The sequence below is a fragment of the Stomoxys calcitrans genome, chromosome 5 (genome assembly GCF_963082655.1).
Source record: "Stomoxys calcitrans chromosome 5, idStoCalc2.1, whole genome shotgun sequence".
NCBI lineage: Eukaryota > Metazoa > Arthropoda > Insecta > Diptera > Muscidae > Stomoxys > Stomoxys calcitrans.
In genome coordinates this window covers 162136778-162191901 of record NC_081556.1, presented here as the reverse complement: position 1 = coordinate 162191901, position 55124 = coordinate 162136778, and the positions used below count along the sequence as shown (strand labels likewise).

Sequence of the window (55124 nt, the reverse complement as noted above, 5' to 3'; positions counted from 1 at the left end):
GTTACAGCTGCTCGCGAGTGACCACCTTATTAAATCCGCCTTGACACGACATGTACAACTCTACATGTGCTAAATTTGACATGTCAAAAGACAACTACATACCCTGTAATAGCGCCTTTAGCAATATATTGTTAACAATATTCATTAATTTAGTGCTTTGCGTGTTTCGTTTCGAATGTAAAATGCGTTTTGTAAAAAGTATGATAACATCCTTGCATTTTCGCTAAATTTATTCTACATGTACGGTACGTTTACGAGAGCATAACCATGTCATAAACAACTTGACGCTGGCTCTTTACACTTTGATTGGGTTTAGACTCGAATGAATAGTCGAAAATCGACATTCAGATCCCTGTTTGTTTTGTAAAATCAACATCGTAACCCCACTTTGTCGAAGAACAAAAAAGACAATTTCAAAACAAGAGAAAAATTACAAACGAGAACTCGACTTAAAGTAAAGTATTTTTAGTATTTAAATGGAATTATATAAATTTAGATGCTAAGTAAGTGCAGAAGTGGAGTCTGTTGCTTATCAATTGAAAGTTATTTTCCATTCTCTTGTTTTTATAGGAAATGCAGAAAGCTGATATTAGTTGGATTTGTTTACAACTGAAAAGGTATATCTCGGTAATTTGTAAATGACACTTTTTTGTGACTAATATAATATTTTATTAAGCTTTAACCTGCGAAATAGAATTGCTATCATTATTCGGTACAAAATAATCCGAACGACAAACAACTTGTCTTAACGAGATTAATTAAATGCGGTGGAACGGAAGTCGTCGTAAGCGTAAAGGATAATGAAGATAAAATTACTGCTGGAACGATAGAGGTTTCCTTTAAGATCAAGAAGCTTACATTTTTGCCGATACACACCAAGAGACGAGTACACATTGTAAAGAAAAGGCTGCTACTTTGACTGCTTCCAAAGCGGCATTAGCCAAAATGCGAACAAAGCACTTCGTTCTTGTACTTTGTTGTATTGCAGCTTCAACTTTATTATTTATCATATTTGGAACAAGTGAATCTAACGACTCATTCAAAAACATAGTTTCGCATACCCACCAACAAATAAACAAATTCCAGGTAATAAACTCTTAAATATTTTTCTCTTCACATTATTTATTTAAATAAGCTTATAGTGAATTTATTTAGTATCTCGGATATGATAGCATTGGCTACTAAGGCCATCAGCTTATAAAAATAATCATGGATGTAGCTGTTAATAATAGATTATGGTATTTGTGTTAGATATAAATTTAATGATATCGTTGATATTCTCTGCACTAGGGTGGACATGCTGCAGTCCATTCCTCTGTTTTTAAGCAAAAGGTTCCCTTATGGGATAAATGGCTGCACTTTTTTTTATAATATTTTGAATAGAAATGATATTTCCACATTTTTGACATTTGTTGACAGTGTCCCTGTTGAGTAAATCTTGGTGAGCTACCATCGTGTGACACACACGAAGTCGGGAGAAAGAGCGTATTTTATTTTTATTAATTTGTGCTTGATACAATAGTAAGTTATATTTCCCTCCAGAGTATTGACGATGTTTTGAATTGTTTTAGGTTTGTAATAAAATGTTTTCGATAGACGGAACAGATGAATGCCTTCTTTTTCCACTATGAGTCTATGACCAGAAGTTCCGGTGGATGCGTATTTTGCGGCATTATCAGCAATTTTTTCGATATTCGGAACTAATGAAAGTTTTAATGTCTTCTCTTTCCACTATGAGTCTTTGACTATAAGCTCCGGTACATGCGTATTTCGCGGCATTATCAGCATGCATTTTGCCAACTATTCCTACGTGCCATGAAATCCATATTAGTTTAATTTCTTGCTCATGGTTAGTTAGAATATATCGAATTTTATTTAAACAATTCCAGTATGTGCTGGAGATGTTAAGGATAGCTTTAACCACTGATAGATTGTCAGAGTAAATTATTACCTTTTTTTAATTGGATTTAAAAATTCGAAGACGCAGAGGATACCACTAGCCTCTGTAGTGAAAATTGAAGAATAATCGGATATGGTTTTTGGTCTTAGTAAAAAAACTGTGGGCCACTGTTAAGTCTCTCTCGAACCCCGGTAGACGGGACGACAGGACCTCAGTCACTTTTGGCGAAATAACCGTGACTGATCCGAAGAGATGCGCCAGGTTGTTCAACCGTCAATTGATTGTGCATTCCGAGAGAGACAGGGCAAGGAGGAGAGCCATTCGCCGTATTCGTGGTCTCCGAGCCGATGAACAGTCATCACAATTTACCGTGGGCGAAGTTACGAATGTCATCCGTGGCGCCAAATCTTCCAAGGCGTTGGGCCCCGACGGAATCTCTACATTGATGCTGAAGAATCTGGATTTACCTGGAGTTGAGTACCTTACCACTGTCCTTAACCTGTCATTGAACACTCTTATAGTTCCCGATGTCTGGAAAATGGGCAGAGTGATCCCGCTACTGAAGCCTGGTAAAGACCCGCGTTTGGGGGAGTCGTACAGACCGATCTCCCTTCTCTCACCAGTGGCTAAGACGCTTGAGGCATTACTCCTCCCGAGCCTCATAGGAGAATTTCCATTCGCCGAGCATCAACACGGATTTCGGAGACTGCACAGCACAACAACAGCTTTGCATGCCATCACCACACACATTTGCCGTGGCTTTCATCAACCCAGGCCATGTGATAGGACGGTCCTCGTGGCACTGGACCTATCGAAGGCATTCGACACGGTCAGCCATGCCAAATTATTTGAGGACATCGCCAACACGTCCCTCCAGCCAGGCTTGAAACGTTGGGTCGCGAATTATCTGTGTGGCCGCCAGTCATTTGTGGAATTTAGGGATAAGAAGTCAAAACACCGTAGAGTGAAACAGGGAGTTCCCCAAGGTGGGGTGATATCTCCGGCTCTGTTTAACCTCTACCTATCCTCCATCCCACCTCCTCCAGACGGCATAGAGATCGTATCTTATGCGGACGATTGTACGATCATGGCATCAGGCCCCCCACCCATTGATGACATCTGCGATAGGTTGAACGTCTACCTCAACGAGCTTGCCTCATATTTCGCTGCAAGAAATCTGAAGATATACGCCACCAAATCTTCAGCCACACTGTTCACTACAAATACGCGTGAGGTGAATACTGAGCTGACTGTGATGGTCGATGGAGAAATGATTCCGACCATCAAGTGTTCTTTGTCTCCATCAGGAGACCAGTGCGAAGACATAACTACATGCTGTCTAAGCAATACCTTTTGGGCTGTTATCGCAGAAATCATCCAAATCATCATTTTGTGGACAGATACCCACCGCCCAGAAGCCTTAAGGTAGATCTACACGATCTAGAGCGTGAGGTCCAGCGCTACAAGAGAGAACCTCTAGATCAAGCGGCATATCAAGCGGGTCTGAACAACATTCATGCAGACACGGTAGCAGACGCGTTAATTGGCTACCGGGTGAATGTAGTCCTTGGAGAACGACCACCACCCATTGCACCCGAAGAAATCGACCTCCCCCGGCAAACCAGAGTGGTTCTGGCTCAATTACGTTCCGGCAGATGCAGCCGCTTCAATTCCCACAGAGCTAGGATTGATGCCGACGTGCAAGATGTATGTCCCGATTGTAACCAGGGACCGCACGATACACGTCACCTGTTTAACTGCCCGGCCAGACCCACTCGACTCAAACCTAGATCGCTGTGGACGCACCCCATCCTAGTCGCGGAGTTCCTGGGTCTTGACACTCAACAGAATCAAGCAGACGAAAGATAGTACACAATAAACTGCTACAACAACAACACTTCTAATTAAGTTTCCTATCCAAGAACTGTATTTGAGCAGTTCGCTGGATGTCCTACTCTTTATTATGGTATCCACAATACGTTCCATGGTTTTGAGCAGAAAGGACGTAAGGCTAGGTCTTTAGGACTTTGTCTCATAACTTTCTCTGACGTTCTTGGGTATAAATACTACCCTTGCATCCTGTCAGGCTTTCGGAGTATATGCATGTCCTAGCCACGCTGTGAGAATAGTGGCTACATGAGGCACCAGGTAGTCGGCCTCCTTTTATAGTAACGCCGGAAATATTCCATCAGGTCCGGGCAACTTAAAGGGTTTGAAGCTCCTCAAGACTTCCTTGACCATAAATTACGTTATGATAAGCCTTCGATCAATTTCAATATTCCAAAATTCCGGTGTCTCCGTGAGTCCCGTCGTATCCTGTGGAAAATGCGTTTTCATCAAAAGCCTCAACATGTCCTCCGTTGTCTCTGCTCTCACTCCCATTTCGTCTACAGTTTGGACTTTTTGAGAGAAACTTTTTCATCTTGGCGGCGTCATTAACGCTATCGACCTATTCGCAGAAAAACTTCCAGGAGGCACGTTTTGCCGCTCTGGTAATCTTATTGTTTTCCTTGAGCCGTGTGTAATACACATCCGGAAGCTTATCAGATTTCAGCACTGGCCGTGCAATTCCAAACCTAATGTAGCGGTGGTCTGCGAAGGAATGCTCCATGGAAACCCTCCAATTCTGAACCTCATCGATTAGATTTTCCGAACATATTGTCATATCTAAAACCTCCTCCCTAATCCTATTAACAAAGGTAGCGGTGTTACCAATATTAAGTGTAATTAGGTAATTAGTATTCATGAATTCTGCCACGGCTTGACCCCGCTTATTACTGTTGGTACTACCTCACGAAATGTGGTGAGAGTTCGTATCACACCCTATTAGTACCTCATTTCTTATCTGTTTTGCTTTCATCACCGACCATTGCAGCTGCGACGTAGGTGGCGGTATAGGAGAGTCGAAAGGCAGATAAAGTGATGCCAGGTATGCTCCACCGTCTCCCTGTCTCATTACTGTTGCATCGGACGTTGACAACTCTGGGGAAAATACATGATTTAAATTTTTATGACAAATAACGCAGGTCTTCGGTTGATTCAGTCCATAAACTTGGTTCCGGGTCGTCCATGGCTCCTGAATTAAGGCAATATGAATCTTGCCCTTGCTGATTTTCTCCATCAGGGCGTGAATAGCTGTCTCGCTCCGGTGGAGGTTTATCTGGATGACCTCAATCATTGGTCCTCCATTAGATGGGCTTCTTAGGAGTGGGTGGTGGTCTCATTGTCAACTCCCTGTTCTTCAGGCTGTTTGAGTTGCTTAGCAAAGCAATCGCTTACTTCTGCCGTCGTCCCGCTATCCTCATCTCTCGATTTGGCTGCAATGACTGTTCCGTCTATCTGAATCTGAACGAACTGTGTATCCCTCTGGTTTATCCGTCTCTTCCTTATCTGTTAGTCTGACGACTTGTTGTGAGCTTGAAGCATTACTCCCGACTACAGGTGCCAAGGCACCCACACCTATAGACCGTCTATCTGAATCTGAACGAACTGTGTATCCCTCTGGTTTATCCGTCTCTTCCTCATCTGTTAGTCTGGCGACTTGTTGTGAGCTTGAAGCATTACTCCCGACTACAGGTGCCAAGGCACCCACACCTATAGGAGGGGAGGACAACATACTACAATCTGATGACACCACTGCAGCTGTTGGGTCTTTGGAATCCATTTTGAGCCTACTCCTGAAATGCTTTAACATTTTCGGAATATCGTACCTATTCCGAGATACGGATTTTTTTCTTCGAGCAGCGAAATGAAAGCACGTCCACTCCACTCAACGGTTAATCAAAAGTGGGCGAAAGTAACTTATTCGAACATAGTCCAATAATGCTACCATTGCTGACAAAGAAACTGCCAGTTTAGTTTGCTAAAGGACGTATCGATTGGTGATTAAAAAATGGAGGTGTGTTCCAGAACAAGCTGAATTTCATAAAACGAAAAAAATATCGTTTTATAAATCCACACAAAAAACCAAATGTCTGATGTCAGACAAATCTGAACGAATTCTGAAGTCTTCTTCATTGCTGTCACGAGAAGCTTAGCTGCAATCTTCCAGGCGCGTCCATAGGTTGCGGATAGTAGACAGTCGCAGACAATCAGCGGTATCGAGCGGAGAGTCTCAGTGAGAGGCCGGGCGGCACCGGCTCCTGCACAAATACTGAGTGCCTTGATGCTCAGAAAATTTTTAAGCAGTGGTTATCCGCTCCTAATCCTGGCGACATTTATGAGGTACTTCGCCATGTAAAAACTTCTCCCCAAAGAGGAGTTACTCTGCGGAGGAGGTCCCTTATCATTGAGCTTAAAGTTTAATCGGACAGCACTCATTGATTTGTGAGAAGTTTGCCCCAGTTCCTTAATGGAATGGAATTCGTATTGAAAGTTTCAATCATGTTGTATTTGAAAGATCATTTGTAATTCGCTTGTCAGGGCTATGGAATACTCTTCCTTCTAGTCTTAAGAACATCTCAGTATGTCAACAAACTTTAAGTCTAAGCTAATCCAACATTTCTGATAGGCAACTCAATTGAATTCATTTTCATCAACGATAATATCTCACATTTGCTGCTTTTTTTGGTATTTGAACGGATAATTATGCGTTAGATTATGTTACTAATTTAAAAAAAAAAAAAACATTTTTTTAAATTCAATAAATTTGTTAGCTATTTATTTTAGTGATACTATTATATTCGATTTTAATATTGATTTTTGTATTATAAAAACCTGAAAATGTTCCAATCTATCAATGTGCAGCCCGGGTGGGCGATGTTTGATTAATAAAAAATGAATGAATGAATGTTCATGGGCAAATTTGCATTTTGCACATATAAAGTGAGGTCATGCGAACAGTTGAGTAGAAATTTTTTATTTTTGTTTTGATTTTGGGAGCGTGGTTATCGTTTAGGAGCGTGGTTATCGCCTGTGAATTGGCCACCATGTCCGCGCCACAATTGCGATGGTCGTGTTAACTATGTTAAATCCAATAGATAATTTCATCAATAGGGCTTTTTCCAAAAAATTTATGGGTGATTTTAATCGCCGACACAGTATCCAAATTTTAAATAGTTGCACTTTTAGTTGAGGTGTACCAAATTTATAAATATGTATGAATGAAAATAACAATTCTTCATACTGATATGAACTCATATTTTACTTATCTTCGTTGCAGGAGAATTTACGTGTTTCCGAAGAAAAGAAACTTGAAATTGATGAGAAGTACTTATCAATATTGGGATTTACATCGTATCTTCCAAATAATACGAAGAAAAATGTCGATGAAACAGTTTATTTCAAATACGATGCTCATAACACAAATGAGAAGACCCAAACATACATGGGACATTCTATGAAAATGAATAACATGCAATACTTACACTATCATATACAAAATGTCGATAATGCTCAATCAACTCAGTCCCAAGTTCATGCCACTTCTGCACATGTATTTAACGGAACAAAAGTAAATTTTACAATAGTTACTTACGTACAGGAGGGTCAAGCTCCTTCGGCCATTCTTTTGTCGCAAAATATAGCATTGAAATTTCCAAACGAGTACCTAATAATATATGATCTAGGCTTGTCTGAGGAGGACTTAAAAGCACTTAGCGCGTATTGCAACAACTCTCGTTGTCTTGTTATATCATATGATTTGTCAATATTTCCATCTCATGTGACTGATCAACGTATGCACGCATATCGTTCCATTGTGATAAAAGATGCATTAATGCGGTCTAAATCAATACTATTTGCTGAGAATTACATAAGGATTCGTGGAACTAATCGTGATTTAAATGAACTGAGAAAGAAATTACATGCAGTCGGTGTCCTCGGCTGGAATACACCAACTGCTGTTTCCACACGAACACATCCGAAAATGTTTGATTATTTCCAAACTGACGCCGACGACTACTTCTTTTTGAAAATGGTAGATTTGGACACTGTTCTTTTTGAAGATACAGACTTCGTTGCCGAGAAAATACTATTACCATGGATTAAATGCGCACTCACTTTGGAATGTTTGGACCCGATTGGTGAGTTACTCATATGCATATGCTTTATTATTTCTAGTTCTTCATTAATTGATAATCCGTAGATCGGATATAAGCGATAATACATTACATTTTTTCTTTATCTTTTCAAACATACATGCACATATAAAGTGTTATGTAAAACAAAAGTAACGTCTCGTACTTCACTATTAATAAGTGTGCCTTGCCACACAGACAACATGAAAAACATAGTTCAATTAAGAAATTTGTTCATTCAATTAAAAAGTTCGCTGAAAACCGACCTATAAACGAATTTGTATTATTGATTAACAATTTTGAATTTGGATTTTTGGCAAGCTGAAAAATCTAAATATTAACAAAATAAAGCAATGTATTTGAAAGTTGTCCATTTTCTAAAATAAAATTCTTTAACCTAGATCCAGAGCAAGGAATACTGCATTTGTTATCTTCTTCCGTCATCAGCGTCGTTTTCACGGCCAATATAGTCTCTATAGGGATAATAAATAAAAAACCACACTTTCTATTTTTCTTGATATTTTTTGTCTATCACGCCACTATTTGTCTGTCTATGATAGAAACTAGACATATATTTGGCTCATTCGCACTTCTTCACATTACATATGTATGAAAGAGGACACAACAAAACGCAGAAATAGATACTCACAATTTGTAATAGATACTCACAATTTGTATTATTAAATCACAAAAAATCGGATTTCAATTTCAAAAATAACTAAAGCAATTAACACATTGTTTGAAAAGTTTTTTATAAGTCAACACCATGTTTAATCGGTCAAATTAGGTCTATATTTTTTCTGTGCACTGTTTGTAGAAAATGATATTCATGCAGCAGATGGTCAAAAACTTCAAAATTCGAATTACTTAAAGTTGAAAATACACGCACTTATACACTTAACTTGACATATGGAGCTATTTAAATTAAAATTTCACGTGCTTTGAAGGTTGGTCAATGACTTCATATTTCTTGACGCTTTTTTTCTCTCAAGAGGGAGAGGGTCAAGATGAACATATGAATGAATATTTATTCTCATTGGCTACGTAAACACACCTTCTCTTTCTTGCGTGTTGTGTTACTATCTCAAGCATCGTAACGCAGAGCTTAATATGTCCGCCTATGACACCGAACACAGGGGTCAAATTCCAGTGTAAACATCATAAAAAAATGTTCAGCGGTGTTTATCTCCTCCTTATGCTGGCGACATTTGTGAGGTACTATGCCATGCATAGAAGCCACGTAAAAACTTCTCCCCAAAAAAGTGTTGCCCTGCGGCACGCCGTTTGGACTCGGCTATAAAAAGGAGGGCTCTTATAATTGAGCTACAACTTGAATCGGACCGCACTCATTGATGTGAGAAGTTTTCCCCTGTTCCTTAGTGGAATGGTGGAGTGGTTCATGGGGAAAATTTGCAATGTTACATTAACTTAAAAAGATTCATCTCACCCAAAAAATGGATTTAAATCGTGAAAATTGTCGTTTTAAAACTTTTGATGTGGATTAACTCAACAACATTGCATCCATTAACTTAATTAAATTTTTGGCGTTGAAGCTTCATCAAGGACCAGTTTTTATCGATGGAATGGTGAATTCAACCGAGGTCGTAGTTCACTCCAATACGAATTTCGTGAAGGTCGTCCAAAATTAGTTGTCGTTCTAAAAACCATTGCTCTTGTGCACTGATATTGCAAGATCGTCATGTGACCTATTGTGAGATGGAAACAACCTTAGGCATTTGTGGGTAGTAGCATACATTCAACATTGCTTGAATATTTGACCGTCAAAAAAATGTGTTCACGTTGGACCCCACGCAATTTGTCGATCGATCATAAGAAAAACTCGTGTCGATTGATTGAAAGAAATGCTCAAAGCATCGATTTGATGAGTCATCCGCAGTAAAGTCCTGACTTGGCACTGAAAAACTTCTTTTATTCCCATACGTAAAAAATTAAATAAGAGTTCAAATTTTTCGATTTTTCGACACCCGAAGAAGCGGTTGATGTGTTCGGAATGCATGTTTTGGAGATATCTCAATCAGAGTAGCAAAAGTGCTTCGACAATTGGTTCCATCGCATGCAAAAGTGATCTTAATGGGGAATATTTTGAAAAACAATAAAGCTATTTTCGATGACTAATATTTGTTTTTGTGTACTCTGATCCCGAAATATAAAAGGCAACCCTCGTATCTCATTTGTGAAAATTTCTTAAATCTCCACTTCTGGAATACCTATTTTCGTACGAATTCCTGATAGTTCTTTGAAATTCGACAACAACAGAATCACTTGAATGTTAGTTTGTGTCACAGACCACGCGCGATCTACGGAATGTTACAACCAGAGATATTTTGTTAGTAAAATCAGCAAAAAAGTTTGCTTTCGCAACAGAAGATTTGCTGAAAATGTAACAGAAATATTTTTTTTGTAAAACAGCTAACCTACGACCCAACCAAACAAAATTTAGAAAAAAAATTGCGCATTCGTACACAATTCCAAAATTTCGAATAAAAAGCAATATGCTTTTCTCCTTCCATTAAAATTCGTTACTGATCGAAAATTCCCGTTTCTTTTATGGCTTCTTCTTTATGGGTTCTTGATGTTGATTTTACGAAAGGTCAATTTCAAGTGGTTCTCAGATGTCAATAAACTGTGAGCTCGTGAAATTATGCACAGAAAATATATAGGCCTAAATTTGACCGATTAAATATGGTATTGACTTATTAAAAAAAAAATAATAAAAGGTATTAACTGCTTTAACAATTTTTGACGTAGAAATTCAATTTTCTTCTGTGGTAAACAAGGCATATGTCGAACATATATTTAATTTTACGAATTAAATTGTTATTTAATAGTATAAATTGTGCTCTGATCGAAATTATAATGTGGTCCGTTTCACGCATATCCATTGCGAAAAGAAGTAAGAATGAGTCAAAGATATGCCTCCATTCTGTCATATACTCGTACAGACATTAAGTGGCGTGGGGAGACAAGAAAAATATAAAGTGTAATTTTTTGTATCTATCCATGAAATATAATTAATTTTACTACATTTACAAGGAATCGTAAAAAATTGTTGTGAAAAATAGAACGACAAATTCCAATGGCAACAAATTGAAGGAAATTGTAGAATGTATTGATTTGCCCAAAAATTAATTGCGGATCTTTTAAAAGAAAGTAAATGCATTTTTAATAAAACTTAGAATGACCTTTAACAAAAATAACCTTTTTGCACTTTTTTTCTTAACGCAAGCTAAAAGTAACAGCTGATAACTGACAGAAGAAAGAATGCAATTACAGAGTCACAAGCTGTGAAAAAATTTGTCAACGCCAACTATATGAAAAATCCGCAATTACTTTTTGGGCAACCCAATAGTATTATCTTATTTTATCGTAAAAAATTGTTGTGAAAAATAGAACGACAAATTCCAATGGCAACAAATTGAAGGAAATTGTAGAATGTATTGGGTTGCCCAAAAAGTAATTGCGGATTTTTTAAAAGAAAGTAAATGCATTTTTAATAAAACTTAGAATGACCTTTAACAAAAATAACCTTTTTGCACTTTTTTTCTTAACGCAAGCTAAAGGTAACAGCTGATAACTGACAGAAGAAAGAATGCAATTACAGAGTCACAAGCTGTGAAAAAATTTGTCAACGCCAACTATATGAAAAATCCGCAATTACTTTTTGGGCAACCCAATAGTATTATCTTATTTTACTAGTTAATTATCCATTTAGAGGTATATTGAATTGGAAAACGGCGCTGAGGAAGGAAGATAATATATGTGGATCTAGATTTCGTGGTACTGCACTCAAAAAGCTACCATTGGTATTTACTACAATCCATTTTAAATATGTACATATATTTATTGTTTATAATACAGTTTACAGACTATGTCACCAACAATGAACAGGTTCATGATGGAAACGACTATTTTTCTTTTTTTATATAATTTATATTTTTTAGCAATATTTTTCATGTTTTATACACAGAAAAAAATTAAAAAATAGGTTTAATTGAGAAAATTCACATTCAATTAAAAATTTTGCAAAAATACTATTAAAATGGTTACTAACTCCATAAACCAATTATTTGAAATTGTCATTTCTTTTAAGCAACTTTTTTACTGTTTTAATTCAATTATATAATTCAAATTTTTCGCATGAATAAAAAACTTCAAAATTTATTAAAGTAATTAACTCCTTGTTCGAAAAGTTTTTTATAAGTCAATACCATATTTACGTTTTTTATAAGTCAATACCATATATCACGTTTATTTTTTTTTTGGGCACGCAATTTAATCCAATGTGAAAGTTTTCAAATATTTGTTTTAAATAAAACAGTAAAAGAGTTGTTTAAAAGAAGATTATCATAAATACAAATTGCTAAATTATTAATCAATAATACAAATTCCTTTATAGGACCGATTTCAGCAAATTTTTTAATTGAATGTTCAAATTTCTTTCAAATTTCACCCTAAAAATATTCAAGGGGTCCCCCACCCCCACAAAACCCCCCAACAGAAAACTTTCAGTTCTTTCGGCAATATGGGTATCAAATGAAACGTATTGAAAAGTAGTGTACAAATCTGATATAAAAATGTATTCCTTGGTATCTGAGGTGCCTCCCCACCCCCCAAAACCCCCCCAGCAGGGCATATTTACCAATTGGGGCAATATGGATATCAAATGAGTGAGTGGAGTAAGAATCTGACATAAAAATGTATTCCTTGGTGTCTGAGGGGCATCCCCACCCCCCAAAACCCCTCAATAGGACATATTTACCGATTGGGACAATATGGGTATTAAATTGAAGGCATTTCGAAGTTGAGTACACATCTGTTTTAAGAATTTGGTCCAAGGTGTCTATGGGGCCTCCCCAACCATAAAAATCTGCCTCCCCACCCCCCAAAACCCCCCCAGCAGGGCATATTTACCAATTGAAGCAATATGGATATCAAATGAGTGAGTGGAGTAAGAATCTGACATAAAAATGTATTCCTTGGTGTCTGAGGGGCATCCCCACCCCCCAAAACCCCTCAATAGGACATATTTACCGATTGGGACAATATGGGTATTAAATTGAAGGCATTTCGAAGTTGAGTACACATCTGTTATAAGAATTTGGTCCAAGGTGTCTATGGGGCCTCCCCAACCATAAAAATCTACAAAATGGGCAGCCCCACTCTTAAAACACCCTAAAAGCCGGACAAATTTATCGATCTTGGCAATATCGGGCTCAAAAGAAAGGCATTTTGAAGGAGAACACCTACTTGGTATCTATTTTCTGGTCTCAAGAGTCTGGGAGCAATTCCATATTGCCATGTACGGTAAGTATGTCCTGTTTGGGGGTGTTCTAGGGATGTGGCGGACACTCAGCAGCGGATACCAAATACATGTTCTTCTTCCAATACTTTGCCTCTGAATCAAGGCTGCACAATCGATCAAATCTCCTCACACATCGAAGTCGAGAAAACTACCTCGACTCCGGAGAGAAGAAAAAACATGTTTCCAAAAAAATATATTCAAAGAAATGCATTAACATTTTGTTTTCAAAAATAAACTTTATTATCATTTTGTCCTTAAGAAACATTCATCCAGGGCCAAATGTCTGCTTGGCCGCCCCATTGCAAAAAAGCCGGAAAAATTTATCGATCTTGGCAATATGGTGCTCAAAAGAAAGGCATTTTGAAGGAGAACACTTATTTGGTATCTATTTTCTGGTCTCAAAAGTCTGGGAGCCACTCCTTATTGCCATGTTCGGTAAGTATGTCCTGCTTGGGGTTTTTTTTGGGGATGTGGCGGACACTCAGGCATTTCCTCCCAGCAGCGGATACCAAATACATGTTCTACTTCCAAATACTTTCCCTCTGAATCAAGGCTACGCAATCGATCAAATTGGGACAATATGGGTATTAAATTGAAGGCATTTCGAAGTTGAGTACACATCTGTTATAAGAATTTGGTCCAAGGTGTCTATGGGGCCTCCCCAACCATAAAAATCTGCCTCATCACCCCCCAAAACCCCCCCCAGCAGGGCATATTTACCAATTGAAGCAATATGGATATCAAATGAGTGAGTGGAGTAAGAATCTGACATAAAAATGTATTCCTTGGTGTCTGAGGGGCATCCCCAAAACCCCTCAATAGGACATATTTACCGATTGGGACAATATGGGTATTAAATTGAAGGCATTTCGAAGTTGAGTACACATCTGTTATAAGAATTTGGTCCAAGGTGTCTATGGGGCCTCTCCAACCATAAAAATCTACAAAATGGGCATAAATGTCCAACGTCACAAAATGGGTACCAAATGAAAGGTTTTTGGGAATTGACTACGAATCTGGTATACACATTTGGAACAGAGTCTGGGACCGGCCGACACACTAAATATTCTTCAAATGGAGTTCGTATCTAATGTTGATATAAGGATCCGAATATCTGAGTCACGTCCGCCCTTCAGCAGGACATATAGATCGCGACAATAAAGGACTCAAATAAGTAGTATTTTAGGCCGCCGCACCTACCCCAAAACCCCCTTAAATAAGCATATTGAACGATCATGACAATATCGGAATCAAGTGAAAGGTATTCGGCTGTAGATTACGAATATGCCACAAAAATTTGTGTTAAAATGTCGGGGGGCGCCATTCCCCAAAAACGCCATAAAACAGACAATAAGACTCAAATTATAGGTATTTGAAAGTAAAGCACGAAACTGATATCTATTTCCAGGACCAAGTGTCTGGTTGGCAGCCCCACTCTTAAAACACCCTAAAAGCCGGACAAATTTATCGATCTTAGCAATATGGTGCTCAAAAGAAAGGCATTTTGAAGGAGAACACCTACTTGGTATCTATTTTCTGGTCTCAAGAGTCTGGGAGCAATTCCATATTGCCATGTACGGTAAGTATGTCCTGCTTGGGGTTTTTTTGGGGATGTGGCGGACACTCAGGCATTTCCTCCTAGCAGCGGATACCAAATACATGTTCTACTTCCAAATACTTTCCCTCTGAATCAGGGCTACGCAATCGATCAAATATCCTCACAGTCGAAGTCGAGAAAACTACCTCGACTCCGGACAGAATAGAAAACATGTTTCCAAAAAAAATATATTTAAAGAAAAGAAACTCTTTAACATTTTGTTTTCAGAAAAAATTATTATCATTTTGTCCTTAAAGAAACAAAATTTCAATAAAACTTTTTTAAAGAAAAAATTTAATTGAAATATGGCAAAGGATTTCATTGAAATTTTTTTAAAAAAATTCTTTTAAATTTTGTTTTCATAAAGAATTTCATCGAAATTTTGTCGTTAGAGAAAATTTCATCAAAATTTTGTCTTTAGAGAAAATTTCATCGAAATTTTGTCTTTAGAGAAAATTTCATCGAAATTTTGTCTTTAGAGAAAATTTCATCGAAATTTTGTCTTTAGAGAAAATTTCATCGAAATTTTGTCTTTAGAGAAAATTTCATCAAAATTTTGTCTTTAGAGAAAATTTCATCGAAATTTTGTCTTTAGAGAAAATTTCATCGAAATTTTGTCTTTAGAGAAAATTTCATCGAAATTTTGTCTTCAGAGAAAATTTCATCGAAATTTTGTCTTTAGGGAACATTTCATCGAAATTTTGTCTTGAGAGAACATTTCATCGAAATTTTGTCTTGAGAGAACATTTCATCGAAATTTTGTTTTTAGAGAAAATTTCATCGAAATTTTGTCTTAAGAGAAAATTTTATCGAAATTTTTAGAAAAAATTTCATCGAAATTTAGAGAGAATTTTTATCGAAATTTTGTCTTTAGAGAAATTTTATTGAAATTTTGTGTTTTGATTTTGATTCTTTTAAAAAATTTCATCAAATTTTGTCTTCAGAGAAAATTTCACCAATTTTTTTTTAGAAAAAATTTCATTGAAATGTCTAAATTTCATTGAAATTTTATCTGTAGAAAAAATATCATCGAAGTTTTGTTTTTAGAGAAAACTTAATCGAAATTTTGTCTTTAGAGAAAACTTCATCCAATCATCTGGGGATGTGGCGGACACTCAGGCACTACGTCCCTGCATCGGATACCAAATACATGTTCTACTTCCAAATACTTTTCCTCTGAACCAGGGCTGTGCAATCGATCAAATTTGTTTCCAAAAAAATTATATATTCAAAGAAAAGGAATTCATTAATATTTTGTTTTCAGAAAAAATTTTATTAACATTTTGTCTTAACAAACATTCATCGAGATTTTGTCTTTCTGTGAGTTCTTTGCAATCTCAAGGCAGCCAGTTATACATAAATTTTAGAGAAAATTTCATCAAAATTTTGTCTTTAGAGAAATTTTCATCGAAATTTTGTCTTAAAAAAATTTCATTAAAATTTTGTCCTTAGAGAAAATTTCATATAAATGTTGTCTTTGGAGAAAATTTCATCAGCATTATGTTATCAGTGAGATCTTTGCAACCCCAAGGCAGCCAGTTGTTCGTACCGGATTGACCCGATTAAGTTCTTCATCGGCAAGGACTGCCGTCTCAGTGTACAACAACAACAACACCAACAGTGAGATTTTTGTAGTGTTTCAAAAAAGTAATCGTGAGAAACATGGGTATTTCACTTTGAAACAGGAACTTAATATCCACCTTAGGGAAAAAATGCTCCTCCCAATCAAATGAAATTTTGCCCAAGTAGGGCCCAAAATGATCTAAAAATGCAGAAAAATAACACAATTCATATGTTTTAAGCTTATTTAACATCAAAACGGGTAATTGATTAACCGATCTAAATTATTCGATTATTTGTTCTTTTGGAAAATATTTCATTTTCAATTTTTTGATTATTTGAAAGGACACGAATAATCGAATAACGATTAATCGAGTGATCCTCCACGCCAAAATATTTGAGGACATCGCCAATACGTCTCCCCAGCCAGGCCTGAAACGCTGAGTCGCGAATTTTCTGTATGGTTGCCAGTCATTTGTGGAATTTAGGGATAAGATGTTACTCAAAATCAATAAAAAAAAACTTATTTCCTTGTAGAAATGTAAAAACAAGAGTTTAGGTCAAATATTTTATTTTAATTGAAGTTTTTCTACTTGTAACTTAGGTAGGTCGATGAGCTGGGACCCTGTTACAAATATGCAAAAAATATGCAAAACTACTAAGCATGGAAAATTATTATCGGAAAGTGGCTGAATTGCTTACAGTTTCGAAAATTCTGATGGAAATTCTGTAAACGATCAGAAAAAAAATTGTAAATAATAAAGTTGCAATTTCAGTTCTTCGAAAAACTTTAATTCTTGAAAGTTTATGCATAAAAACGATGTCTATGTTGACAAAATTTATTTTTTCACAAAGATGATATTTTATCTGGCCAAAAGAAAAGTGGCACAATATACTTTAGTCTGAAAACTAAAAAGCATTTTTAATATCCCAAATAGGGTATGAGATCATATAATGAAACCTTATAGAGCCATAGCGAATCCCAAGTACACCGTATAATTCGACAAACATGTCGGTGGAAATATCATAGTTTGGGGAATGTTTCTTCGGATGGAGTGAGCCCCGTCTGTAGTATAGAGGGCATCAGTAGAGATGAGCGATGGGTAAATACCTAAAAGGTATTTACGCGGTAAATTGGGTAAATACCCGGTTATTTACCCATTTATACCCAAAAGCTGGGTATTTATAATTATGCAGATATCTTGGGTATACAAAAATTTTTGATGACTTCGTATTCTTTGTATATAAACCTGATCTTCTGATCTCATAAAATCGGATTTTAGTTATTTATAGCCTACCAATTTCTTTGAATTGTGGTTCAGATCGGACTTTATTTGGGTATAGCTGCCCTATAGACCGACCCCCGATCTCCCGATATACGGTATTGAGGCCATAAAATATCCATTTATTACACGAGTTCGATAACATTTAGCACAGTGTATTCTGGTAGACCCCTAACCATTCCTTCCAAATGCGGTCCAGATGGGAACATATTTAGATATAGCTGCTATATAGACCGATCTCCCGATATAGTGTAATGAGCCATTTTTCATCCTATTTCTATGAAGTTTGGCACAGCGAATTCTGGTACCACTCTTAACATTTTTGTTGAATATCGTCCAGATCGGACCATATTTGGATATAGCTGCCATATATACCGATCTCCCCGTATAGAGTTTTGAGCCCATAAAAGGAGCATTTTTCATCCGATTTGGATGAAACACAATTCGGAAATACAATGTCGATTTTACAATTGCAATTCTTAAGCTTGAAAAATATTTCCTGAACTCACTGTGCCAAATCTCATCGAAATCGGATGAAAAAGACCAAATTATTGCATCAAGACTTTAAGTTTGGAAATCGATCTATATAACGGCTATATATAACTAAAATCCCATTTTATGACATCAGAAGATCAGGTTTATATACAAAGAATGCGAAACCATCAGAAATTGTTTGGAAAACGTTTTTATACCGAAGATATCTGCAAAAATTATAAATACCCAGAAAAGGTATTTATTGGTTATTTACCCAATAAATTCCCAAGCGTTGGTATTGGTATTACGGAATATCATTAAAACTCAAATAAAGGGAATACGTCAATCCAGTTCAGATGAATTTTGGGGTGACCGGTTATGTCCGATATAGAGGAGGTCATAACGTCCAATTTTTCTTAGGGCATTGTGAGCTGTATACAGGCGTACATAACGCCTAAGAAAGGCTACGAAATAAACAAAGAAATTTATGAAAAATACCCAAAAAAAATGAAGCAGCATCAAATTTTGAACTCAATTCGTTCTAATTGACAAACTAGGTGAAGGCATCCTTCATCTATATTTTGCAATCAAGGGCTTCTATGGTACTGCAATTAGCTGTTAAAAAGCAATTACCGATTTTTGCGGTATTTATGGTACTATATTATGGTCCATATTGATATAGATTGTGTGCGAGTTTTTCATCTATTGCAACTAGCCATGTATTAAAAAATTATAGTAGGTGTTAGTTTTGCCATTGTATTTTTAAACATGTTCAAAGTTAGCGTCTGCTCAAATAAATGCATTCAAAATATAAAAATTTAACCCATTAAAATCAACCCTTCAATTCCATTGTCCAATTTTGATGATAGTTCGTATATTTGCTATTTACGGTATGGATAGTGACGTAGTATTTTTTGTAATTTTCTTAACTAATTATTTTTTTTAATTTATTGAAAAAATCTAAAAAAATTCAGTTTTTATTGCAAATAAATATTGTTTAGCACTTTATAACTATTTATCGAGAAAATTGGATTTTAGGCTTTTGACATGCTTATCGCTATTCCAAAATTTTATTAAAAAGACAGAAGGAAATGCTATTGTACACAGAAAGGATTCACAGAAATTTCACTTACGAATAATTTCAAAGCCACTTCTGTAAAATTAGTTATTTTTGACTAGTCAATTTTTCCCCAAAACGTAACATTATATTGAAATATGTACTCCATATTTCTCACCATTTTTCCATGCAACCGTTTCTTTGCAGAGCTCACTCGCGAATGAAATAGCCCATGGCAACAAATCACGCTTGGCGGCATGCTGTTTTGTTTTTGAACTACCTGACCTCCCCCTTCCCCAAAAGTATCACCCAAAAATTAAAGCGGACCGACCGGGACAATATGGGAGTCAAATTAAAGGTATTCCCGGTCCAAGTACCTATGGGGCTGCCCCGACTGCAAAATCCCTTCAAATAGGCATATTGGACGATAATGACAATATGGGACTCGAATATTAAAGTTATTCGTGATTACGATTACGAATATGGTCAGTAAGGAGAAATAGGCTATATAAATTGTTGATATTGGAAGAGGGCGGATCTTTCCCAGTTACCCCAAAAACACCACCCAAAATTAAGGTTCACCGATCGGGACAATATGTGTATCAAATGAAAGGTATTGGAGAGTGGAATAAGAATATGGTATTAAAAAATGGATCCAAGGGGCCACTCCAAACCCAAAAGTTCCCTAAATAAACATATTGGACGAACTTATCAATATAGGACTCAAATGAAAAGTTTCGGGAGAAGATTACGAATATGGCATAAAAACTATGCCTAAGTATTTGCGGGTCTGCTGCTCATATAAAACAGTCGATCAATCATAATGACCTAACAGGACACTATGTGATTAAATTAATGTGTGGGCACAGAAATAAATGTAGGCCGCCATACCCCAAAAATTATGACGTTCAGCGTGAAAGGAGGAATTACAAACCTTAACGTTAAAATTGCAATCATTTTTAGCTCATCGATAGACAAGACCAAACGACGTGCTGCTGGGTAACACTTTTTTGTTCAAAAGTTTTGCATGGTTTAATAGTAAAAACTATCACCACCGCACCAAATATATAGACAGGCAAATTAGTTCTTTACCACAGAAAATCGTTTAATAACGCAATTTGATTTAATTTGAAAATGGACGAAATGATGAATATTTGATAGGTAGTCATATAGTCATTTATAGCCAACTACCACATGATAATCAATGTTATAGGCGTTAAGCCACTCCAAGGTCAAATTAAAGGTATTTGAGAGTAGAAAGCGAATCTGATGTCCAATTGTGGGACTAAGTGTTTCGTGGGTGACCCCGACCATGGCAGTATGGATCTTAAATGAAAGGTCTTTGAGAGTAGCGCACAAAATTTACTTCCATTTTTGAGACCAAGTCTCTGGGGATCCACCACACTCTAAAACAGGACTTTTACTTATTGGGGTTTAAATAAGATGTATTTGAGAATTGAAAAATCCACAGGAAAATTGGAATACATTTTCAACAGCAAAAATTTCTAAATTAGGCGCAACAGAGCGGGCCGGGCTCAGTAAGTCTTATACATAAAAATCAATTTTTGTTTGTCGGCCATGGCAATATGGGAGTTAAATAAAAGGTATTTGAGTGTAGAATACGAATCTGATATCCAAATGTGGGGCGAAGTATCCAAAAACACCACCAAAAGATGACAAATTTACGACCATAGAAATAAGGGGCTTAAATGAAAGGTTTTTGGGAGTAAAGCACGAATTTGATATCAATATTCGGGAAAAGTGTCTATTGGGCCACCCCACCCCAATAACACCACCCGTATAGAACGTATTTGCAGGTCATTACAATATAGGTCTCGAAACACCCCTAAATCGGACATCATGACAACATCGGGCTGAAATAAAGACTTCTATAGTTTTAAATTCTGACCGCTAATATTGTAATAATTTTTACTACGGCTGAGAAAATACATATTTCAGCATCTTTAGAGATCTCATCTAATCACATCTCACATAAAAATAAATGATACGGTGGAGGCCACCGTAGCGCAGAGGTTAGCATGTCCGCCTATGACGCTGAACGCCTGGGTTCAAATCCTAGCGAGACCATCGGAAAAAATATGGTTTTCCCCTCCTAATGCTGGCAACATTTGTGAGGTACTATGCCATGTAAAACTTCTCTCCAAAGAGGTGTCGCACTGTGGCACGCCGTTCGGACTCGGCTATAAAAAGGAGGTCCCTTATCATTGAGCTTCAACTTGAATCGGACTGCACTCATTGATATGTGAGAAGTTTTTCCCTGTTCCTTAGTGGAATGTTCATGGGCAAAATTTGCAATTTTTACAATATAGGGCTCAAATAAGAGGCATTTTAGAGTAGAACACAACTCTGATATATATTTTCATCCCGCAAAACATACCCCCAAACCGGTCACGTTGGCGATGATGGAAATATGGGGCTCAAATGATAGGTATTTGGGAGTAGACCACGAATCTAATACCATCATTGGGGACCAACTGCCTTGGGGACATATTTGCTGACTTTTGCAATAAGGAGTTTAAATGAAAGTTTTTTGAGATTGGAAGACGGGCATATTTACCGACCACGTCAATGTGGGACTCAAATGAAAGGAACGGTATTGGGGAGAATAGTACGAAATTGATACCCACTTTCGGGACCAATTTTCTGGTGGTCCATCCCTTCCCCAAAACACCCCACACTCTGCAATTATTTACTGACCATCTCAATATGGGGCTCAAATAAAGGTATTTGGGAGTAGAATACGTATCTGATATCCAAATGTGGGACCATGTATTTGGGGCACCGCCCCTTTCCCAAGGAGGAAAAATGTTGGAGTCAAATGTTTGACGACGCCTCATGCCATAAACTCCCCTTAACCCAATGGCAATATGGAATTTAATTAAATGGTATTTGAGAGAAGATAACGATGCTGATATTTTTTCAGGGCCAAGTTTCTAGGGGACCTCCTCACCCCGAAAACATCCCTAAATCGGACATCACGACAATATTAAATGCGGATTGAAAAAACCATAAACCAAACTCATCTTGAGGAGAACACACTATCATTATTTTTCTTTCGCGTAATCTACTGGTGGTACAACAAATAGTGGAGGCTGCACAAAAAGTAAACACGAAAAAGCACAAGAGAAAAAAAATGCATCAGACATCGTTCAAAATTCTTACCGAAATTTCGGAAGACAAATTTTTAGTGGTTCAAAAAGACCCATGCGAAACTGGGCTCAGACATTAGTCAGTATTCTCTCAAATCTGTCGGAACAAATATTCCTTCAGAAAAGCAGAGCAGAGATCGTTCAGAATTCGTACCGAACTTCCCTCAGAAAGTCGAACAGAATTCGAAACGAACCGAAAAAATTTTGTCAGAAGAGTTCAGAATTGTGTGACATCACACATTTGGGTCGCTGGGTACTTATGGTGGGCCTGAAACAATGGGCATATTGAAGGGCGGATTTAATGGGCAGTTCATCTCTCGAAGTGGTCCGTGAGTTGGCCGCCAAGATCATGCGATTTGACGCCCCTAGATGTTTTCTTTTTTGGATTATGTGAAGTCTTTGATCAATGTGGACAAGTCAAACACGATTGAAGCCATCCTCAAGGGATGGCTTCAATAACAACACACGTTATTAGAGAAAAGATACCATTGAAACCGCTTACAAATTATTGAGTAGATAGAAACACTTAAACTTTTAGTAGCAAAACACTAGCAAGACGACCTTGGTAAAGCTGATATTGGGCACTGTAGCTTACCCAATACATTTCGCGACGCTTTAAAATTCATCCTTTTTAAAAACTTTTTCGGCTCTAATATGGTTGTAATTAATTGTTAATAACGATGTCAAATTCCATAACCATAATATCAAAACTACTTTGTAACCTTTCAACTTTTAGTCTTCCTTTTTTCGTAAAAACTCTTAAGTCACGCCGATTCTTGAATTTGTTCTGTACGGAAAGTTATCTCAAGAATTATTACTGTCTCAAAACGTTATCCAGATAAGTCACCTTATAGTCACCAATCCCATGGCAGTCGGTTGTACGTACCGGAATGATCCGATGGATTCCTTCATCGGCAAGGGCTGCCACCTCAGTGTACAACACATTGATACAATAACATTAACCTTATAACAAATAAACAAAATTATTTGTTTGTTTTTGTTTATTAATATTTAAAAATATATTACAGTTCATAAATTGCCAAGAATCGGTCATAAATTGCCAAGAATTTTATAACTTCGCTTTAGTTCTATTTCAAAGTTTTTTGCAAGCTTTGTTTGATGTTGCTTATCGATTACGTGGCAAATGACAAATAGTTCCTAAAAATAACATAAGCTTGAGTCTTTAGAATTGCGAAAGCGGTCTACTTTTTGTTTCCAATCAATTGCAAAACATATATAAATATTCGGACTACATCCATGTACAGATTAAGAGCGGCAAATATGTATTCCTCCGGGCTAATGCTGTATTTATGATCGCCCCCCATCATTATTTGAGTATCGTATATAAGAAATATACATGCTAACATAGCGCCACAGCCAGCGTAAATGGTTTGCATGATGTGTGTTCTCCAAAACAAACCCACAATGCCAAACAACAGTAAGCAAACCATAGCAGCCAAAAGCATCCCTCCGCAAACAGTAAAATCATATTTTGTTTGCATTGCAAATATTGTTAATGCAAGACATAGTATCGCAGTTATACCGATCGCCAAAAAGACCTGAAATCAAAAACAATTAACTGACTGATTCGATAGCAAAGTGGTAATCCAACTAACCGACTCGGAATTGTATCGTCCAGCTATAGAGCCTACTAAAAATGACTCTGCCAATGTGAAAACTCCAAGACATATGAAATTTACTGGGAACGTTCGCCGTGCTGACTCGCAACACGCCATTGATATTACAACAACTAAGGTTGTGATACAAGCCACTAGAACTATTTCTGGATGGTGTTGGGTAAACTCTAAAGTTGGTTTATGAAACAAAAATAGAGACACCACTCCAAATGTAAAAAACAGCTGTCCCTATATATGAAATAAAATAATAAAAGTATTTTATTAGTGTGCATTGGAAACAAATGGTAATGGTAATACAAAGGTATGCACTTTCAAAAAAAAACTATTTGACAATACGCCTTTGCCTTGTTCTCTTTGTTCACATATGTCCATGTAATAAACAGACTTACCATTAATATAAGATAGACTTTACGAATGAATCCTTTACGAACACTCTCCTCGTTAAAAGAAAAGTTCTTTGGCTGTAAATTTTCTGGATCCAAAAATTCTCCGCTGCCGCCGGAAGGAGTGTTGACAGTAGAGGGATTCTTCCATCCTGTAGATTGGTCTAAAAAAATTGCGTTGTTATTCAAGACGTATGTACGTTTTATTATTTTTTACTCTATATAAACGTTTCTGTTTGACGTCAAGTAACAATTGCCACTTGTATAAGCAATATATGTATGTACATATATTGTCTAACATAGTGCCGGGATTTACAATCTTTTCCTTACGAAAATATGTACATATACATGCTTGTACTCTTATTCTAACAGGCAATTCCATATATTAATATTGCTAATGGGACTATTTTGCACAGCCTCCTGCCATTTATTTAATACCTTGTTGGGTCGAAAACTCAGATTGCAGCCCATACTCATTTTGTTGACTCATCTCAATAGTCTTCTCCGTCTTAAATTAAACAGATTATTGTCTCTATAGCTTGGAAGTGAAGCCTACAACACTGAATTATTGATTTAGTCGGCACGAAGGGTCAATGTAGAAGTTGAATCACTTAGCGACTTCTCTGTTTCTAAAATTTAAAACATTTTCTTTTATAGTAGCCGTCAATAATTATGAAAATGTATTTAGATCTCAATTATCCCAGTTATCCCAAGCTCGGAATTAGAGAAATAACCAAGAAAACACTGAATTATTTATTTAATCGTGTCGTAGCGTAAAACTAGATGTTGAGTTTAAAAATGTTATCGATTTGTGATAGTCCTTGTATAAAGTCGAGACATGGTTATCAAACTCTTGAACCCTAGTCGTGTTTTTTGAACTGCTATTACACGATAAGACTTGTCATACGAGCTGTGACTTTCTATATTCATAAGACATGACATATGTACGTCAAATACGAATAGAGCGCGCTCTACTCGGAATTATTTCGCGAGCGAAATTTGACAGCTAACAAATGTTTTTGTTTCTATACCAAAACACATTTTTATCTGCACTTATTGTTTTCTTTATTTCTTCGCAAACAAACAAAGAAAAACGAAGCAATGAAACAAACAAAAGTGATGCCGGCAATGGTTTCAAGGCTTGCCACTAGATGTGTTGCATTGGACTTAATTTTTTTTATTTAACTGTTTTCCTGTGCATACCGACAGCGGTTTTGATTAGGTGTTGTGCGCTTGAAACAATTAACAGGTAGTGTGCCGTAAACAATTTACAAGTACAACAAGTTTTGGTTGTTTGTGTTTATTATTGTTACACAACGAAAAATAGCGCGAACTAGTAACATACACAAAATCAGAGTTGCACTTATCACTGATTTTGGCAGATAGTGCACTCAATATTTTGTTATGGGTATAATTAGTCTTGCCAAGTTGATCTCTATCAAATTAATGTGGACACGTAACGTAACTTTCCCCGAGGGAATACAACACGGCAGGGAATCAGATGTTTTGGCTGTTAGAACCAGAGGGAGAGCGAATGAATGTTGGAAAATGCGCACTGGTAGCGGCCCAATTTAAGGCATAACGGCGAAAATTAGATCTTTAAATAACCTTTGGGTTTTCGGCAAGAAATCATTTTCTTTTATATCCAGCAAAGAAACGAAAAAGTGCAAAGTTTAAAATTTATAGAAGTTCTATAGAGAAAGTTTATTTTATTGATTGTGTTTGGTAGTGTGTTACATATACATACATATGTTTTTGGTGCATGCAAAACAATGTAAGTTATCAGAAACAGCGCTTAAATATTAGACATGTTCTATACAGAAAGTTTATTTTATTGATTGTGTTTGGTAGTGTGTTACATATACATATGTTTTTGGTGTATGCAAAACAATGTAAGTTATTAGAAACAGCGCTTAAATATTAGGCATGAGTGTGAATGTTTTTTTTCTTTGTATTCCTTAAAGATATCGTTAAATTCAAAGCCAACCGCAACCCATGGCGGAATAATTAAAGGTGGTCTCATTTGTACAACAAACACAAATCATATGGTGCAATCCGCCATCTTTCCATCAAGCTCAGTGTAAGGTTATCAACATATACGAAGGGAAGAATAATAGCGCTTTAGATTTCATTTATGGACTATGTGATAATGTCCATTAAGACCCACTAACCGAGCTCGTTTGGGAAGGAGTAAACATCAGTAAAATGGCAAGTTTTGGCATTAACAGTTAACTCATTTTCGTATGTGATTGGTAGTCTAAAATAGTGTCTCACGTTTAAATAACAGCATGTGTTTAGAATTCCAAATTTGTTGTCTTTTACGTCTAGGGTTAAGACAATTAACTATTATAATAAATATTTTATGCTTGATTGTTTAGTATAATATGAATTGCAAATCGCTTGTCTGTGAGAGAGGAAGATGGGGTTGTAGTGTGTTGTCATTTTATTTTGTGTTTGTGTATTCCTTAATTTCTGTAAAATTTATTTTTTAACTCCCAGAGCTCATGGTGGCAGGTTTGGGAATCTCCTGGATAAATACGCCACGACTGAGCGAGACGGAACTCACCATAGCGCCGCATTAGGCGGTTACATAACAAATATTTTTTTAGGCTAATAACTTAAAAGAAGCAATTAAGCACACTTAATCCTAGTGTAATATGATGCGACATCCTGTTGTTGCAAAAAATTGGCCGAAGATATGTTAAAGTAAGTTAAGATCTTTTGTTGATTTATTGATAAAATTTATTTTTTAACTCCCAGAGCTCATGGTGGCAGGTTTGGGAATCTCCTGGATAAATACGCCACGACTGAGCGAGACGGAACTCACCATAGCGCCGCATTAGGCGGTTACATAACAAATATTTTTTTAGGCTAATAACTTAAAAGAAGCAATTAAGCACACTTAATCCTAGTGTAATATGATGCGACATCCTGTTGTTGCAAAAAATTGGCCGAAGATATGTTAAAGTAAGTTAAGATCTTTTGTTGAAGTTTTTCACAACTAAAAACAGAATACCATGCTTTGCATTATTTCCGCCCGAACAACTGTCAAAGCGCATTATAAAAAAAATGGTGACGAAGAAAATGTAAAAATATTTTGTACAAGTGGTACTGAATTCTGTGAAAATCGTTTAGTTAAAAAGCGATAGCAGAAACGTTAACGACAATAGCCACTTTTAACGATAAACTTCAGTTTCCACTTCTAACGATAATCGGCATCATTAAAATAACACATTCATGTATACGCATATACGCTTGCATATATCACCAAAATCCCCAAAAACCCAGTATAAACGGACAGGATTTGTTTTGGTTTCAGCTTAATACAGATCATAAAATTTCAATGTTATCGTGGTACAAGGTGGATTAATAATTACCGACTTCAAGATTGGGAATACTGGGATAGGTAAAAATCCTAATATTGAAACATTAGACAGCGCAGCAACAGGAGTCTCAATGAAGCCTAACGAACAGGGAGCCGATTATGGTACCATCACATACTCTCAAGAAGCCCTTTTGCTTAAGATTTGGAAGACTAAGATAGGCAAAGATCCTAGTATTGAAAGATCAGGAAGTACAGGGAATGACAACTCAATACAGCCTAACGGAAGACTAGGATAGGCAAAGAATCTAACACGATGACATCAGGTAGTGCAGTGACAGGAAAGTCAATGCAGTGTAAAGATCAGGGAGCAGGCGATTATATCATCACTTACTCCCAAGATACCCATTTACTGGAGGATCGATGATTTAGGTAAACCAGATAAACCTTATTTCAGGAGCCATATCAAATACCAATTATTCTATGCTAGCACTGGTTCTCGGCCGAGAAAAAGGTGCGATGCGAACTCTCAACACATTTCGTGAGATAGTACCAACACTAATAAGCGGGGCCAAGTCCTGACAGAGTTCTTGAATACTAACGACCTAATAACGCTTAATATTGGATTTGGAAGGATGTTAGGTGTTGTTAAAAGTATTAAAAGTTCAACTTTGAGATATCTTTGAATCCGACATTAACAATTCTTTTAACTCGGGTTTATTAAAAATTCAAAGATATCTGTAACTTTAAGATAATCCTTTTAATTTTAAAATAACGATACAAATCAAAAAAGGTGTACCCATAAGCTTTTGAAATAAAATTTAAAATTTTGAAATCCCTAACCTATACTATACCCTTTCTTTACAGGTGCCAATTGGGCGGGTTGCAAATATAATAAAAAACCTCAATATCGTTATTCAGGTTGTCACAGCTATGACACGTCGGCCTTTAATATTGTTCTGGGTCTCACCTGGCATCTCGACGATACAAAATATTCACTGCCAAGTGAAAAATACAATATATTTTATAAAGAAACGCTGGAACAAGCCACAAAGATCCTCGAAAATCGAAGACGTAATAATAGTGAAGCATCTGAACATCCGTTCACGGAAGATTAAATTTTTGCGGATAATACCTCTGTTTTGGCAAATATTTTGGGATATTTGTACTTGAATCGTATTAAAGTAGTATCTGCAGTAACACAATGAAGAAAATACGAAAAAATATTAACTGTGGTTTTATACATCATATACAAATTACTCCACGATATACATCATATGCTGCTTTAACGCAAATACAACAGAAGCCTCCTTTCATTTAGTAATACTTTTCTTGGAGAAAATTAAAAAAAAAGATTGCTATGTATGTATAGTTTATATCATTTGATTACTTCTATTTTTAAACGCAGTGTTATTTTATTGCGTTTTATTAGTACTTTTATATTTATTTATTGTGTTGGTACTATTGATATATGTAGATACAAAGATAGTCATATTTACACATGGATTAGTCTTTTAAAAAATTCCAAAGAACCATGTTATTTGTTGTTCTTACAAAACAAAAATTGATAAAAAATAAAACAAAACAAGAAATGCAAAAAATGTGCCATGGGTAAAAGCCTTTGACTATCTTTGTATAAATATTTTGTTAATACTTTTTGTTGAGTTATCCTGTTCTTTTATACAAATATATGTTTATATATATGTATGTATGATTTCAAAAGATATAACGAAGTGATTTAGACTTTAGAGTATTATGTGATTTTATGTTAAAATATCAATTATTGATAAAAATGGGAGCTTTAAAGCGAACAAAATTATTGCAGCATCTCATTTTCTTACCGAATAAAATAGAAAGTAGAATTATATTCTTTAATAGAATAAGTTCGTAATATATTGCTTAATAAAGGAAACAATGCTTAAATTTAATATTTGTAATTTTAAAAGCTCATCCAAGCTTCGTAAATCATATTAGAAAATAAACTTGTCATGATCCCCATATTCTTTAATGTGTTTTCCTTTGAGGAATTTTTGGAAAACTTTGTAATTTTAAAAGCTCATCCAAGCTTCGTAAATCATATTAGAAAATAAACTTGTCATGATCCCCATATTCTTTAATGTGTTTTCCTCTGAGGGATTTTTGGAAAACTTTAGCTTATACAAAAATTACTAACTATAAATAGCTAACAATCACCTGCACTAAGGTGAGGGCAACAATACCGAACATGAACCGGCTTTGGGGCGTGGTATGGAAAACAATGAAAGATTTTTTAATCAGCACGGAATTCTTGACTTAGATTTTTTTCAATGTTGGTCTTTAGTATATAGAGAATACACAAAAGCCGATAACTGGCGGTTTATAATATCCGCACCCTCTTTTCAACCTAACCTACTAATATTAAAGTTAATAAAATTTTGAGCCTTTTTCTTTCTTATTTTTGAAAAACGTTTTATCGCGACTACTTTTTTGAAACACTACAATTATCTCATCATTATACCTTTATTTATATGTTTCTTAAGCTAGTTTTTTTGCTTTAAAATCTATTATCTGAAAGATGGGGTGCGTTCAAAGGGATCTGGATCTGGCTGGGCAGTTAAACAGGTGACGTGTGGTCCGTGGTCACAATCGGGACATACATCTTGCACGTCAGCATCAATCCTTGGTCTGGTAATTGACCCAGTACTGCTCTGGTTTGCCGGGGGAGGACAATTTCTTCAGCTGCAATGAGAGGCGGTCGTTATCCAAGGACTAGAGCTGGCAAAATATCGATGACACTATCGATATGTTATTTTTTGACTGAATATCGATTGATATTTTTCCGACGGATACTATCGCAAAAGTAAAATTTTTGTAAAACTTAACAAAAATAAGCAATCCGACACTGAATGTATCCCTTTAAGATAATTTTTTTTATCCTATTAGGCTAACATTTTGTACATAATTTCGCTCATGACTTCCAAGGAGGAGTAATGCCTCAAGCGTATTTGCTATTGGTGAAAGAAGGGAGATCGGTCTGTACGACTCGGATCCCTTGCATGTTTTAGTAGCGAGATCACTCTGACCATTTTCCAGACATCGGGAACTATAAGATTATTCAAAGACCGGTTGAGGACAGTAGTAAGGTACTTAACTCCAGGTAAATCCAGATTCTTCAGCATCAGTGTAGAGATTCCGTCGGGGCCCAACGCCTTGGATGATTTGGTGCCACGGATGACATTCGTAACTTCGCCCACTGTAAATTGTGATGGCTGTCCATAGGCTCGAAGACACGGAAACGGCGAATGGCTCTCCTCCTAGCCCTGTCACTCACGAGATGCCGGCACTGGCCGGAAGTGTATCATATATATACGCAAGCTGCTGTTGCGTATATTGCCGCACGGGAGAGGTCGGGGGGTCACATAGTTCGACGATGATGACGCTTTTGACCCATGTTTTTGGCTATGTTCGCACAGCACCTTGCAACATAATCAGTATGACTATATTCCCGTAGTGATGTAAGACCAGAGCAAGATCGGAAATGTACCCAGTCCATGCACCGATTACACCTCACTGACACCGACCGATGATGGAGGCGGGTCCGGGGTTGTTTTAGATCCCGGCACGGACTAAAAGCGTGCGGAGAAGGCACTCCGGGATATGTCTCTCCCATGACGAAAAAAGGACGAACACGTATACTGAGGCGGCAGCCCATTAGTGAGGGTTTTACAACATTGGATAATATTTCTGATGTTCTCACCATGCGACATTGTCATTTAAATGTAAACACATAATTAAAGAAACCCAGATTGTGCGTTGTTGAGCTTCTAGTTAGATTAGAGTTGATGATCGATCCTGTTACTCACTATGACAGGAAATCAAGGAGATAAGCCTATCAACCTCATCAGACGCAAAATCGCACTACGCAAGCTGGTTATCTAGGAACATTCATACCTCTGAAGTTCTTAACCCTATTTCATAATTCGGTAGGTGTGAAGTCAGGGCAAATATCCGCATGCAACAATCCCCATCCTAGCTTTTTCTTATTTTTGATAGTTTAAAAAAAAAAAGTCATTTGCACAACATAAAACTTCATACACTTTCACATGACGGCCTCTTTCTCAGCCAGTGCCTTTATCTGTTTGGCCTTGATCCGTTGTTCCACCTAGGATTTTCCGGGATACGATCTAATACCATTAGATCGTATCTCCCTCTTTAGCTTTTCCCAGAAGGGGTCAAGAAAACGTCGAACTTTTCGTCTTCATGGCATTCAATAAACCTTAAACCCGGTTTATACTGTTCTTTAAATCCGGATTTAATGGCTCGATTATCTGTTTTCCCTTTATAAAATCAACCGACGAGAGCCTTAAATCCGGATTTAATGAGCAGTGTAAACGGATTTAATGATCCTTTCATGCAATTTGATATAAAGTTTTTTGCAAATAAAAACGATTATTTTTAGTACATATGTGCTTAAAAAAATGATTTAAGATCGGGAAAATTTACAAATCGATTTTTCTCTCCATCTTGTAGTGTACACTTTTTTCCATTGGAGACATAAGCTGTGCTTTATTTTAGGACTATACAGTGCAGTGCAATAAAATGTGTATGAAAATGACATCTATCCAGGACAACGAAGTTACCAGAGCAGACTGAGGTGCATACTAAGCTTTTGGATATGTCAATGCATTTCTTATAGAAAAGAAAGTTTCGTTGCAAGTCGGTTTAAAAAGATGGCCTTATGCAAACAGCTGTTAACAGCAGGCCGGTTTTGACGGTATTAATATGTAAAATTTTTGTTTACATTCTCTTTGTTGTTATCTTCTTTCTCGCATATTCTCCGCTCATGTACGCACACGTATACACACAGGTACGCAAATTTGTTTGCGGGTGTTGGCAAAACGACGACCACGGCGGATTGCGGATTGCACCATATGATTTGTGGTTGTTGTAGAAATGAGACCACCTTTACTTGTTTCGCCATGGTTTCGTTGAAACGCGTACCGCCCTATATGTGATGTTCATGTATTCATGTAAAGCATCGACATTTATTTTCCCAAATAATTTAATTTTATTTTATCATTCACAACAGAGATATTTCTGCAAGTAGCCACACATATTTGTGAAAAACATATCATGGCAATATTGGCAACAGATGTTCTAGACAAGCCTACACTGGTAATTTATTCAGAACTTCATTGTCTTGGATAGACGTAATTTTCATAAAAATTTCTTTGCACTTCACTACATAGTTCTCAAATAAAATTCAGCTTATAGCAATCACGCATCAAGATGTACCGTGTAAATCTTCCCTCAGTATTTGTTTTGATTATCGTCGACTTAATTTCTGATGAAGATACGTGACCAATAAGTACCTCAATAAAAATAATGATATGAATAACTGAATACACAACAGAGGTATTTCCGCAAGTAGCCACACTTATTTGTGAAAAACATATCATGGCAATACTGGCAACAGATGTTCTACACAAGCCTGCACTGGTAATTTATTCAGAACTTCATGGTCCTGGATAGACGTAATTTTCATAAAAATTTCTTTGCACTGCACTATATAGTACTCAAATAAAACACAACTTATAGTAATCATGCATCAAGATGTACTGTGTAAATCTTCCCTGAGTATTTGTTTTGATTGTCGTCGACGTAATTTCTGATGATGATACGTGACCAATAAGTACCTCAATAAAAATAATAATATGAATAACTGAATAACCGATTCTAATTCTCAGAGCTTTGAAACTACTACGTTTTTGTCATATCTACGACTATGGAAAATTAAGAATTCTTGCATTCTTATTAATATATTGATATCTGTGTTAATTTTGAATAAAATACATACTCAAAATGCAACTACGTTTAGCCCTACACTCATTAAGAAGATCATGGCATAGGTATATGTGGTGTATTAAGATTTGGGTTAAATACTTACGTGAAATTAATTTGTAGTGCGCCTAGGAGACTATATGCCACAGAAATATCGGCAAACGAGATTGGCGGCGGAACTGGAATCGGAAATATAACAGGTGCTTTACGTAAAAATGTCGATGGGCTTTACACTGTCAATCAGCCTTCTACAGATATTGTTACAAAATTGCCACCATTAACACATCCTCTACCAAATCTAGCCAATGTGGAGTATGCAAAACCATTGGAGGAGAGTAGTGCGACCAAAGTGACTGTTCTGCCGAACGGATTGCGTGTTGCCTCGGAACCTCGTTTTGGCCAATTTTGTACCGTCGGATTGGTTATTGATTCCGGTCCTCGATACGAGGTTGCATATCCAAGTGGTGTTTCGCACTTTCTGGAGAAGCTTGCTTTTAACGTAAGTTCAACTACACATGTAAACGAATCATCCTTTGTATGACTTATGAAATATGTAATCTGGCGTTTCCAAAATCTTTGCCAATGCTAGCCTTGTCTCTGGAGCAGAAAATACTTCGATTACTCATAACTATCGCAATTTCCAAAAATAATGTGCAGACTTTTTTTTATGCTGGTACCAACAAAAATTTATTAACATCGGGCAGCCTTTAGTTTGTACATTGCATAGTTCAATAAAATTTCCTCGATAGACAAAGAAATATTTAAAAATGAAATACTGAAAACTAGAATATTTCTGATTAAAAGGCATTGGCATGGACATATGTTACATAATTCTAGTACTCAAATGTCTTTCGGCCAATAAAGCACATACCCATGTGTATATAATACGATTATTTGGGAGTATGCTTATGCCTTATTGCCGTTAAAGTATAAACTTAGCCTGTACTTTTCCTCAAACCCAGTTTGGAATTTTTATTTTTTTTTTAATTTGTAAGCCTACATATGGTGGTTTGAAGATAGATTTTATGTACTCGTAAAATCTTAGAAGTTGTCATTCATTTGAAAATTTTATCGGTAGAAAATTACTCATAAATGTGTCAGGATTCGAATATGGCGAACTTCTACAAAGGTATACTTCTATTAAAACATTACCTATTCCGAATAATAATTCCGTGGGAGTTTTCCAGCTCCAGTTCGAACTTCGAAAAGGAAATACATATTTTTCAGGAGAAGGACGGTATTCTGAATCAAAATAAAAGGGACAATAAGAAGGAATAGAAGGTTTGCATAAGTTCAGTTTTATTGACAATAAAAGGCGAGGGTTCCAGCATTGGTCACATTAAGATATGTGGTTTAATATAATATACCCGTATATATAAAGAGATGTCGCCAAGGGGCATGTCGCATAGTGGAGAATTTGTTCAAAATAAAGGGCAGGTCGATTTTCATGAAATTCGGCAAATATGATTTACGGATGTAGAAAAAGAATTTTTAAGTTTTAAGCAAATTGGTTCAGATTTATATATCTTCTTCTATATAAAAAAAGAGTCGCGTGATTGACTGATCACTGCCCAGCCCAAACGGGCTGGACGTTGGTTATGGGTCGGAGGCGTGTACGTCATGTCGCATAGTGGAGAATTTGTTCAAAATAAAGGGCAGGCCGATTTTCATGAAATTCGGCAAATATGATTTACGGATGTAGAAAAAGAATTTTTAAGTTTTAAGCAAATTGGTTCAGATTTATATATCTTCTTCTATATAAAAAAAGAGTCGCGTGATTGACTGATCACTGCCCAGCCCAAACGGGCTGGACGTTGGTTATGGGTCGGAGGCGTGTACGTTAAGTTAAGGTACTAAAAAGTGCCAAAAAGTACGAAAATTGGGACTGTTTGCACAGGGCGAACGGAAAGGGCTAAGGTGATGTAAATGGGCTTAAATAAAAGAGGTATCGAAAAATAAGGTTTAAAGAAAAAATTGTGGAACACCGTACCGTACCGTACCGTAAGTGGGAGAAATAGTACGTTTAGTGCCGAAATTTTTACTTTTGTTTACGGATTGAGCTGCAGCTCTGAATTTTGTAACTTTTTGGATAGTACCATTTGGTACTTTTTTTTAGATGGAGCTAGAGGTCTGATATTTGGAATGCAAGTAGTTGTTGCCCTCGTCAAGCTTCTGTAAGTGAGCAAGCTCGTTTCGATCCAAAGGACCGATCGCTGCGGGAACAAGTTGGCCATTGGTTATTTAAAGGCGCCAATAACTCGCCTTGTCATATCGAGCATCATAGACACTCAGTATTTCTGCAAGAGCCGATGCCGCTCGGACTCTCACTGAGACTCTCCGCTTGATACCGCTAATTGTCCGTGACTGCCGTTGCAGCTGTATGGAGAAATCCACTATCCTTAATCTGTAGACGCGCCCGGAAGTTCCCAGCTAAGATTCTCGTGAAGGTTAGCTGTCTGTGTGGTGTCCACAGCTATCCCGCGCCGGGGGGATAGCTGAGCTAGAGGTCAGCAATTTGGCATGCATGTACAACTAGGAAAATATAATGGGTGACTATGATCTTTTTACGAATCGTACATTTTGGTACCAAATATTAGTACCATTTGATACTTTCTGTGCAGATGGAGCTAGAGGTCTGATTTTGGCATGTAGGTAAAACATAGATATATATGTTGGGTGACTAATTGATTTATTCAAAATTCGTACGAAAACTTGTATCATGTTGTACTTGCTGTTCAGATAGAGCTAGAGGTCTGAAATTTGACATGTAGGTACAACAAAGAAATATGTGATGGGTGATTAAATGAGATTTTCATTATTTGCACATGTTGGTACCATTTATTTTCATTTTTTATATATTTTCTAAGCTATTAGATAATACAAAATTTTGAGTTCGGATTTTATAAATTAGAAATTTTGTTTAACATAGAAAATTATGTTGCGCTTAAAGTTTTTAAAATTATTTTCGGTTTTTATCTTACAGGAAGTTGATTAAATGTCTTAAGGCTATTATAAAATATTAAGTTTTGACAAAAATTAGTTCTATGAAGTTGTAATCTAAAATCGTGTAAATTGTATGGTTGTACATCAGAAACATACGTTAAATGATTTTGAACATATTTTGGTAACATGCCATTTTTAGCTTTAAATATGAAAATAAATGCGTTCATTGACAGCAACTGATTTACCGACATCCACTGCAAGTTTTCTAACATACATGCTACATGCTCCATTCTGCTAAATCTTAAAATACATCTCACGGCACGATTTTGTAGTATTTGGAGTCGTTCCTTCATTGTATTCCTAAAAAAAGGAATGTTGAACAGTATTCAAAGTGAGGCTTTATTATTGCATTGTAAATTCGAACTGAAGCTTTCTTTTAAATATTCTTTCTTATTCTTTCCAGGAAAGCCACCTTTTTTGCTATGTTTTTACATACAAATTCAAAGTGTTTGTCAGATTTCAAATGCTTATCGACGATAATGCCAAGATACTTTATCTCCTCACTTTCTCTATAATTGAATTTTCAATTATAATATTTTCCGTTGCGTTTCCGTTTATAACCATTGCCTCAGTTTTAGTTGTATTCAGTTTCATTTTATTCATTTGTAGATATTTTACCACATTTTCCAGTTCTTCGTTTACTTTGGCAATGCAAATGTTTGGATCTTCGCCAGTTATATAAATCAGGGCATCATCCGCAAGCACACATATCTTTGCCTCGGTCAATGGTTTTTGCAAATCGTTTATGTATATTAGAAAAAGTAATGTTCCCAATACAGCCCCTTGGGGCACTCCCGTGTTAACAATGGCTGGTATAGATGTGAAATTACCACATTTAGTTTTTTGTTTTCTATTTTCTAGATAGCTTTGAAACCAATTTAGCTCTTTTCCTTCAACACCGTATCTGTTAAGCTTTTTAATCAATATTTTCCTATCGATTATTTCGAAGGTTCGTTTCAAATCCAGAAAAACCGCTACTACACACTTTTTCTTTCCGACATCCGTCTTCCACTGGACAACTACAAAATTTAACAGGGATTCACAGCTATGTTTTTTCTAAATCCAGATTGCGTCTTATTTAAAAGATTGTTGATTTTCTCTATGATTTCTATGTGCTGACTGGTCAAATTTCTTGAGGGTCTTTGGAATTTTTAATTTTTTGAATTGGTATAATTATTGATTTTTTTAGACATTTTGGGAATATTCCCTCATTCATTGATGATTCTATTACTCTGTGTAGATGATTTCCAATTATATCGTAATTTTCTAAAATAATTTTTATTGGTTTTGAGTATTTGGACTTTCTTCATAGATGGGGCAATAGGTATGAAATTTGGCATATAAATATATAAAGTAAAGATTGGTGACTTGACCAAAATTTGTACCATTTGGTACTTTCCTTACAGATGGAGCAAGAGGTCTAAAATGTGACATGTAGTTACAAGAAGAAAATATATAATGGGTGACTAAATGATCCATTCAAATTGTTTGCATTTGTGTACCAAAAAGTGCAAAATAGTACGTGATTGGCGGACTGACTGATCACTGCCTGGCCCAAATTTATGAAATTTTGCACGAATGTTGTCTTAAGTTAAAGACGCGAGATAAGGCCGGGTTTGGTGATATTCGTACGTTAATATACTAAATAGTACTAAATAGAACGAAAATGTGTATTAATTGGCCAGGGCGAACGAATATGACTAGGGGAATTTTCTTGGGCTCAAATGAAAGAGCATATAGAAAAAATAATTCTTGAAGAAAATCCTTTTGGAAAATGGTACAAGAAGTGGGTGAAATATTACGTTTAATGCCGAAAATGGTACTTTTTTACGGATTGAGCTGGAGCTCTGAATTTTGGAATTTAGGTACACTTTGGCTACGACAACAACAAAAGATATTTGATGGTGGCGCTAAGCGGGGATATTTCTAAAGCAGGTACAGGTACGTACGTGTATCCTTACCTGATAATTATCTTTAGTGCATCCTCTAGCGAGAACTATTCGTACGTTAATATACTAAATAGTACTAAATAGAACGAAAATGTGTATTAATTGGCCAGGGCGAACGAATATGACTAGGGGAATTTTCTTGGGCTCAAATGAAAGAGCATATAGAAAAAATAAGTCTTGAAGAAAATCCTTTTGGAAAATGGTACAAGAAGTGGGTGAAATATTACGTTTAATGCCGAAAATGGTACTTTTTTACGGATTGAGCTGGAGCTCTGAATTTTGGAATTTAGGTACACTTTGGCTACGACAACAACAAAAGATATTTGATGGTGGCGCTAAGCGGGGATATTTCTAAAGCAGGTACAGGTACGTACGTGTATCCTTACCTGATAATTATCTTTAGTGCATCCTCTAGCGAGAACTGAAATGGAGGAAGTAAAAATGTTCAAATTAATCACTGTCACGTATGGCACAAAACCAGAAGCATTTTTAACCATTCGCGAATGGCATCAACTCTTAATCGATGAAGAGAAATGTTTCCCCATTGACTCAAACATTTTTCGTCATCATTTTTATACCGGCAATATGATGTTCGGGGACAATTCTCTTCAAGAAGCATTGGCTATAAGACAACAGGTGTCAGCTTTGCTCAAAACAAATAATTTTTTATTCGTAAGTGGTGTTCAAATGAGCCAGTCAGCATCTTTTAAAGCAAATTTTCTTTGCCTCAATTGTTAAACTCACCGTGGATCGATTATTTTAGCAAATTAGATTTATGCATTTCCACTTTATATTTCGGATTCATGGATTTTGTGATGCCAGTTAACTTGCCAAATGTGCATGCGTATATGTGCGGTCTGAAATGAATGAAATGATCAGATCTTTTTCAAGTTTTTTGCCTGTAAGGGCGAAGATTATTAAATTTCATAATTTTTGTTTATTTCTCTTTCGAGACGAGCTCAATGATCGGAGATTTACTTTGCATATGGAAAAAGAAAGCCAGACATCGCACACACCAAAAGTTCTTCATCGGCAAGGGATGCCACCTTACTGTATAACAAACTAGTACAACAAAAACAACTGTGGGACGCGTTTCGTCAGATCTTGGTTTTTGTGCTCTGGTGTTTCGCTGTTAATTTTTTTGACAATTCTAAAACTTGAACTCTCAGTGATATGTCTTCCATCCAAGCTCGTGGATAAAATGGTTAAACCTTTTCTTTTTGCTGCGATGTATTGGTCGAAATCGTTGGTAGTATTATTCTGTCTTCAAGAATTAGCAACATACTTCAGTATTTCAGTCTTGAATAGAGTTTATCGGATTCAGCCACTACAAACAACAATGTCGTGGTGCTAGGTTCCAACGAAACTTAACCCAGCTGACATTTTATTAAGAGCTCCACACCTGAAGAGGTGCTCAAATCATCGTTGCGAGCAATCTGCAGCCAGTCTTGGTTGTTGTTGTTGTAACCACACATTTCTATGTGGAGCAATCCTCGTCAAGCTTCTATAAGTGAGCAAGCTCTTTCCGGTAAATAGGACCTTTCGCAACGGGAACATAATGGCAATTTGTAGTACAGAATACTTGAAAAATTAACACGAGCGGAAAAGAAATGTGTTGCTAACCACTAAACTAACCGATTTGTCGATACAGTGTGAGTATCACAATTCATTCCTGAATAATTTTATTTCACTTTAATTGGCTATGACAGAATATTTGTTCCACTAGCCGAACGTACAATAGCGTACCAAGCACCTCGATCTTCTGCGCTCGTTGTAAAATCTCTGACACTAAGTTTCGAGGTGTCTCCCACCACTTGATCTTTACATCGGGCTTTTGGTCTTCCCGGTTTGCGTGTACCACCGTGTTTGCCTTCAAAAGATTTCTTTGCTGGAGCTTCTCCATCCATTCTGACATTCATACGTCGCCTATATTCTCCATTAACGCAAACTGGTCCACATATTTCACAAAGAATCTTTCTCTCAAAAACTCCAAGCACTGCCTCATTTTCTTTCACAAGTACCCATGCTTCAGAACCATATAACAGCACGGGTATCAGTGCCTTGTATCGTGTAATCTTCGCCTGTCGAGAGATGACCTTGTTTCTAAACTGCTTGCTTAGTCCAATGTAGCATCTGTTTGCCAGTATTATTCTTCGCTTAATCTCAAAACTTGTGTCATTCGTTTCTGTTACGGCGGTGCCGAGGTAGAAAAAGTTACTATCTCAAAGTTGCGGTTCCCAACTTTCTCCATTTTCTTTATCTGCTCGGTTTTGCAAGGCTTTTTGGGAGTTGAAACTATTCATTTGTCTTATCTCCATTTACTGCCAGACCCATTTTCATTGACTCTTTTTCGACTCTTTCAAAGGCTGCAGTTACTACTTCCGGTGACCGACCTATGCATACGCCCTATCAACATGTCGCCTCCGGTCTTAAATAGTTCAGCGGGTAACCCGTCGGTTCCTGCTGCCTTGTTTTTCTTTAGTCAGGTCACTGCTACTTGGACCTCATTCTGACTAGGAGGTTAACATTCTATACCATCAGTAGGGATTGGTTCTTCGGTATCCTCTTCGCCGCCAACGTCGGACACTAGCAGTTGGTAAAATGTTCTTGCCACATCCTCAGCATGTTATCTATGTCAGTTGCCAGATTTCCTTCTTTGTCTCTGCCTCAGGAGGATGTACCTGCACCAAAGCCATCGGTTTGATGTTTAATTCTTTGGTAGAATTTCCGGACTTCATTCTCCTGAACATCTCAATTCGCTCACACTCACGTATTTCCATTTCCTTTTTCTTTCTGCGGAATAGTTGTTTCTCCTCTCTCCTTTTCTCCCAATACCTCTCCTTCATCTGGCGCGTTGCTACTGATTGCAGGGTTGCTCTATATGACGCATTCTTGGCTTCAGTAGCATCTCGACACTCTTGGTCGTACCATGGGTTTCTTGGAGGAGGCTTCCGGTACCCAAGTACGGATTTTTACTATTCTTTTGTTTCCCATAGGCGGGTTACTGGCCCAGCGCCCCAACTGTATGGGTTTTGTGGGATTGCACATGTATCCCTCGTTGTGGCGAGCCGCTTGCTCCAAGATCCGACGCTCGCCTCCAGCCGCTCCTAACCTGGGAACAGACGCTGATGTTGGCCATTGGTTATTTGAAGGCGCCAATAACTCGCTTTGTCATCTCGAGTATCATTGGCACTCAGAATTTAATTAAGAGCCAGTGCTACCTGACTCCTCACTGAGACTCTCCTCTTGAAAAAACCCCAGCACCTGACGTATACACATATAGTTGTGTTCAAATCAATTCTCGAAATTTTATAACAATAAATTATTAAATAAATTTTATAACTTTGTCTTCTTGGTTTGGCTCGAGGTCATCGAACAATTTACAAAAACAGGTGTTGGTGTTTTATTTAATTGTTTAATCTGTAATTTTTACCAATATTTCGACCACTGCCGGCGATCTTCATCAGAGTTTGAACTATAAATTTAACAAACAAGTAATATTACAAAAAATTAAAAACATTTACACATTTGAAAATAATCTCATTTTGAAACAAAACAATCGACTTACACAGCACACAAGTTCCACTAAAGCTCTCTTATTATTGTCTGTATTTTTGTACCAAATTCCTGTAAATTTGTGCACAATTGTCTGTGTCTTTCTTAAAGTTCATCCGTTTGTTTATAGGGGTGTTAATAGTATGTAACATTTCTAAAGAAAATCGTCTTTTCTGATGGGATTTTTGTCTACGTCTTTAAAATGCGGTAATGTCCTGTTAAAGTGCAATGTGCTGCAAGTGCATTCTTTTGTTCTAAAGGTTTGTTCTTCATTTTCTGGTTAGATTTATGAGATGATAATCTTGTATTTAATTTAGTTTTGTTTGTTCCTACATATGTCATTGCACATAAATTTGCTTCATCCCCGTTACAGTTAATTTTATAAACTACATTGATTGGTATTCCTTTTTTCATCCTTGATTTAGTGATGCTGAATAGAATATTTGATGTGTTGTGGCTTTCTAAATTTTTTCCCAAAATTCGTTGTTCAAAATGAAAGGAGTATTGATACATAACTCCATAGGTTTTTAGCAAATAGCCCAAAAGTTGAAAACTTAAATTATTTTTGTGCCTAGAGAAATAATCTTTTTCTGATGCCATGAAGCGGCATCTGTTTTTAAAAACTAGTTCAGAATTTCTTTAAATTGTCATAAAAGAATATTATTTATCGGATTAAGGTTAAGTTCATTTATAAAGGAAAGGGAAATGAAATCTTAAAATGCGTTTTCAGCTAAATCAACTCTTTTTGTGTTATACCACTATTTACATGAATAGAAATGGACGATGGGTTATACCCAAAAGGCATTTACTCATAGAGATAGGTCTATATGGCAACACTATCCACATTCGACAAAGGAGTATTGAGGTCAATAAAAACTCACTGTTTCAAATTTCATCGAAATCGAATAAAATGCTCCTTTTATAGATTCAATACTCTATTTCGTGAGATCGGTCTATTTGACAGCTATATCCAAATATGGTCCGCCCTAGACCACATTCGACAAAGGAGTATAGAGGTCTACAAAAATCCTCTGTTTCAAATTTCATCAAAATCGGAGGAATAGCCCATTTCGGGAAATCGGTCTATATAGCATATATATTCAAATATGGTCCGATCTGAGTCACATTCAACAAAAAGGTGTAGGTGTCTACCAAAACTCGCTGTTCCAAATTTGATCGAAAACGGTATATTCTTGGTGTGTACTAATTTCGTCATTTGTTTAAGACCCCATAAAGTATATATTCTTGATCGGCGTGACATTCTAAGTCGATCTACCCATGTCCGTCGGTCTGTGGAATGCGCAATAACATTCGAAGGAGTAAATCTAGACGCTTGAAATTTTGCACAAATGCTTCTTATTTTATCCGAATTGGGTGAAATTTTGCACAATGACTCCTCCTAACAAACGTGCCAAATATGGTATGAATCGGTGTAAAACCTGATATTGCTCCCATATAAACCGACCTCCCGATTTTACTTCTTGAGCCTCTAGAGGGCATAATACTTATCCGATTTGCTTAAAAATTTGCACAGCGAATTTTTCTATGACCTCTAACATACGTGCTCCATATGGTCTGAATCGATCCATACCCTGATATAGCTCCCATTTTTACTTCTCGAAACCCTATAGTGCGCAATTCTTATCCGATTTGATTGAAACTTTGCACAATGGTATCTACTATGGTCTCCAAAATCCAATCCAATTGCAATTTTAATATTTTATAATTTTTTTATTTTTTCTATTTTCCTAATTATGCAATTATCATAGTTCATTTTGTTTTAGGGGTTGCACAAAAAAAAATTTAAAACAAAATATTTTTTTTTTATTGATTTTAAAAATATGATTATTGCGTTCAGCTCCTTGAGGTTGCAAAACGTTATTACGAGTAGTCATTCACTCATCAAGTGATTTATTGTTTTGTTATACTTCTCCTTTTGAGGAGAAGTATTTACATGGCATAGTACCTCACAAATGTCGCCAGCATTAGGAGGGAATAACCACCGTTGAAAAATTTATTATGGTCTCGCCAGGATTTGAACCCAGGCGTTCAGCGTCATAGGCGGACATGCTAACCTCTGCGCTACGGTGGCCTCTGAGTAGTCATCCATACATTATTACATGTTTATACTTTAGAAAAAAAAAATCTATAATATTTTAACTTAAATACAGTCCATTAGTCAAATAAGGTTGTTGTTGTTGTTGTAGCAGTGTGTTATACACTGAGGTGGCAGCCCTTGCCGATGAAGAACTCCATCGGGTCAATCCGGTGCGTACAACCGGCTGCCATGGGATTGAGCCAACTAATGTTTTAGGGCTTGCTAATATTTGAGCAAATAAATAAAAACAAATACATTAGAATTATATCTCGTGCCAAATATATATTTATATACATAAGTTTATCTCGCACCAGATAGAGTTGCATATGCCAGATCCAATTTCATCTAATTATATCCAATTATATGTGTTACTATTTAAAGTGAGATGTGAACATATCAATTTTAAATTAATTTTGTCATTATTATACATATTTCAATTTGTGTTCAGTTCAGGAATTTTTAAAACTCCACCATAAACTTTAGATTTTTTGCTCACATTTTTTTGCGGGTCATATGAAAATAATTTTATATAAAGATTTGAAAGCTTGAATTACTGATGCCTTGGAAACTGTGAGAGATATTCTGCACAAGAAAGGGTAAGATTTTCAAGAGCTATTCGTAAAATTATATATTTACTTGTACAAAATTGTTTTTTTTTTTATCAATACATCAGATAAAACTGCATAAAATAATTAAATAACAAATTCAAATGTTGTATCATTTATTTCAGTCAACTACAAATTTTCCAAATAAAGATGCGATTTTAAAAGAACTGGAAAAAAATGGAGGAATTTGCGATTGTCAGAGTTCTCGTGATACATTGATATACGCTGCTAGCATCGATAGCCGGGCTATAGAATCAGTAACGCGCTTACTGGCGGATGTTACGCTAAGGCCTACTCTACAGGAAGAGGAAGTTTGTTTGGCTCGTCGCGCTATTCAATTTGAATTGGAGACATTGGGCATGCGTCCCGAGCAGGAGCCAATTTTAATGGATATGATTCACGCAGCAGCTTATCGAGAAAATACTCTAGGACTGCCAAAGTTGTGTCCGGCACAAAATTTGGATTCAATAAATCGTGATGTTTTAATGAATTATCTAAAATATCATCATTCTCCAGATCGAATGGTCATCGCAGGCGTTGGGGTATGTATTTTCAATTTACATATATTTTCTCTGTTGTTTGTCATTGAAACAAACAATAGACGTACAATTAGACATAAACATTTTTATTTAATTAGACATACAACATAACATGGGGAATTTTGTAAATATTTTACTTATGAATACTCGTTACCCCTCATTTTAGGTCTGTAGGTCTGACAAGAGGGAGTTAAATATATTTGTTGAAAAAATTAACCCTCAAGCGACTCATTAAAGTGGCCTTTCAAGTCCATTTTTGGCTATTGCTATGCTATTGGAGCAGTTATGAACAGCAGGTTATGAACCGATGCAGGTAGAAGTCGTTGTGCAAAATTTCAGCCAAATACGATAAGAATTGCGACCTATGGGGGCTCAAGAAGTAATATCTGCAGATCGGTTTATATGGGAGCTATATCAGGGTTTTGACCGATTCAGGCCATATTAGACACGTATGTTGGAGGTCATAAGATAGGCTCAAGAAGTATGGTCGGGAGATTGGTTTATATGGGAGCTATATCAAGTTTTGGACCGATTCAACAAATTCTAGACGAAACGGATAAAAATTGCGTTTTCTAGGGACTCAAGAAGTATTATGGTGAGATCGATTTATATGGGAGCTATATAAATATGGACCGATATGGCCCAATTACAATCCTAATCTACATCAGTAAGAAGAATTTTACAAAATTTCAAGCGTCTAGCATTAGTTAGCGTGCTTTCCGCAGGCAGAGTGGTGGAGACGTCTAGATAAACTTCAAATGTAATAGCGATCAAGAATATACAGGGCGACAGGAAAGTACATACCCAAATTAAAAAAAACACGCTTTTCAAAACAAAACGTTTGCTCGAAAAAGTTTTTCTCCAAAATGTCTAAAATTGCTGAGCATTGATTCCAGTATTATTGGGTTGCCTAAAAAGTAATTGCGGATTTTTTAAAAGAAAGTAAATGCATTTTTAATAAAACTTAGAATGAACTTTAATCTAATATATAATTGCCATTTTGTTCGATAACCTTTTGCCATCTTCCTGGCAAATTTAGTATTCCACGCTCATAGAACTTCTGGCCTTTATCTGCAAAAAACTGAACCAAGTGCGATTTTATAGCCTCATCATTGCCGAAAGTTTTACCATTTAAGGAGTTCTGCAAAGATCGAAATAAATGGTAGTCTGATGGTGCAAGGGCTATATGGTGGATGCATCAAAAGTTTCCAGCCAAGCTCACTCAGTTTTTGGCGAGTGACCAAAGATGTGTGCGGTCTAGCGTTGTCCTGGTGGAATATGACACCTTTACGATTGACCAATTCTGGTCGCTTCTCCTTGATGGCTGTATTCAATTTGTCCAATTGTTGACAGTAAACATCCGAATTAATCATTTGGTTCCTTGGAAGCAGCTCAAAATATACCACACCCTTCCAATCCCACCAAACAGACAGCATAACCTTCTTTTGGTGGATATCAGCCTTTGAAGTGGTTTGAGCTGGTTCACCATGATCCATGATCGTTTTCGACTAACGTTATTGTAAACAATCCATTTTTCATCTCCAGTTATGATTCGTTTTAAAAACGGATCAAATTCATTGCGTTTAAGGTGCATATAGGTACATAAGGTGCACAAGCGTTGATTCGGTTTGTTAAATGAATTTCTTTCAATACAAGTGGTACCCAAATATCAAGCTTTTTTACCAGTCCAAGACTTTTTATGTGATAATGAACGGTTGATTTTGGTATATTTAACTTCTCTCCTATCTCACGCTCAGTTACATGACGATCCAATTCGATTAATGCTTAAAATTTGCTTAAAATTTGTCAACGCCGACTATATGAAAAATCAGCAATTACTTTTTGGGCAATCCAATATAATCAAAGTAAAATCTTATCCCGACTGTGCTACTGCCAGTTTGCGTAACTGCTATTTATGAAAAGGTGAGTAGACATATCTGTGCCACTGTATAAACTTAAAGGGTCCTAGACAAATATTTCGTTGTTACAAACAGAATGACGAACTTAGTATACCGCCATCCTGTGGTGTAGGGTATGAAAAGAATTTCATTTCGTGGATATATGGCGGCAGTACTGTTGCCACGCGATGAATTATGCTAACTTAAGTTTACCGAAAACATATTTTTGTTTATTTAATAATGAACTTATAGTAAGTATTAGATAATCAGCTCATGCTAATTAAAACAGAAATCACTGTCCAGATATTAAATTAGTAGCTGATACAAAATTCGAAATGTTTTTTATGTTTTCGATGGTAAAAGTTTGTAGGATGTCATTAATTTATTGTTAAGTATTTTCTCTTGATATTTGTTTAGATCCCTGCAAGAACGAAGTATGTGTTCAACGCTGATGATAATTCCACATCTGGGGCTTTTGTTGTCCATATTTTTATCCATTCCATGTGCAGTCGGGAGAATAATCTTCATTTGCACTTTCAATGTTTGTAGCATAAAAGGGTGGAACGTTATTTGGATTTTAGAATTGTAGTGCTGGTGGTGAATACTTTTATTGTTTTCCATGAGATCTTCAGCTAACGCATTAGATGTTTCTTTTTTCGTATCTCGATTATAGAGTCAGTAATTAAAGGCGAGGAAAGTGCTTGTTTAGCTGCGGAATCAGCATGGCAGTAACCAGTAGGTCCGACGTCACCAGGTACCCAACAAAGAGTAATTTTAATTTGATTAATTCCATTTAAATTGCTCATTTATTAGTCAAATCGTTAGACCATATATGACTAATACACTACAAAATTAACAATAAAAGTTTTCTTAAAAATAAATCGGGAATTAAATATTACTCAAAAATAGTTAATCTCATAAATTTAACTAATATTACCAATAATAATCCCATGGCAGCCGGTTGTACGCACCGGATTGACCCAATGGAATCCTTCGTCGGCAAGGACTGCCGCATCAGTGTATGTGTTCGTCATGGGAGAGGCACATCCCGGAGTGCCTTCCCCACACGCTTTTTGTTCGTGCGGGGATTGAAAGGAACTCCGGGCCGGGTTCTGTTCGGTTTGCCAGAACCGCCTCCATCATCGGTTGGTGTCGGTGAGGTGTAATCGGTGCATGGAGTGGGTTGATTTCCGATCTTGCTCTGACCTCATATCACTACTGGTGTATAGCCATACTGAAAATGTTGGTAGGTGCCGTGCGAACATAGACAGCAGTGGTTCACAAGCGTCGTCGTCATCGCCTTCTGCGTCCTCGTCGTTGGACTATGTTCTCATTCTCCCCTAGGTAACGACCAGCGTGGCATAGCAGATTGAAGGCTCCACGTTTAGAGAGTGAACTGGCTTAAGAGAGTACACCAATCGCCGCTTCAGTGAACTGGCACCCCCTCGGATGTTGCCGAGAGGACATTCCGAGACATCATTAACGCAGCAGCCGCTCGCTTTATGCTGGTATAAAGCGATTGAATACTCCAAGTGCGGCCCGATTTCCCGGCGCACGCTGGTACTTGCAGACGAGCGTGATGGGATTTAATAACCCCAGAATCAGCGAGCTGAATGTGGAAATAAAAAGGGTAGTCAATGAACATAGGCCGAATTTGTGGCTGGAACACTTGGAGCAATGTAACTTAGGCACTGGTTTGGTCAAGCTGTGGTCTACTGTTAAATCACTCTCGAACTCCGGCAGACGAGATGATAGGACACCAATCGCCGCTTCAGTGAACTGGCACCCCCTCGGATGTTGCCGAGAGGACATTCCGAGACATCATTAACGCAGCAGCCGCTCGCTTTATGCTGGTATAAAGCGATTGAATACTCCAAGTGTGGCCCGATTTCCCGGCGCACGCTGGTACTTGCAGACGAGCGTGATGGGATTTAATAACCCCAGAATCAGCGAGCTGAATGTGGAAATAAAAAGGGTAGTCAATGAACATAGGCCGAATTTGTGGCTGGAACACTTGGAGCAATGTAACTTAGGCACTGGTTTGGTCAAGCTGTGGTCTACTGTTAAATCACTCTCGAACTCCGGCAGACGAGATGATAGGACATCCGTCACTTTTGGCGACGTAACCGTGACTGATCCAAAGAGATGCGCCAGGTTGTTCAACCCTCAATTTATTGTGCATCCCGAGAATGACAGTGCAAGGAGGAGAGCCATTCGTCGTATCCGTGGTCTCCGAGTCGATGAACAGCCATCACAATTTACCATGGGCGAAGTTACAAATGTCCACCGTGGCGCCAAATCATCCACGGCGTTGTGCCCCGATGATGCTGAAGAATATGGATTTTCCTGGAGTTGAATACCTTACTACTGTCCTCAACCTGTCGTTGAACACTCCTATAGTTACCAATGTCTGGAAAATGGGCGTTGATTCCGCTACTGAAGCCTATGAAGGACCCGAGTTTGGGGAGTCGTATAGAACTTGTCGCATATTTCGCTGCAAGAAATCTGTAGGTATCTGCCACCAAATCTTCAGCCACATTGTCCACTACAAATACGCGTGAGGTGAATACCGAGCTGACTGTGATGGTCGATGGATGTAGTTATGTCTTCTCACTGGTAAGATCCTTGTCTCCTAATGGAGGTGGTCCACATAAGAACTGAGGAGACATCTCGTCGCAGTTCGGAGGGCGGCATTCTGACAGATCTGAATATTATTCCACTGCGTGTCACGAAATTGGCGAGACCACACTGGCGCTGCATAACTTACCACAGACCCGCCAATTACTTTTTACGTGGTTAACAAGGTTTCTTTGTCTGCACTCCAAGTGCTGCCAGCAAGTGGCTTGAGGACCTTGTTTCTACTTTTGACTTTATCGCAAATTGCTGTGGCATGTGGGGAGAATGTGTAAGAGCTATCAAATGTGAGCTATCCAATGTGTATTTTGGGACATTTGATGGTCGGAATCATTTCTCCATCGACCATCACAGTCAGCTCAGTATTCACCTTACGCGTATTTGTAGTGAACAATGTGGCTGAAGATTTGGTGGCAGATATCTTCAGATTTCTTGCAGCGAAATATGAGGCAAGTTCGTTGAGGTAGATGTTCAATCTATCGCAGATGTCAACAATGGGGGCCCGATGCCATGATCGTACAATCGTCCTCATATGATATGATCTCTATGCCGTCTGGAGGGGGTGGAATGGAGGATAGGTAGAGGTTAAACAGTGTCGGAGATATCACCGCTCCTTGGGGAATTCCCTGTTTCACTCTACGGTGCTTCGACTTCTTATAACTAAATTCCACAAATGACTGGCGACCACACGAATAATTCGCGACCCAGCATTTCAGGCCTGGCTGGAAGGACGTGTTGGCGATGTCCTCAAATAATGTGGCATGGCTGATCGTGGCGAATGGCTTCGATAGGTCCAGAGCTACGAGGACTGTCCTATCACATGGCCTGGGCTGATTGAAGCCAAGGCAAATTTGTGCGGTGATGGCATGTAAATCTGTTGCTGTGCTATGCAGTCGTCGAAATCCATGTGGATGCTCGCCAAACGGAAATTCTCCTACGATGCTCGGGAGGAGTAATGCCTCAAGCTTCTTTGCTACTGGTGAGAGAAGGGAGATCGGCCTGTACGACTCTCCCAAATTCGGATCCTTTCCAGGCTTCAGTTGCGGGATCACGGCGTAGCAGGTGTTGTTGTAGCAGTGTGTTGTACACCGAGGAGGCAGCCCTTGCCGATAAAGGATTCCATCGGGTCAATCCGGTACGTACAACCGGCTGCCATGGGATTGATGATTTAGGGGACAGGTGATTTAGTCTTGTTTAGAGGCATCAGTAAAAAGTCGTTCCAAGCCCGCATGTTGTTCAATGAGCTGATCAAATTTTTGGATGTTAATTTCTTTGGGCCATTAACACTTTTGAAACGTCGTCATCAATGACTGATGAATTAGTGGACAAAATTTGTTTGATAGTTCTCAATATCGTCTTTGAACTGTTTCCAAAAAGGATTAAATCATAGTTGATTTTGCTGAGCAGGAAAGTATTGACAAGGATAATAAAAGAGTTTGGGAAGGTGTGGCTTTTTCTCGAGAGGAACTTTATTATGCTGGATCTGGGAATTAGATCTTTCTTCAGTTTCAAAAATTGCTGTTTCCAGCCGTAGTTCTTTTCAAAAACCATTTCAAGTATATTTTGCCTACTAACATAAGGGAATATTATGTTATTAACAACAAGGTTGGGAGGTTCACATCAATGATTCCAGCATATAAGTAACACTGAGTTTTTAGAATGAGATATTTTAGGCGGTTAGTGGTGCTAGTGTCTCTGTTTATGGCGATTTTGTACAAGTCATCTGCATTAATGCAATGATATATTTTTTCGTACCTACCTTATACCGCTGGTCTGATTATAGGCTTTTTAAACAAGCTTACTGAAAGGGGGAACCTTGGGAATGCCGTTATCCAAAGAGAAATGGTCCGAGTGGTAGCGGCAGTTTATTTGAACTCTGAACGTGCGTCCTGTTAAAAAATGTTTGATGTAGTTAAACATTTATCGGCCGACTCCCATAGACTGCAGCGCACCACGCCTCCAAATTAGTTTAAAACAAAGTAAATGTAATATTCGAAATATTTTTGAATAGTAAATTTGAAGTTTTCCAACACTTCTCCACGAAATGTGTTGATAGATCGCATCGCACCCTATTAGTACATCATTTCCAGTCTGTTTTGCTTTCCTCACCTTGCAGCTCCGACGTGGGTGGTGGCAGGTTTGCTCAACCGTCTCCCTGTCTCATCACTGTTGCGTCCGATGTTGACAACTCTGGGGAAAATACATAATTTCAATTGTTATGGCAAATAATGCAGATCCTCTGCCGAGTACCAGTGTTAGCACAGAATAGTTGGTAGTTGATATGGTTCAGTTCAAAAAAAAAAAAAAAACTTAGTTCCGGGTCGTCTATGGCTCCTGAATTAAGGCAATATGAATCTTACCCTTGCAGGTTTTCTCCATCGGAGGGTGAGTAGCTGCCTCGCTCCCATGGAGATCTATCTGGGCGACCTCATTCATTGATCCCCCAGTCAATGGGCTACTTGGGAGCGGGTGATGGTCTCATCGCCTGCTCCCTGCTCATTAGGTTGCATTGACTTTCCTGTCACTGCACTGTCTGCCGCTTTAATGTTAGGTTCTTTGCCTATTTAAGTCTGCCGACTCTGGAGAAAGTCGGTAATGGTTCCATCGTCGGGTCCCTGTTCGTAAGGCTGTATTGAGTTTCCCGTCCCTGTACTGCCTGATGCTTCAATACTAGATTCTTTGCATATCTTAGTCTTCAAAATCTTAATGTGATTATTGGATGTAGGTGATGGTTCCATCGTCGGTTCCCTGTTAGGCTGCGATGCCTGATGTTTCAATATCAGGATCTTACCTTCCATATTCTTACGAATCTTGAAGTCGGTTAAATCAATTCAATAAAGTAAATCCAGGTCATTGATATGAGACTGCACTCATTGATATGAGGATGAGCTAGCGAGACTAGGAGCTACCCTACACATTCCAGGGATACTGAAATATGTGGGCATGCCTCTAGCGACATGTAAGCTATGTGGCCTAAGCTAGACTTCTCTACTGCTTTGCTGTCATTGGCTAGAACAGACGTCTCAGTCATTGTGTCCGTCATGGAAGTAGGTGATGGTTCCATCGTCGGCTCCCTGTTCGGCTGCGATGCCTGATGTTTCAATATCAGGATCTTACCTTCCATATTCTTACGAATCTTGAAGTCGGTTAAATCAATTCAATAAAGTAAATCCAGGTCATTGATATGGGACTGCACTCATTGATATGAGGATGAGCTAGCGAGACTAGGAGCTACCCTACACCTTCCAGGGATACTGAAATCTGTGTGTGTGTCCCGCAGTAGCAGTCAGAAGGAAATCCACTTTAGGTGTTCATTTTTTGAGAACCCGTCTGATTTAGCGGACATGAACATTTGCATGTTTTTGCGCTTTTTATAGCGACCTGGGTGGTTCAACGGTAAGAACTAGAAGGCGTCTTCCTTCTCCTGTTCCTGTGGTATCACAATGGATGAAAACGTCTAAGTGAGACTGCCACTTAAACCTAACCTAACCTATCCCCTTTTCCATGATGAAATGTTCATGGGAAATTTAGTAGTTAGTAAATACAATAAATAACTATTTATACAAGTTAGAGAATACTTTATCTGATTCCATTTCATTTTCCATTTACAAAAGAAAATTAGCCACATAAGATTAACATAGAATTTTTACTCTTCTAGGTTAATCATGATGAGTTATTGCAGCACGTAGAAAATTATTTTGTCAAAGATTCTGCTATTTGGGATACTGAGAGAATCAGACTTACGGGAGCACAGGCAGTAGATACGTCGGTGGCCCAATATACGGGAGGACAACGCAAAGAGGAGTGTGAAATACCAATATATGCAGCTGCAGGTTTACCTGAACTTGCTCATGTCGTAATCGGTTTGGAGGGATGTTCCCACCAAGATCCGGACTTTGTTGCTTTGTGTGTCCTCAATATAATGATGGGAGGAGGAGGGTCATTTTCCGCTGGCGGTCCTGGAAAAGGCATGTACTCAAGACTGTACACAAATGTTCTAAATCGATATCACTGGATGTATAGTGCCACAGCTTACAATCATGCATATGCGGATACAGGACTATTTTGCATACATGCAAGTGCACCACCTAATAATGTACGTGATATGGTTGAAGTAATTACGCGGGAGCTGGTCAATATGACTTCAAGCCCAGGAAGAGAAGAACTAAGTCGTTCTAAAATTCAGCTTCAATCGATGCTTCTTATGAATCTAGAATCCAGGCCGGTCGTATTTGAAGACGTTGGTCGTCAAGTTTTAGCCACAGGACATCGAAAACGCCCCGAACACTTTATCGATGAAATTGGTGAGAGTATAAACCAATTTGTAGTTCACAATAACTGCAACTAATTTTTGTTACTTCCAGATAAAATTACTGCTGCTGATATTCAGAGAGTCGCCAAGCGTACCTTATCGTCCCCGGTTTCTATGGCTGCTCGAGGTGATATCGCTAGCTTACCGGACATTAAAGAAGTTCAAAATGCTTTACATTACGACGGTCGTTTATCAAGTCGCAGGCTATCACTATTCAAATAACAAGCGTAACAAAAACTGACACTTTCAAAAAGTGTTGTCGTGTTAAACAATATACCGCCATTTTCAAGTGATTTCAGATAATTCGATAGATAATAAACGCAGTGTAGAGTTCAAAATGAATATTTCAAATATAAATATTTTTTTTCCTAACTGCGCTAAAGCAGCAACTAAGATTGATTTCTGAAGGTTGCATTCATACATATGTAAACGTCAAACGAAAAAAGGGATTTGTTTTGCAAATTGTTTATGGGTACTATTTTACTTAAGTTTAAACTAGTTTAAGCTTATATGGAATTTGACAGCAGTGAGTTTGGAAAATTAAACAGATGAAAAAGTATATGATTTGTTCCGATTTGAATTTGGTAGACATTTTATACCCTAAACCACGACGGTGGTGCAAGGTATTGTCCCGGCACGGGATAACACCTTCTCCGATCTATGCGATGTTCACTGATATCATGTGAAGGTCAGCTGACGCCTACGGGACGCGTCCAAAGGTTGCGGGTAGTGAAGTGCTCCAAACGGAGTAGCTCCAACTGCAGTCGCGGACAATCAGAGGTGGTCGAGTGGAGAGTCTTAATGAGAGGTCGGGATGCACAGCGAGTAGTGGGTTACATTTTTTCTTGCAGTTTATTTGATCATATTTATCCGTTTGTAAGCTTTCTTGGTTGTTCTCTCAATGATTTTATTAAATGTAAACATCTGATTATGTTCTTCAAAATCTATAAATCTCGTAATCCATTACGCCTACTAAATATGTGTTCAT

At 37.4% G+C, this 55124-nt stretch overlaps 3 protein-coding genes and 1 long non-coding RNA gene across 6 annotated transcripts; 3 read left to right on the top strand and 1 right to left on the bottom strand.

Annotated features, from left to right (window-relative positions):
• Positions 1 to 205: 205 nt before the first annotated feature.
• LOC106086156 (uncharacterized) lies at positions 206 to 29832 on the top strand. Of its 3 annotated transcripts, none has more exons than XM_013250708.2 (5): positions 206 to 503; positions 571 to 617; positions 677 to 1086; positions 7062 to 7923; positions 19419 to 19634. In XM_013250708.2, exons 3-5 carry the CDS (start codon positions 946 to 948, stop codon positions 19433 to 19435), a joined length of 1020 nt encoding a protein of 339 aa, XP_013106162.1. In that variant the 5' UTR covers positions 206 to 503; positions 571 to 617; positions 677 to 945; the 3' UTR covers positions 19436 to 19634. The 3 variants fall into 3 exon arrangements, with proteins under 3 accessions (XP_013106162.1, XP_013106161.1, XP_013106160.1); XM_013250707.2 differs by lacking the exon at positions 19419 to 19634 and adding an exon at positions 28591 to 29832 and having other exon boundaries at positions 213 to 454; XM_013250706.2 differs by lacking the exon at positions 19419 to 19634 and adding an exon at positions 28591 to 29832 and having other exon boundaries at positions 213 to 503.
• Positions 23340 to 25182, bottom strand: LOC106086157 (protein lifeguard 1). Its single transcript, XM_013250709.2, has 4 exons — positions 24840 to 25182; positions 24408 to 24565; positions 23998 to 24246; positions 23340 to 23940 (listed from the first exon to the last, which is right to left on the bottom strand). Exons 1-4 carry the CDS (start codon positions 24889 to 24891, stop codon positions 23584 to 23586), a joined length of 816 nt encoding a protein of 271 aa, XP_013106163.2. The 5' UTR covers positions 24892 to 25182; the 3' UTR covers positions 23340 to 23583.
• A 3617-nt stretch (positions 29833 to 33449) lies between the features above and the next one.
• Positions 33450 to 54478, top strand: LOC106086160 (mitochondrial-processing peptidase subunit alpha). Its single transcript, XM_013250715.2, has 5 exons — positions 33450 to 33611; positions 33667 to 34042; positions 44879 to 45295; positions 53483 to 54128; positions 54189 to 54478. The coding sequence occupies exons 1-5, from the start codon at positions 33565 to 33567 to the stop codon at positions 54356 to 54358; spliced, it is 1656 nt and encodes a 551-aa protein (XP_013106169.1). The 5' UTR covers positions 33450 to 33564; the 3' UTR covers positions 54359 to 54478.
• Positions 47539 to 48071, top strand: LOC131998044 (uncharacterized). The gene is made up of 2 exons (XR_009398508.1): positions 47539 to 47787; positions 47864 to 48071. It is a non-coding gene; the product is annotated as an uncharacterized LOC131998044 (long non-coding RNA).
• Positions 54479 to 55124: the final 646 nt, after the last annotated feature.

Bases quoted from the DNA above. Each gene is read 5' to 3' on its own strand.
- LOC106086157 (XM_013250709.2), bottom strand. From the start codon at position 24,891: ATGAGTCAACAAAATGAGTATGGGCTGCAATCTGAGTTTTCGACCCAA. The intron at 24,566-24,839 runs GTATTAAATAAA...CAATTTTTTTAG, and splicing joins TGAGTTTTCGACCCAACAAG to ACCAATCTACAGGATGGAAG. The intron at 24,247-24,407 runs GTAAGTCTGTTT...TTTCATATATAG, and splicing joins AAGTCTATCTTATATTAATG to GGACAGCTGTTTTTTACATT.
- LOC106086156 (XM_013250707.2), top strand. From the start codon at position 946: ATGCGAACAAAGCACTTCGTTCTTGTACTTTGTTGTATTGCAGCTTCA. The intron at 1,087-7,061 runs GTAATAAACTCT...TCTTCGTTGCAG, and splicing joins AACAAATAAACAAATTCCAG to GAGAATTTACGTGTTTCCGA. The intron at 7,924-28,590 runs GTGAGTTACTCA...CTTTCTTTACAG, and splicing joins GGAATGTTTGGACCCGATTG to GTGCCAATTGGGCGGGTTGC.
- LOC106086160 (XM_013250715.2), top strand. From the start codon at position 33,565: ATGCAACTACGTTTAGCCCTACACTCATTAAGAAGATCATGGCATAG. The intron at 34,043-44,878 runs GTAAGTTCAACT...CATTTATTTCAG, and splicing joins TGGAGAAGCTTGCTTTTAAC to TCAACTACAAATTTTCCAAA. The intron at 45,296-53,482 runs GTATGTATTTTC...TTACTCTTCTAG, and splicing joins TGGTCATCGCAGGCGTTGGG to GTTAATCATGATGAGTTATT.